The following is a 72,089-nucleotide window of genomic DNA, read 5'->3' on the forward strand; positions in this document are numbered from 1 at the left end:
AACCCCAGACACTAAGGAAACCACAGAGCACATCAGTTTATACTACATTTCTGACTGATAAACATAAGGACTCGATCTCTGGGGTACGGTATAAGAAAAAATTGCTAAGAGAAAGAAAACAACAACAACAACAACACACCAACCATGAATGGTGAAATGAAGAAAAAGATTACAAAAAGAATTAAAAACATCTCTGTATCCCAAGTTCGAGAGAGAGAAATAGAGTTAGAAAGGATACAAAGGACACATTCTCATGATATATGGAGAACTACAAAGACTGAAGAAAAAGGCATAACAGAAAAAAATGAGGACAGGAACTCACTAGACACTTTGAAAAAGAGACTGGCTAACAGTTAGTGCCCAACTCTATAGTAATAGAGAGAAACACCACCAGCAACAAAGCAGATAAAAGTAGAACATGGTATGATCATGCATGAACCAGGAGCCAAACATCAAAAATCACGTAAGCTGTCACAGTGGGGACAACACAGAAACTGAAATTTTTCCTTTATCTATAAATAAAAAACTGGATGATCAAATTTAAAGAAATGGAAGAAGAAACAACCCATGTGGTGATAAGCAATCAAATAAGCAGCATGGCAACAGACACATCTCACAGAATAATCGTTAACATGAAAGGCATTTGTCTCTGTTAGGGTTATGTTTCAATATCAAAAAATCATGATTTAAGCATACTACCTCTTGGATATCAAGCATGTATATGTGCAAATTCATACACACATATAAAAAAAAAAATACCCACAAATACATGTATACAGGGAAACAACTGTTTTTAGCCCAGGTCAAAGAAAACTGTTCTTCACAGAGTGAGGACCTCATGAAGATAGTGAAAAAGTAGTTCCACCTTCGCTCAATGAGCAGCTGTTCACACTGAGACACCAGTGCATGAATCCCAATACAAAAGCATAGGCTGATGCACCCCAGGACCCCAGAGATCAAGAAGGACACCCCTAGAAGGGTAACAGGAGCAATTTCACGTGGATCCCAGTGTGCCTTCCCCGGGCCAGCACAGTGTGCCACTAAGAGGGACCAGAAGGAACTACAATGTCAAAGAAAATGACAGCCCAGAGTGGACATCCAGCATTCCTCAAAGGGCAAAAACTCTCTGGGTGGCCCAGTGATAGCTCACCTCCTGGGGATCCCTGGTGGAATCTATGGTGCTGGACCACTGGGGACCCTATAGACATGGAGAAGGTGGGCAGGGCTTACGGCAACCAGTGCTCAGATCGTAGAGCTGCCAGACCAGACAGTGCTCCAACTTGTAGTGGCAACAAATCAGAGATCCATGGGAATCTGCCCACTTGCAGAGAGGAGAAGAACCTACCTGGCTAAGTAGATTTGTCAGCAGCTGTGACTGACTTGGGTGTCCAGCCAACGCTTTGAGCTAGAACATTCTCTGTTCTCTGTCTGTGTAGCTATGCAAGTTCTAAGTCACTTCCCATGGTTGATCTTAGCCTCCAATCCTGCTCCACTGGAAGCCTAAACAGAGACCCTAGACAACCTCAGAGCCTCTCTAACAGGTCTCTGGGGAGAAAACCAAGCCCGCAGCATGGACCAAGGATTGAGCATAAGCTCTTACTCTGCATGACCAGGGAGCTTCCTCAGTGAACCTCTTAGCCCAGCCTATTGTCCTGCCCAGAAACAGAGAATGGCCCTTGATCCCACCACAAGTTCAGCACCACCTCTGGCCCTGGCTGATCACAGAGTTGCCAGCATAGGTTTTGGAGGCACTCAGGAGTCCACACGTGTCCATGGACAGATGTCTAGCCCTCTGTGCTCATAGAGAATAAGTGTATATTCAAAATGATCGCACATATTTTACAGCAGAAGCTGCTGAGGTCCATGGGATACCTCTAGAAGGAATGCCAAACAGTTGGCTACATTCAGATGACTGCGAATAAAACCACAATTTCAAAGGTTTCCAATGAAAATTGGCATCAGACAGATACTCCCACGTTTCAAATGCACACAGGGTATTTTTTTTTTTTTAAACAGGGTTCAATATTCACATTCAGAGATGATTCACCATGAAACATGACTTGTGGGCTACTTTTTTTTTTAAAGATTTTATTTATTTATTTGACAGAGATCACAAGTAGGCAGAGAGGCAGGCAGAGAGAGAGAGGGGAGCAGGCTTCCTGCTGAGCAGAGAACCTGATGTGGGGCTTGACCCCAGGACCCTGGGATCATGACCTGAGACAAAAGCAGAGGCTTTAACCCACTGAGCCACCCAGGCACCCCTCAAATTACTTCCTTATAAAACTATGGTATATACAGCAGACCACATACAAAGAATGGGAAGACTGATGACATGTTGTAATTAACCCATCAAACACAACAGATGAAAAGAAACCTTTGAAACAGCATGGGAAATGCACTGCACCTTGTGCAAGAGCTCCTAGAAGAGCAGTAGTGGGATCCTAGCAGTCCCAATAAGAATGGGGCCGGCATAATGCAATCCGGTACTGAAAGATCAAAAAATGCAACCGAGAATACCGGGCAAAACTCTTTTTTGCAGACGTAGAAATGAAGACATTCCCAAGTAAAGACCCCTCTACATTTACCAGTAGATCTATCCTACAAGAACCATTAAAGAAACTCTCTAGATGAAATAAAAGGATTCTACCCAGAACCTGCAACCACACAAGAACACAAAGCTCTCCACTGAGCAGAAATATGTAGAGAATTACACAAACCTGTAGTGTTGTAATGAGATACCAGTTACGTTTATTTCTGCTACAGAACTTTTTTTTTATTTTTTTTTATTTTATTTATTTATTTTTTTAAAGATTTTATTTATTTATTGGACAGACAGAGATTACAAGTAGGCAGAGAGGCAGGCAGAGAGAAAGGAGGAAGCAGGCTCCCTGCTGAGCAGAGAGCCCGATGCGGGACTCGATCCCAGGACTCTGAGACCATGACCTGAGCCGAAGGCAGCGGCTTAACCCACTGAGCCACCCAGGCGCCCCCAGAACTTTTTTTTTTAAAGTATTAAAATCACAAATGTAGGTCATAAAGTATACAACATAAAAGAATTTGTAGTATCAAAGTGCAGGGGTGCAGGGGTAGAGACAGGAAGAAGAATTCTTTATGGGATTGACACTGAGTTTTAAACTGTTTTACAACAATGTTTTTTTAAGGAATCTCTAATGTAACCACAAGGAAAATGCTCCCAGAAGACACAAAAGGCAATGAGAAAGGTACCAAGGCATATCATGGGTATTCATCTTACAATTACAGATAAAATCTATCTTTCACATTTCATACCAAAACATGATACAGAAGTATAAAATGTTTGAAAATTACTTTGAATTCAAAACAGTCTTTCTCTCATGCAGAGAGAATAAAAATTCACCCACAAAAACAAGGTGAAATGAATTCTATGTTGATGACAACTCACCTAGACAAGGTACAACATTCGCTGACCACTACCAAGGAGAGAAAAAGTAGGGGTCACACAGTATGTATGTGTGCCATACAAACACAAGATTTACAAAATTTACTGGTAAAAAACACAAAGATCTTTTTTTTTTTTTTTGAGTTATGCTCACATGGTCTTAAAATATACTGAGCTGAAAATTCCCTTCCTATAACAACACACACAGGTAAGACCAAATCCACAACTAACGAATATGGTGGTATGAGCCAGACACAAGAGGTACATTATTAGGAAGTTACCAAATTAGAGTAAGACAAAACTCAACCCAAGAAATTCTAAATAAAACACTGATGTATGACAGAAAAGGAAAACTTCCATATAACCATTATTTAAAACTGTGTCCAGGGGCGCCTGGGTGGCTCAGTGGGTTAAAGCCTCTGCCTTCGGCTCAGGTCATGATCCTGGGGTCCTGGGATCGAGCCCCACATCGGGCTCTCTGCTCCTTGGGGAGCCTGCTTCCTCCTCTCTCTCTCTGCCTGCCTCTCTGCCTACTTGTGATCTCTGTCTGTCAAATAAATAAATAAAATCTTTAAAAAATAAAAAATAAAAAATAAAACTGTGTCCATGTGCCCATGAAAAACAAGCATTTGATTGGCATGTATTCATGAACTATAACATCGTAAAGAATTCTCATTAAAATCAATTATAGAAAGCTGTAAGTGAGGGGCACCTGGATGGCTCAGTGGGTTAAAGCCTCTGTTTTCAGCTCAGGTCATGATCCAAGGGTCCTGGGATCGAGCCCCGCATTGGGCTCTCTGCTCAGCAGGGAACTTGCTTCCCTTCCTCTCTGTCTGCCTGCCTCTCTGCCTACTTGTGATCTCTTTCTGTCAAATAAATAAATAAAACCTTTATTAAAAAGGTGTAAATAAAAAATTTTTAACACTTAAAAAGCTTGAAAGAAAAGTACTACGTTATTAATATATTTCCCCTCCTGCACAAAATGTAACCCTATAGAGAAAAAAGAAAAAAGACAGAGGAAACAAACAACTTCTCCATTTCTCAGTATATAAACACCATGGAAGTTGAAAAATATGCTGAGAGACACTGTATATGAAATTAGTATTTGGGATTAAATTCTGATACATTCTGAGGAAATTAGAAGGAAAAGCTCAAGATTAATTTCCCAGAAATAACATCACATTATTGAAAAAAACGATTTTCCAAACATGGGGATTCAGGGTACCTGTGGGGCTCAATTAGTTAAGCAGCTTCCTTCAGTTCAGGTCATGAGCTTAGGGTTCTGGATCCAGGGCTCCCTGCTCAGCAGGGACGTTGCTTCTCCCTCTCCTTTTGCCCTTTCCCTACTCATTTTTTCTCTCTCTGTCTCTCAAACAAATAAAATTTTTAAACAAAATATATGGGAATCTTACTAACTGTCTAACTCACTACTTAAAAAGCACATGTGCATGTTTATCAGGACATTTGATGTACAAAATATAGAGCTAAATCACATATAGGACTAATCAGAAACTGAAAACACACATGACAAAGTCACGAGAAGTTTACAGAAGACAGAGTCATGATGCAATTATTAACAAATGATATAATAAATAAAACTTTATTAAATGCTACAAGTCCAAGTACTAAATGTGCTAGCTCCCCAATAGCATTTGTTATGTAGGAATTCTCAGACACAAAGGGAGACATTGCACTATTTGACCACTGATGAACAGAACTCAAAGAGTGGACATTTCTATAGTTTTAAAATAAAAAAAGAAAGAAGTAAAAGAAAAGAAAGAAAAAAGAAGACTTGAAGGGAAATAAAGCAGTATATTTTCTCATTTTAGAGCGGTGCTGTTATCTGATGAAATTACTAAATCTCAGTTTTGTTTAAGACTAATATTAAAGCCTCTAACATTAGAAAGCCAAGGCAGAGAACATTAAAAATCTGTCTCCAGTGTTCTGAAAATTTCTGCACCAAACCCCACTGTGCATACATCGAGGAGAGGGAGAAGCAATGTCCCTACTTGTCTCATGAGGAACCAGAATTTACAAAGCCTTTAACCTAGTTGAAGAGCAGATGTCCTTCTGAGAGAGACAGAGACATAAAACTGGACATGTCTCCAACTGACATTCCTTCAAGGAGAGCTCGAACCGCAGCTGAAGGTCTATCTTCCTCCTTAAGACTTGGACGTCCCCTCTGTCACCTGCATCACCCATTCCCACCCACCTGCATGGAGAGCTACACTATCCTTTCTCTTCACATCCCGGAGCTCCTTCTCTTGCTCCAAAAACATGATCAGTTTTGGATTTGACACAGTGAGACCTGTTTATGAGGAAAAAGAAAAATGACTATTGCTGCCAATTCTAACTTTCCTTGAGTCCTATGTTCAGTAGAGAAGAGATGATGTTGGACAATTCTAGAAAATGGTTTCCCAACAGCTGTTGCCCAACAGTCCATTTAGAACACACCGGAGGCATTTCCAATGTTCACATCCTGACCTCCACTTTCAAGTAGCAGACATAAGAAGAAGGGTAAATTTCAGTCTCAGATGTAAGCAGCACCATTCTGTCACTCAATGTTGAGAACTGCCACTCATCTTCACAAGCCATGATGTTACCTTGAGGAAGGAGAAGCTGAGCTAAAAAGGAAACATCATGAAGATTTGTCTCTCTATAAGGGCCTATTTAGCCAGAGCGAGCCATTTTGTTGTTTATGCAGTAAACTTAGATTGAATCTGCCCCTTCCCCCCAAGGGAAAAGCGCTTAGAAACAGAACTGGTGAAATATGACTGATCAGCCCCTGATAACAAAGCCCACATACAAGGATGTGTCCAGTCAGGTGGAAATGTCCAATCAAGGTAAAGCGCACCTATTACCCGCCAAGGAGTGTGAGCCCCGCCTATCAGGCGCCAGACAAAGGCGCCAATTCCAGCCAAAGTCATAGGCTGAATTAGATGACTATCCTGGGGTAGAATGTAATTCAATTGGCCACCTGTGTGTGGCCAGGCTCAACTACATGGACTTTACTCTATAAAAGTTAGTCTGTGAGACTGGGAGGGGTCGCCTCTTTGCAAGAGACGGCCCTGGCCAGTCAGTTTGATTCTTGATGCTCGGCGTGAAATAAAGCTTTGCTTGACCTTCGCTTTGTATCAGTCTCGACCTTTTGTCTATGGACCCTTTCACTCTCCATCTGCAAACCCCTACTTTCTTCCCTTTCTGCCTGGATCTGGAATCCAGTTATCCCAAGAGAAATCGCCCAAGAGGCAGTCTTCACAGGAAGCAACAAAACCCTGTGTGGGGCTTTGGAAACCTGGAAGGGGTCTTCCTCACCCAAGAAATGGAGATGTCCATAGTTCTCTAACATCTCGTCCCTGTACAGTTGCTGCTGAGTGTGGGTCAGGCATCCCCACTCCTCCTCGGAGAATTCTATGGTCACATCCCTGAGGGTCAGCAGTCCCTGTAACAAATACCAGAGTCACCAAGTGATCATTGACAAACTGTGCCCCTAAGATGGTCCCTAAGATGAAGAGGAAGTCAGTGTCAGCAGCTAGAACCAGACATGACCTTTTCATCTCCGTGATATGAGTGTGGGAAGAAAGAAAACCTATGGGGCAGGGGGCTGCCTGGTTGAGAACTTTCACTCCTTTCACTCCCAGAAATCAACTCTATCAGCTACACAGAGGTGACAGCCCTCCTTGTCCAGTGCAAAGTGTTGGGATGTGGGAGAGGAACCAATGGTCAAGAAATTCTAGACATGTTTCTGATATGAAATACTGGGGTTCTGGAGTGAATGATGAAGAAAGGATTGTTGAGATATCCGTGGTACAAACACTGTGGTCCTAACACAAGGGGAGAGGAATGTGAGCAGTGACTGGTTCTATGCTTTCAGGTGGGGAGGGGGTGAGGGATAGCAGGAGGCTCTAAGCAATTAGGAAGCAAGTTTCCAGGACCCTCAGGGCCTCCCAGCTGGTGTTTTGATGAGGCCACTCACTGTTTGGTAGTAACACTTTAGTCAGGAGCCCCTCCAGGTATCTATCAGTGGACCGCAAGCTTGAAGGATGATGGCCAAGCTACATTTTGGGGAACAGAGTTCAAGGAAGTTTCTGAAGCAATTTTCATAGGTTAAAGAGTAATTACAGGATCCTGGAAGTTTAGCTATTGTCAAGCTAAGGCTGCTTTTTGCATCCAACAAAACATTAACCTTAAGGAAGTTGTGAGTTCCCTGAGGAATGTCCTACTCTGCCTTTCTCAGGTATTTAACAGCAGACTGGAAGATGAAGGAAATTTAATTTTATCCACACATCCTTTGACTTTGTTCTCCTCATCAGAAACTACAAGCAAGGGGGACCCAGACAGTTCAGTAGGTTAAGGGTCTGCCTTCAGCCTCAGGTTATGATCCCAGACTCCTGGGATGAAGCCCTGAGTTGGGCTCCCCATTCAGGGGGGAATATGCTTCTCCCTCTTTCCCTTTCCTCACTCCTATGCTTCCTCTGTCTCTCTGCTGAGAAAATGTGTAAAAGAAAGACATAAAGAAAAAAAGAAAAGAAGAAAGAAAGAAAGAGAAAAAATGAACTCACAATCAAGAGAAACACAGAAGAAAGAAGTTTTACACCTGAAATGGGATTGTAAGGACCTATTTAGCAAGAGGCTTTCATTAAAGTGAAACTGTCCCTGCTTCCCTTCCCCAATGGGATTTACTTAAAAACAAGTCCTGGAAACCAGCTCAGTTAACAAAGCCCAGATACAAGGGTGGGTCAGGCCAGGTGGAGACATCCAATCAGTAGTGGGTTGCATAATGTTTCCCTGGTTACCAAGGAGTAGGGGCCCCTACCATTTGGGTACATCTACTAGGGTAAATTGTAACTCAATTGGTCACCTAGCATCACTGTGGAGTTCAATCTCATTGGTCACCTGTGTGTGGCCAGGCCCAACCGCATGGCCTTTGCCCTTAAAAGCTAGACTGTGAAACAGAAGGGTCACCTTCTCTTGTAAGAGGTGCGACCCCGAACGTTCTGTTAGATTCTTTTTTTTTTAATTTTATTTATTTATTTGAGAGAGAGACAGTGAGAGAGCATGAGTGAAGAGAAGGGCAGAGAGAGAAGCAGACTCCCTGCGGAGCTGGGAGCCCGATCCGGGACTTGATCCCGGGATTCCGGGATCATGACCCGAGCTGAAGGCAGTTGTCCAACCAATTGAGCCACCCAGGAGTCCCCGTTCTGTTAGATTCTTAATGCTTGGCGCAAAATAAAGGTTTGCTTTGTTGGGCTGGCAGGAAGGGCTACTAAAGATGGCAAAAGTTCCTGCCACAAGACCTGAGCTCAGACAGGAGAACAAAGGCCCAAGCAGGAATCTGAGAACCCCGCCCCGGTCTCCTGTGGACCAATGGGACCTCGACAAGCAGGCGGGATATCCGAATAAGGGAAACTTGCCAAAAGACCCCTGAGCTTTCCCCAAGACCCCTTAAAAGCCCCCTCCTCCCTGCCTTGGGCGTGACTTCCGCCACTCTGCTCTCCAGAGTCATGGAACCTCATCCGAGGGTGCCCACCTCCTCCCGTGCAACTTTCTCAGCTCCCCTTCACCTGGGCCCTGAAACTTCGCCGGGAGTGTTTTTAATAAATCTTGCCTTGCACCCACTCTGCCTGGTGTTGTGTTTATCTCGCTGGAAAAAAACTTTACATGCTTGACCGTCGCTTTATATCAGTCTGGTTCCTTTAATCACGGACCAATTATTGGGGCATAACAGCGATAGTTCCTGCATATTTCTCAGTATCCCATGTTCCTTACAAATGACAGGAGGGAAAATACGAACGTTACAGGGGAGGATCTGTGAGACAGAGCCAAGCCAATAAAAGAAGTTCACATCAGCTGAATTGAAACAAATTGATATCAGTGCCTAATACACAAGAAAGGACACACCATCACTGGTATTTTCCTGTGGACTGAAAGCAGGAATTCAGAATGTAAATCTAAGTATGCAAATACAGTGGCTATACATACACAAATCAATCACTTTCCTTCTGTAGAGGCTGCTTTTAGGCAAGCAGGCTTCACCAAAGGAGTCGAGGAATGGCCCCAGTGTCCCCTTGGCTGAGTTCAGACAGGGCCATCAGGGGACCCACCTCAAAATTCCCAAGAGGCTAAGGAACTAATTGGCTTCTGACAACCAGGTACAGTGAGCAGAAAGGAGCAAGTTCCTCGTTCCCCAGAACTCCTCACCTTCTTTCCCGCTTTAAGAAACACCCCCCCCCCCTTTCAGATAGACTCTCCTGTGCCCTCCTGCCTGCTCATCTCTGGTATTCAGGAAACTTCTGCAGCCTTTGTCCTGCCTCAGGGGAATTCCAACAGCCCTGCAGAACGGGCTTCCAGCCAATCATGGAACCACGTCTGACTGACAGAGACATTACACTGTGCTAGTAATAACTACTTTATGCCTTTCTTTTCTTTTAATTTTTAAGATTTATTTTCATTTTCATCTTCTTTAATGATTCTATTTATAGGGGCAACTGGGTGACTCAGTCAGTGGGCATCAGCCTTCTGCTCAGGCCAAGACAGGAGGTCCTGGGAACACCTCCTACGTTGCAGGGGCGGGGTGGGGGGGTGGGGGGGGTGGAAATCCTTGCTCAGCAGGGAGCCTTTGGCCTCTATCCACAGCACAGCCTACTTGTGTGCTCACTCTTTCTCTTACAAATAAATAATTTTTTTTTACAAAGACTGTATTTAATTCAAAGGGAGCGAGAGAGACAGCACAAACAAGCAGAGCAGCAGAGAAAACACTGAAGCAGGACCCTTGCCCACCTAGGAGTCCCATGTAGGGCTGAATCCCAAACCCCCGGATCATGACCTGAGCTGGAGGCAGAAAGCAGACTCTTAACCAAATGAAACACCCTCAGTCCCCAAGACTGATTTATATTCTAGAGGAGATGGATGCAGGCAGGAGAGAGAATGTCAGGCGGACTCCCCTCTGGGCACAGAGCCAGAAGCGGGATACCAAACCAGGACCCAGAGATCCTGACCTGAGCGGCAATCAGCAGTCCAGCTGATGAGGGAGCACGAGGCTGGCTGAAGACAAAGCAAAAGCTGGCGCCTTGCACCCCCCTCTGTACCCGCTCCCCTCCGTAATATGTGTAGCATTCCTCAGGCACCCTGACTACCATGAATGATAAACAAATTGTTAACTTGCAGAGATCACAATCCTGCAAGACAGGAATCTCCCTTGCTCGACAAATGTCCTGGAGATCTACAAACAGTGAAGTTACCTTATCAATAGCCCAAATTTCCAGAGGCAAATAACTCTCAGTTCCTCAAGCCCTAATGTCTCCCTCCCCATCATAAACATTACTGAAGGAGGCTGAGGTAAAAGGGAATGTAAATGATAGCAGGATCTTAACACCCCACCTAAGAATCTCCCAACTATCTTGATGATTAATGGCTGACCTAAAGACGACATTGATCAAGACACAAGAGCAAGGCCTCCTCCTTGCTCCTTGTAGGCCCTCTTTAACATATACAAACTCCGTTGAAACCTCCCATCCCTTCACCATCCACCTCCCCCGCCCCCCACCCCACCCCGGACCGCAAGGTACATAACCTGCCATCCCTCACAACCCGGGGCAGCAGCTCTTCCAGCCCATGGGTCCTGTCCCCGTGCTTTAATAAACCACCATTTTGCACCAAAGATGTCTCAATAATTCTTTCTTGGTCATCAACTCCGGACCTCAGCCCACCGAACCTCACCTAGGTTCTAAAACTTCATCACAACCTTAGTTGACTGAGGCCCCAGGCAACCTCCTCTAGTGCATTTTACACAGAGTATCTCTTTCACGTGCTAAAGATGAAGACATACACACATCCGTTTTTAGAATAAGAACGTTCCAAGTTTTTCTGGACTCATACCCACCGAGCTTATGTCCGCATTTCCTTCCTCCCCGGCTGCACACAGTTGATTGAGAATCCAGAGGAACCCGAATGAGAAATGATTTCCCTCCCTGACATCCCAGGACGAGACCTCATCAGCCACAGGATTCTCGGACTCCACACCTTCCCCTCTGGATCTGCCACCAACGGAATATTGTCAATCCTCACAGGACTTTAATTCAAAGTGACAACGGCTGATGCCCTATCGAAGCTAGGTTGGGGACAGGACAGAAGGCTCTCGGACATAGAGAAGCATTCTAAAGACCTAACTGTGAGTTATCACTTCTGACTAGATCTTAAAAACAGGTGAATGCAGAAGCAAGAAGCACCAGAACTCAAGGCATCCACATCTGCAGCTTCTAAACTCGAGGGTCTGCAGAGAAACCAAGGACACGGCTCTGCGGGGACACCAGGCTCACCTGAGAGCCGTCCATTTCTGCCTTCGCCTCTACCTCTAGATTTCATCCTCACGAGGGATGTGGGGGGAATCACAGCTGCATCAGGAGAAAATGCCCTGAAACCCAGCAACAGAGCTCCATCTCCTCACACCGCTCAGCTGCGGGCAGGACTCGGAGATGCAGAAAAGGCCCAACTTCCCAGGCCTTTGTGTCCGGAGCCCCTCAGAAACTGTGAGCTCCCAGGAGGACACCCATCCCTGCATTTTCCTCACCTGCTTTGTGGGGAGGGAGGGGTCCCCTGCCACTGCCACTCACAACTTCAGCGTCAGCATCAGAACCACGGGTTGCAGGGACCTGACCCTCCCAGACTCAGGGAGCAGAGACCCTGTCACCTCTCCAGGACCAGAGCCAAAAATCCATTCTCAGAAGTCCTCAGGCTCCCCCCTGGCACCGCTGACAATCACCTGAGCCCTTAATTAACACAACAGTGTTGTTTTTGCCCAAACCAACTGACAGAATCTGAGGGGGAGGCCCGCAGAGAAGATCCTTTCTGAAACTCCACAGGTGAGCCTGCTGGGAGGGAACTGGGGAGGTGACCAGGCCAAGCAGGGGAACCAAGGCTGGGGCTGGGAGCAGAGATCGAGCCCTGCCTCCTCCACCATCAGAGTTTCTGGAGACTGGTTCCTTCTTTCTCTTTCTGCTACACAGAGGGAGACAGCTTACACACCGAACACACGTAAAAATGCAAATGTTTCTTTTAAAGTAAACACAGGAGTTAAGAGTTTTTCCTTTATCTTCCTTTGATTCAAAATAAACCGACCAAAAATAATGTTCAGGCCAAGGAGACATATTTTTGGGTGACTAAATATTTCCCTCCAGTACCTGTTTCTGTTCATAAGGACCTGCCACACAGTTTTCCACACTGCATGTTCTTTTTACCCTCCCATCGGGGATATACGAGAATTCTAATTCTCAGCATTCTCAGGAAAATTTGATGTTATACTTTTTCTTTATTTTAGCCTTTCCAGAAAACACTGAGTGGTTTCTCACTGTAAACTATGCAGTCTTCTTACAACAGCTGTCTTGGTCACTGAAATGAAAAACACTTGGAAGGCATAAGGTTGAACAAACATAAAAGCAATTAATGCTTCAGTGGGACTCCATTTCCAAATAAGTAACCTTTCTCTTCTCCACAAACCTCTTCTCACCTCAGCCCTGTGATTCAGAAACCCCCACCCTGACGACGTGATGAACATGGCTGGCAACACAGACAAATTCCTCTGGAAATCGGCAATTATCCCGTATTTCCCTACAAACCCCCAGCCTGTTCCTCTGGGTGGGCTGCAGGTTTCATGGCCCTGATCTGCTGAGGCCTTCTTGGCAGGAAAAGCAATGGAGCTCTGACTGCCCTTGTTCTCCAGCTCTCTCTGCATGTTCTGTTCTGGGTCTGCAGTGTGGAGGTCAGTTCACACAACAGAATGAATGTGAGGAGAGGAAAATTTGTTTTTCCTGTGCTGTTCTCAATGATGTCAGACAGTTTCACAAGAAAAAAACAAGTTCTTAAGTATATGAATGAGAAAGGTGAGGCTCAAAGAGGTGACACTTCTGTGTCACTGTGACTTATGAAGGAGGAGGTACGATTTAGAATTTCCAAAGAAGGGATTATATTCAGAGGAGAAAGGAAAGACGATATGTTTATGAAACAATGTTTGTCCTCAAGGAAGGCAACTTTTCTTTTCTTTCTTTTTTTTTTTTTTTGCAGTTTTTTCCCCCCAGTGTTCCAAGATTCATTATTTATGCACCACACCCAGTGTTCCATACAATCCATGCCCTCCTTAATACCCACCACCAGACTCACCAAACCCCCAATCCCCCGCCATAACCCTCAGTTCCTTTCTCAGAGTCCACAGTCTCTCATGCTTCATCTCCCCCTCCGATTTCCCCCAATTCACTTCACTCCTTCACCTAATGTCCTCCTAGTGTTCTCCTCCTAATGTCCTTCCTTATGTTCCACAAATAAGCGAAACCACATGATAATTGACTCTCTCTGCTGAGTTATTTCACTCAGCATAATCTCCAGTCCCATCTATGTTGATACAAAAGTTGGGTATTCATCCTTTCTGATGGAGGCATAATATCCCATTATATATATGGACCACAGCTTCTTTATCCATTCGTGTGTTGAAGGTCATCTTGGCTCTTTGCACATTTGGTGACCGTGGTCATGGCTGCTATGAACATTGGGGTACAGATGGCTCTTCTTTTTACTATGTCTGTATCTTTGGGGTAAATACCCAAGAGTGCAATTGCAAGATCATAGGGAAGCTCTATTTTTAATTTCTCAAGGAATCTCCACACACTGTTTTCCAACATGCCTGCACCAACTTGCATTCCTACCAACAGTGTAAGAGGATTCCCCTTTCTCCACATCCTCTCCAACACTTGGTGTTTCCTGTCTTGTTAATTTTGGCCATTCTAACTGGTGTAAGGTTGTATCCCAATGTGGTTTTGACTTGAATCTCCTTGAAGGCTAATGATGATGAACATTTTTTCTTGTGTCTGTTACAGGTAGGCAACTCTTTGTGATATAAACTGTTAATCTCCAGTATCCATGTAGGAAAGAGCATTAGGGTTTGACGCTGATGGCAAGGAAAGGATTCTTGAGATGTCTCTGGTGCCAGAGGTGTTCTATGAAAGCATGGGGACAGGACCTGGGGGCAGAAAGAGCTGCACTATGTCATGAGGCATGGCCCACTACATACTTTCAAGTTGGAGGGAGTTTGGAATAGCAGAAGTCTCTAAGGAATTTTGGAAGCAAGGTTTTAGGACCTTGAGGGGGCTAGCAGTAGTTGGGAAAAGGTCATTTATTACCATCTAAAAAAGCTTAGTCATGGGACCCTTCTGATGTGTCTCGGTGGGCCATCTGCTTGGGAGATGATTGCCAATAAGTAGCTAGCAGGGTTAAGAGGAAAAAAAAAAAAGAAAGAAAGAAAGAAAGAAAGAAAGAAAGAAAGAAAGAAAGAGGAAAAGAAAGTATTTCCAAAAAAAGTTATATGTTAAAGTAGACTTACAGGATCCTGCTGGAGGTTAGGGAGTTCAGGTCAGGATTGTCTTTTCCCATTAGCAACCTATTAACATCATGGCAGTTGAGTCCTTGAAGGAATGTCAGTCTGCCTGTTTCAAGGACATGTCAATGACCTGTAGGTATGTTTTCTTCTGCCTTGGTTTCCCACATCATGATCATCTCTTTTCCTAATAAAGGTCCTCCATCTAATTGATTCTTACATATATACGTATGTGTATGTGTATATGTATATGAATATATACATCTCAGCATCACAGCAGAAGGAAATAATAGCATTTGTAACACAGGACAAACCTAAAAGACCGTTTTCTAATTTAAATTGAAACCCTGCCTTGGCGAACTTAATAGTCTTTAAATTTCGGGATGTACCTTTCCATGAATGATGGACTAAACCCTTCTTTGTACATCTATACATCACACATTGTTTACAAGAAAGACTGGTAATCCCGCTTCTGGCTCAACCACCCCTGGGAACCCATACACAACCTCCAAGCACCTCCCTATGGTCCCTAGGAGGCACAGTGAGTGGACAGGTGATCATGAACTGTATCAGACTGCCCCACTTCTCTCCTACTGATTCACTGTCCTCAAGCTCCTTTAAAATTCTGAAGGCCTGGCCAAATCCTTGGAGGCTTTTTTTGTTTGTTTGCTTGTTTAAGATTTTATTTATTTATTTGGCAGAGATCATAAGTTGGCAGAGAGGCAGGCAGAGAGAGAGTTGAGGAAGCAGGCTCCCTACTGAGCAAAGAGCCAGATGCGGGACTTGATCCCAAGACCCTGAGATCACTACCTGTCTGAAGACAGAGTCTTAACCCACTGAGCCACCCAAGTGCCCCTGGAGTTGATTTTTTTTTTTTAATTTTATTTATTCTTCAGAGAGAGAGGGAGAGAGAGCGAGCACAGGCAGACAGAATGGCAGGCAGAGGCTGAGGGAGAAGCAGGCTCCCTGCTGAGCAAGGAGCCCGATGTGGAACTTGATCCCAGGACGCTGGGATCATGACCTGAGCCGAAGGCAGCTGCTTAACCAACTGAGCCACCCATGTGTCCCTGGAGTTGATTTTTGAACATGAGTCTTTCTTTTTTCCAAGTGGCTTGCCTCCTGAATAATGCTGATATTCCATTCCCATCAAAACTCATCCTGTATGCATTGCCTTTTCTTTTTTTTTTTTTTTTAAGATTTTATTTATTTATTTGACAGACAGAGATCACAAGCAGGCAGAGAGGCAGGCAGAGAGAGAGAGAGAGAGAGAGAGAGGGAAGCAGGCTTCCTGCGGAGCAGGGAGCCCGATGCGGGGCTCGATCCCAGGACCCTGAGATCATGACCCTAGCCAAAGGCAGCAGCCTAAACCACTGAGCCACCCAGGTGCCCCTGCATTGCCTTTTCAAAGGGTAACAGACAGCTTGGGTTTTTGGATCAGAAAACTGTCGGATCCTTCAGCACAGTGGTCAGGAAGAACTTATGTAATATTTTAGGGTACAACGTAGTAAGTTGATTGAAATAGCACATGTGTGGGACTTCTGCTGAAAAAGAGCTACACTTTAATTTTTTAAATATTTTATTTGAGAGACTGAGAGAGGCTTTCCTGTGTGTGGGTTGTGATGGGCAGGGGAAGAGAGACAAACCAAGTCACCACTGAGCAGGGAGCCCACGGCAGGGCTGTGCTGGAAACCTAACATCATGACCTGAGTCAAAGTGAGACCCTTCATTGACCCACCCCTAGAGCCCCTAAGAGCTACAGTTTTCCTGTTTGAAGGAGGTGGTTGTATAATTCCTGCTCAAGGGTGTGGTCTCTTGCATACCGTAATAGACTATAAATGTTTCCACCAATTTCTTTATTTTTTTAAATTATTTTTTTAACATTTTATTTATTCAACAGAGACAGAGACAGAGAGGGAACACAATTAAGGGGAGTGAGAGAGTTTGGAGAAGCAGGCTTCCTGCTGAGCAGGGAGCACCATGCAGGGCTCATGACCTGAGTTTCGGGCAGACACTTAATGACTGAGCTACCCAGGCACCCCTAGAACTACACTGATTATGGCTCTGAGAAAAGGGAGGCAAGTCCCACACAGTAGTGAAGCAGCTTCCCTGAAGATCACCCAACCACACCAGATCTGACCTTGACTGTGGTTAACTACCTGGGAAACAGGGCTTGGAAGCAACCACAGCACATGTCTTGCTCATCCACCCTACGCCACTGCCCAGAAGACTTCTTCAGCTCAAACAACTATTTTACCACGTGATGTCTTAAAGCTGCCCACGTGGTTGCATCATCCAACACCCTTCTCCATCCCTTGTCATGGATCTAGCCAGGGGAAGTAGAATAATCACTGACATCCAACAGCATTAGTCCTCAGGAAGACACAGGAGGTCAATCAAATCATCAGGATAAATCAGGACTTCCCTACTACTGAGAAACTCACATGTTCCATTTCTTTTCCCCATAACATATATTCATCAGATGACACGAGAAAGAGCTCCTGTGCCTTTGCAGTGACTAAAGGGAGCCACCTCCAGGTCCCTCCCAACCTGGATAAGAGTTCCTCACATTTCCTTTTAATAAATCCTGTCTTTCTCATGAAGGATGGTGCCTTCCTCAAATTTTTACTTAGATTCACATCCCACATTGTCTGCATTAATGTCTGCATTAATACTGATTTGCTTTCCATCTGTCTAATCTCAATTAAGCATTTTCTTGAGGACACTATATTAATAATATAGTCAAAAAAGAATGGTTGTAGTGCCTACATAGGTGGAAAGAAAAATGACCACGAATACAACTGGAGATCTGAAGGTAAGTAGGTCATAAAACAAATACAAGTTATTTTTCTACATCTAGGGAGTCACAGGCAACTAGGGATAGTTGTCCTCCTCTACCTTCTAATTCTTCAGCTTAAATATTTTCTTTCTCTTCCCTGGGCTATGTCATCACTCCTATTGGGATAGATTTCTCTTTCCTATGGGGTATCTATGACACACATGGGATGGTCATATGCGCATGCGTACCTCATAGTCACATCAAAACAACACTCAATGTAGGATGTGGAACACATACCTTCATTTAGGGCCATGGTGCAGTGCTAGAGTGTCCCAAGTCTAAGTCCAGAAGATGCCATTCTGACTAAAACAGATTTAGGGAAGTGCTGTGGGAGGGGGAGTCTTCTCTGGGAAGGAAAGCACTGGGAGAAAGGAGAGATGGTGGCTTACAAGGACAGAGTGCAGATGTCATGAGATGTTCCACTAACTTGTAACCCTGAAGTATGCTGACTGGGGAATGCACTAGTGAAAAGGGCTCCTATTAGTGCAAGGGCCCTGCAAAACTGCTGGCTACACAAAATCAATGCCAAGTACCAGCAATATCTCTATGTTACATACCTCAGTAATATATCCACTGTAATATTATTCACAAAGAGGAGAAAATCACAGCATAGACTAGGGGAAAAATAATCACATATCCCTTAAACCTTCAGACAACCGAATGGATTCCTAGGTTTATTGTTCTACTCCAGTATCAAACAGGTGATTGACTTGATCAGCACCCTACAACCCTCAAAGAGATAGATGAACACTAGACGTAGGATAACACATCATTCACAACACACCCATATCCATGTTAAAAAAGTGTTTTATTAATGAAAATATATTATGTTCACACATACACTAAGTTATGTTTTTCAAATCCACTCTATTGTCACCATTCAAAATACAAAATATGCATGTGCAAAAGCATTCAAGTGTTGCAAGAAGGATGTGGGAGTACCTATTTCCAAAAATTTCACAACAGAGGTATACTTACTCCTCAGAAATGTGTATGTTCAATAGTATGGCATTGTAGGGAAGAGTTAGCTACCCTCTTTCAGTCATGTCAGGATTTCCTCATTTAAGCACATCAAGTCATACTCTCTAATGATTGCATGTAGGAAGATACATTAGTAGTTTACTGGTTGGCTACCTCTTTTTCCTTAAAGAACAATTAGGAAAACCTCCTATTTCTAATATTGAGGAAGTTCTTTAGTGTCAATACATGCAGAAGTGTGTGCTCTGAACACCTATCGCATGGAATCTTAACACCAGTGTTATCAACCGTAAGCACCATCTCCACTGAGATGTACTTTCTATGTTATATATCACACGGTCCTCTTCCATGAAAAATTAGGTACGCATGAGTCCTACTTAATGGAGCAGGACATCTAGTATCTTCAACGTAGCAAGAATCAACAACATGGTCTTACACACCCAAGGGAAAAGAGAAATTTTCTGGAGTGATTTCAGGGGAAAACACATTAATATTCTTAGTCACAAATCTCAAATATGGTCAATGTAAGAAATTTTTAAAAATATTGAAATCCCTCATACATATGTGAAAGTCCATCCGCTAATCCATTCAACAGAATACCACATACATTTTTCTAAGTGTTTGATTTCTTTTTATATGACTATTTTCATACAGACTAATTTCTGAATAGACTGAATAATGTATTCCATTGGCTTGATCTCTGTAACATTTATTGGCATTTGATGTTTAGTTAGTTTTAAAGCATTGCTATTTTTCAATTTACTTTTATAACGCACTGTCTGGTGTTTACTCCAAATGTATACCAAAATGAAGGTCTTTCCACATTCATGATGTTCCAAGGGTTTGAAGCTAATATGCATTTTGAGATACTGAATAAGCATTGAATTCCAGTTACAGGCTTGGCTATGTGCTTTACATTTCACACTTTTACTCCTATAAAAAACTACAATGTTAAGTTGGGAGTCCCAACTGACAGGGCAGACACATTCTTAGTATTTTTTTTTTTTTTAAGATTTTTAAAATTTATTTGACAGACAGAGATCACCAATAGGCAGAGAGGCAGGCAGAGAGGGAGAGAGGAGGAAGCAGGCTCACCACAGAGCAGAGAGCCGATGCGGGACTTGATCCCAGGATCCTAAGATCATGTCCTGAGCCAAAGGCAGAGGCTTTAACACACTGAACCACCCAGGCATCCCCATTCTTAGTATTTGTACACTTACTCTCCTATATGAAATCTCTGATATGGAGTGAAGAGAGAGCTGTCCATAGGCACTCTCTCACATTTATTACATTCATAATTTTCTCTGCAGTGTGAATTCTGTGACGTGCAGTAAGGATTGTGCACCTGCTAGAGGTTTGGCCACATCCACCCAGTGTCTTTCCAGTATGAATTCTCTGTTTAGAAGGCGTGCATGCTGGACAAAAACCTTGCCACACTGGTTCTATTTCTGAAGTTATCATCTGATATAAATTCTCTCATAGGCATGAATGGGAGAGCACTCCTTAACCGATTTTTCTCACATTTTTTTCTTTCTTTCTTCACGATTTTATTTATTTATTTGACAGAGAGATGGAGAGAGAGCACAAGTAGTGAGGAGGGTCAGGCAGGAGGAGAGGGAGAAGCACGCTGCCCGCTGAGCAGGGAGTCCAATGAGGAGCTTGGTCCCAGGATCCTGGGATCATAACCTGAGCAGGAGTGAGCACCCTAACCGACTGAGCCACACAGGTGCCCCTTTTATTGCATTGTGTACACTGGTAAGCTTTCTATCTAGTATGAATTTTGATGATAATTAGTGAGGATTGAGTGATTATAAAGGTTTTGAAAATTTGTGATATTGATGTGGTTTCCCTCAAGTATGAATTCAGTGATATTGAATAAGGGCTGAGCTATGGTTAACACGCTTGCCACATTCATGATATTAAGGTTTATCTCCAGTATGAATTCTGTGATGTTGAGTAAAGGTTGGGCTTTCATTAAAGGCTTTGCCACATTCTGGACATAAAGTTTCTCTCTAATATGAATTCTGTGATGTCGAGTAAGTTGTGAAAGATGGGTAAAGGCCTTGCCACATTCTTCACATTGGTAAGGTTTTTCTCCAGTATGAATTCTGTGATGTCGAGTAAGGGTCCTGCTGTCAATAAAGGCCTTGCCACATTCCTGACATTGGTAATGTTTCTCTCCAGTGTGAATTCTGTGATGTTGAGTAAGGCTTGAGCTTCAGTTAATAGCCTTCCCACATTCTTGATATTAATAGCGTTTTGCTCTAGTATGAGTTCTGTTATGTCGAGTGAGGTGTGAGTGCACGTTAAATGCCTTGCCACATTCTTGACATTGGTAAGGTTTCTCTCCAGTATGAATTCTGTGATGTCGAACAAGGGCACCACTGTCAATAAAGGCCTTACCACATTCTTGACATTGGTAACGTTTCTCTCCAGTGTGACTTCTGTGATGTCGAATAAAGGGTGACCTGTGGTTAAAGGCTTTGCCACATTCTAGACATTGGTAAGGTTTTTTTCCAATATGAATTCTCTGATGTTGAGTAAGCCTTGAGCTCCCATTAATGGCCGTCCCACATTCTTGATATTTATAGTGTTTTGCTCTAGCATGAGTTCTGCTGTGTCGACTGAGGTGTGAATTATTCTTAAAGGTCTTGCCACATTCTTGACACCGGTAAGGTTTTTCCCCAATATGAATTCTCTGATGTTGAGTAAGCCTTGAGCTCCCATTAATGGCCTTCCCACATTCTTGATATTTATAGCATTTTGCTCTAGCATGAGTTCTGCTGTGTCGACTGAGGTGTGAATTATGCTTAAAAGTCTTGCCACATTCTTGACACTGGTAAGGTTTTTCTCCACTATGAATTCTGTGATGTTCAGTAAGTTTTGAGTGTGATTTAAAGACTTTGGCACTTTCATTACACTTGTAATTTTCCTCTCCAGTACAGATCTGCAAATGTCCATTTATTGATGAACAGTCCTTAAAGGTTTGACCACCTTCTTCACATTTGTATACTTTTCCTCTAGTACGCATTCGCTGATGTTGAGACAGTGTTGATTGGCAGTCAAAGGATTTACCACATTCCTTAAAGATGTAGGTTTCCATTCCCCTAGGAACTATGTCATTTCTTTTTAGACTTACTGACCGAGTAAACATGGTCCCTTGTTTATTTGGACTGAATGCATTTTTTCCCTCGTGAATTCTCTGATAATCACCAACACTGGAGGACTGGTTACAAGATTTCCCACATTCATTATCTTTATGAGGATTGTCTCCCAAAAGTACACTGTTATGTATACTCAGGTTAGAGTTTGAATGAAAGCCTTCCCCATATTTATCACATTCATGATGGTTCTCTGCAAACCTAGCCCTGAGACATCTGTGAACACTGGAGCCCTGGTTCAATGTTTTCTGAGATTCAGTGCATTGAGCAATTCTGACTCCAGTGGAAACCCTCTGGTAATTCTGCAGGGTGGACTCCTCGGTGAAGCCTGTCTCATATGGATCCCACTGAGCACTTTGTTCTTCATTTCTAAATCTCTGATGATCAGAAATACTTGACTGAAAGTTCAGGCCAATCCTATCTTCCAAATGGCTCAAATTATTATTTTCAGCTTGGGCTAGGTTACTTTCCAGATGTTCCGAACAGTCTGTCCACAAATCGCTATGATTGAATATTTGATTGGAGCTTGTGCTGACAGAAACACACTGCTCTGCAGAAACAGTTGACTTAAAAAGCGAGGTTTTCCACAGCACTTTATTTCCTTCACCATTTGGGGCAGTGAGATTCTCATTAAGGGCAATTGCCTTGGTTTGCGTGTATCGTCCAGGATTTCTCTGATGCCCTTCACTCTCCCCATCACTGTCCCAGTCTGTGCGTAAGTGTAAAATCTCAACAGCACTATGTTTGTATCTGTGCATTGACACTTTCTGGAAAGAACCTTCTGTGCTCCGCTTTAGCAGAAAACTCTGAGTGTCATGTGAAGATAGAGCTGAAAGATACCAAGTAAAAGTAAAACCATTACACTTACTACATTCAGAAGAATATACTGATGACTGCTAATATAAAAGCATCAAGTCAATCAGACAATGTCAGAAAAATGGCTGAGAAGGAGTCATCAGGACTTCATTTCTCCATGGACATATAACATGGCACAGAACATACTGAGCACAGAGTCTAATAGAGAATTCTGCAGTATGGTCATGGTGTAGCACAAATCACTTTCCTGTATCTCTAACAATCAGGAAAAGGGTCACATGAGATCAAAACTAGCAGAACAATGGATACTGAAATACAAAACTGAACTGAACCAAATAGAGTGCAGTGAAAAATAGGAAGGTATCAACAACAGGAAGAGCTGTTTGTCAGAAAAGATGCACACTGGTAGACCAAGAAGTAAATTAAGAATAACAGAGAAAAAACTGACTAAAATGACTGGTGAAGAAGTGAAAGCAGACACAGTTTAACTGACTGTAGGAATCAAAGTAATTATAAGAGGCAACAATGGATAATCATTGCCCACAAATTGATACTAAAAAACAAGTATAAATTTCAAAAAAAGGTATAACCAATTTCCACTCCCTCTTTCAGAAAAGTCAAAAAAATCTCAACCGATCTGCAACCCTGAAGCCGAATGAAAGAGGAATAAAAGAAAAAATCCAACAAACAAAGATTGTGTGCCAGATGAATTCACTGGATATTCAAACAGACACTGAAGGAGAAAGGACTGCAAATCTCTTCAAACATTTCCAAGGAGTGATGATCAGGGAAACTAGCAGAACACTCTCTCTGTGGCACCAGCATTACCAGCTCATGCAAGCCAGACGAAGACACTACAAAGTTTACAAACTACTGCCTATGAGGAATATTCACTCGAAGCCCACAATAAATAGCAATCTGAATCAACAGCACCTTTTCCCTTTTTACAAAAGATCACCAAGTGGGAAACGGTCCAGGAATTAAGGGCCCTCCAACATATAAAAAACCATAACTTGAAGACTTCACGATAACAGAATGAAGATAAAAAATGACATGATTGGGGTGCCTGGGTGGCTCAGTGGGCTAAGGCCTCTGCCTTTGGCTCAGTTCATGATCCCGGGGTCCTGGGATCAAGCCCTGCATCCGGCTTTCTACTCAGCAGGAAGCCTGCTTCCTCCTCTCTCTGCCTACTTGTGATCTCTGTCTGTCATTTAAATAAATAAACTCTTAAAAAAAAAAAAGACATGATCATATTAAGTGAGACAGAATACAAATATGGGCACACTGGACATGTCATGTTATAAACAAAGTAGAGAAAGAAGGAAACCCGTTCAACCTAATAAATTCCACAGATGTATGAAAAGCTGCAAATTAACCTATTCAGTAGGGACAGTCTGCAAGCTTCTCCTTTATGATCAGCAGGTAATGAAGTGACCCCACCACTGCCCTTGAGTATAGTACTGGACACTCTGGCCAGAACAATTATGCAACCAAAAATAGAGTAAAGGAATATAAACTGAAGAAGAAACAGTAAAACTCTCTCTGTTCACACATGACATGATTATAGACCCTAAAAATAGGGCTGATTAAGTGTCTGCCTTGGGCTCAGGTCATGATCAGGGTCCTGGGATGGAGCCCCACATAGGGCTCTCAGCTCGGTGGGGAGCCTGCTTCCTCCTCTCTCTCTACCTGTCTCTCTGCCTACTTGTGATGTCTGTCAAATAAATAAATAAAATCATAAAAAAATCCCTAAAAATCATCATTTTAATTTTCTTTACTGTTTTGGTCATTTTTTGTATTGTTTATTTCTGCCAGTTTTTCCATTTCCCAATTTCTTCATGTTATACAATACAAAGTTAAGAAAAATGTTAAAAAAAAAAACAACTTAATTTCCACCAGAAGAACTAAAAAAGGAAGAAACTAGGATGAAAGTAGAGAAACAAAATAAAGAAAAATCTGAAATAAATAAAATACAAGATGAACACTAATGGAACACAGAAAATAATGCCCATTTCAATCAATAAAATAAATAAAACTGGCAATGTGTTAACTCCATAAACCAATATAATAATTAATGGGGAAATTTATGAAAAAACAAACAAAACAACAAATAAAAAACAACTAGAGAATTCCTAAAAATGGACAAGTTATAAAGACTTATTTACTAAACAAGAACCAAAGAAAAGGTAAATCTCCTTAGATCAATAGAAAGTATGAAAGTTGAATTTGGAATCAATACTCTACCAGCACAGAAAAGCCCAAGACCTAGGAATTTTACTATCATTGATGGGGTCAATGAGTTTCCTAAATAAATCCTGTGATGCATGATTGTTCTCCCTCTGGCTTTTGTTCAGACTCTGAATTTTTATATTTTCCCTTCCATATGACAAAGTCATTCTTCTGCTTCCAGCATACCCTTACATCAAACCTGTTTCTATTCTCGCTTACTGCATTGTTCATCTATGTCTGATTTTTATAATTTTTTAAAAAATATTTCCTTTATTTATTTGACAGAGAGTTCACAAGTAAGCAGAGAAGCAGGCAGAGAGAGAGGGGGAAGCAGGCTCCCTGCTGAGCAATGAGCCTGATGTGGGGCTCGATCCCAGGACCCTGAGATCAAGATCTCAGCAGAAATCAGGAGTCAGTGGCTTCCCCAAGTGAGCCACCAAGCACCCAATTATTTTTTTAACTCTTACCTCTGTGGTAAAGTTCTCACTATCCTTTTCTCAACCTTTTGAATATCCTTCTGATTGTTGACTTAAATTCTACGGTTACTACTATCTGTTTCCCTTGTATCTTCTGCCCTGGTCTAATTTTTTTCTTTGGGATAAATTCTTTCATCTTAGCATTTGTCTAACTCTCTACCTTCCTCAGTCCATTAGAAAAGTCAGTGATGTGTCCTGCTGTATCCTTTAGAACAGTGGTCTTCAGGGGCTCTCCTTGCCTGCTACAGGCAGTGTTTGGTCCCTGGCCTGAATGTGGCCAGTTTGGACTAGGTGAGCTCTGCTCTGCTTGTGAAAGGAGACCTGACATCAACTCCACCGGGACTGCGAACCTGCAGAATCTCTGCTCAGGAGATGTGATGTGGGCAGGGGCTGACCTTGCTGAGCCTGAGGAAAGCCTCACTGAGAAGGACAGTCCCCTCAGATCACATAGGGTAGGGACTGGTGTAAGCAAGGCAGCCAGCCAGTTTCCTCACTGAGTGGGGCTCTGCTTTATCTACAGGACAGGAGAGGGATCCCATATTTTGGAAGCCACATGTCACTGAATGTTTCCTCTCAGGAATGTGCTCCTAGACTACTGAATACTCTCCCCACTGTGCACCCCAGGTGTTCCTCAGATGAATGTTTCCAAACTCCGTGCCCCCAGGTTGTTTACCAACCTTTTGTCTGGGAGCACCTGAGTGCCCTCCTGGTTCTATCCCATCCAAACCTGCTGACCATTAAACCTCCAGGCTTTAAGATGTGTTGGTTCTAGGAACTCATGAAATTCAGCCCTTTTCCCTTTCCAAGCCAATGGCTTTGGGAAACCTCCTTAGGCATCCCCTGAGTGCTCCTCTCTCATGACACCTACTGCACAGCCAGGGCTTCCTGCCCTCCAAAATCCTATACTCCTCTCCTCCCTAAAACATGTCTCCACATTATATGCCATCATCCATGTGGCCTACTCTCTCCTTTCGCTTGGCAATCTGTCCTGTCACTCCTCAGCCCAATGTCTGGTCATTTAGGATAACCTGACAGTTGCCTAGTGGCACTCATGTCAGGACACATGAGTCTAGAATCCTCCTGCTCCACGGCCATTGCTTCTCCTGGGAATCCTTATTATTTTTTTTAAGATTTTATTTATTTATTCGAGAGAGAGACAGTGAGAGAGAGCATGAAAGGGGAGAAGGTCAGAGGGAGCTGACTCCCCGCTGAGCAGAGAGCCTGATGCGTGACTCGATCCCAGGACCCTGGGATCATGACCTGAGCTGAAGGCAGTCGCTTAACCAACTGAGCCACCCGGGTGCCCAATGCTTATGATTTTAATCCTGTTGAAACTCATAGGGATTTTATAAAACTGGTACACAAACCAACAGGTAAAAATTAGTTTTGTTTCTACACAACAAGGAACAATTCCCAAAACAGACACATCATATATTTTGAGCAAACCCCTTCCCCCCCCCAAATTCTTCCAATTTAATATAATGGTAGTGGTCAAACCAGAAAGAAGAAAAGTGTAATATACTGTGAAAGAATCAAAGAATGAATAACTAGGAAATGCATCCATGTTCCTTCACTGGAATATTTGAAAAACAATAAATCTTGAAGCGATCTATAGAAAATACAATCTCTACCAAAACTTAAAAAGGCTAGTTTATCTGATGAAAGTTTTGCCATTCTGCCTTTCTCTTTTTATTTTTTTTTAAGATTTTTAAAACTTTATTTGATAGAGAGAGAGAGATCACAAGTAGGCAGAAAGACAGGCAGAGAGAGAGAGAGGAATCAGGCTCCCCACCAAGCAACGTGCCTGATGTGGAGCTCAATCCCAGGACCCTGGGACCATGCCCTGAGCTGAAGGCAGAGTCTTAATTCACTCAGCCAACCAGGTGCCCAACTACTCTGGTTTTGTTTGGACATCCATCTGCATGTATAAAATACAGTCAAAAGAAAAAAAAAAAGAATCACACTGAAAATACTGATCCCTCTCTGGAGATCGACCTGCCCCTGAATACTTCCAGATCTACTAACAAATACAGTTAACCAATGAATAACGTGCTTTTCATCAATAATGGTCCACTTACCCAGACAAGTTTATCTTGATGACTCCAGTGCACTACAGTAAATGTCTTTTCCCTATGATTGCCTTATGTTCAATTTCCTCAAATTACTTCCTTATAAAACTATGGTATATACAGCAGACCACATACAAAGAATGGGAGGACTGATAACATGTTGTAGTTAATCCATCAAAGACCACAAATGAAAATGGACTTTTAGAACGGCATGGCAAATGTACTTCGCCTTATGCAAGAGCTCCCAGAACAGCAGCAGTGGGATTCCCAGGAGTCGAAACAAGAATGGGGCCGGCATAATGCAATCAAGTACTGAAAGATCGAAAATTACCACCAGTAATACTTTATTGGGCAGAACTCTTTTCCACAGATGTAGAAATAAAGACATTCCCAAGACAAGACCCCTCTATGTTTACCAGTAGATCTATCCAAGGAGACAAACAGACAAAAAGAACCATTAAAGGAATATTCTCTTGAAGAAATAAAAGGAATTCTACCCAGGAACTGCAATCACACAAGGACACAAAGCTCTCTGCTGAATAAATATGTAGACAATTACACCAACCTGCAGTGTTGTAATGAGACACCAGTCACGTTTATTTCTGCTACAGAGCATTGTTTTTTAAAAAAAAAGTATAAAAATCATTAAAGTAGGTCATAAAGTACACAACATAAAAGAATGTGTGACTGTTAACAAAGTGGGTGCAGGGGTAGAGACAGGAGAAAGAATCTTCTTTGTACCCAACACAGAGGTTGAAATGGTTTGTTTTACAACAATGTTGTTTTAAGGAATCTCTAAAGTAACCACAAGGAAAATACTCCCAGAAGACACAAAAGGCAATGAGAAAGGTACCAAAGCATATCATGGGTATTCATCTTACAATTACAGATAAAATCTATCTTTCATATTTCATACCAAAGCATGATACAGAAGTATGAAATGTTTGAAAATTACTTTGAATTCTAAACAGTCTTTCTTTCATGCAGAGAGAATAAAAATTCACCCACAAATACATGGTGAAATGAATTCTATGTTGACAACCACTCACCTAGAAACAGTACAACATTCACTGATCACTCACCAAGGAGACAAAAAGTAGGGGTCACACAGTATGTATGTGTGACATACAAACTCAAGACAAAGACACACAAAATTTACCAGCAAAAAGCATGAAGGTCATTCTTTTTTGAGGCATACTTCGATGTTCTTGAAATATACTGAGCTGAAAAATTCTCTTTCTATAACAACATACACAGATAAAACCAAATCTACACCTACCTAACTTTCTTGAATGAGCCAGAGAGAAGCAGCACATTATTAGGAAATAACCATACCAGAGTAAGACAAAACTTGACCCATGAAATTTTAAATAAAACATTGATGTATGACAGAAAAGGAAAACTTCAATATAACCATAATTTAAAACTGTGTCCATGTACCCATGAAAAACAGCATTTGATTGGCATGTCTTCATGGACTAGAGCATCGTAAAGAATTCTCATTAAAATCAATCACAGGGGCGCCTGGGTGGCTCAGTGTGTTAAGCTGCTGCCTTTGGCTCGGGTCATGATCTCAGGGTCCTGGGATCGAGTCCCATATCGGGCTCTCTGCTCAGCAGGGAGCCTGCTTCCCTCTCTCTCTCTGCCTGCCTCTCTAACCTACTTGTGATCTCTTTCTGTCAAATAAAAATAAATAAATAAAATAAAATAAAATAAAATCAATCACAAAAAGCTATAAATGAAAATTTTATGAGCAATTAAAAGACTTGAAAGAAATACTGTATTATTAATACACTCCTCCTCCTGCACAGATTGTAACCCTGTAATTCATTCTGTAAGACAGAGAAAACAAACAACATCTTCTTTTCTCAGTAAATAAATACCGTGAAAGTTGATAAATATGCTGAGAGACACTGTATATGAAATTAATATTTGGGGTTGAATTCTGATACATTCTGAGGAATGTGGAAGAAAAAGTTTATTATTAATTTCCCAGAAATAACATCACATTACTGAAAAGATGATTTTCTAAACATTGGGATTTGGGGTACCTGTGGGGATCAATTAGTTAAGCAGTTTCCTTCACTTCAGGTCATGAGCTCAGGGTCCTGGGATCCAGCCCCACACTGGACTCCCTGCTCAGCAGGGAGTCTGCTTCTCCCTCTTCTTTTGCCCTTTCCCTACTCACTTTTTCTCTCTCTCTGTTTCTCAAATAAAATTTTTAAACAAAATATATGGGAATTTTACTAACAGTCTAACTCACTTCTTAAAAAGCACATGCACATGTCATATCAGGACATTTGATGTATAAAATATTGAGCTAAATCACATATAGAATTAATCAGAAAGTGATAACACATATGACAAAGTCACAAGAAGTTCACAGAAGACAGAATCATGATGCAATTATTAAAAAATAAGGTAATAAATGAGACTTTATAAAAGGCTACAAGTTCAAGTTCTAAATGTGCTAGTTCCCCAATAGCATTTGTTAAGTAGGAATTCTAGGAAACCAAGAGAGACATTATTACACTATCTCACCACTGAGGAACCAAACTCAAAGAGTGGAAATAACTATATGAAAAAAAAAAAAAAAAGAAAAAGAAAGAAAGAAAGGATAAAAAAAAAAAAAGAACATTTGAAGGGAAATAAAGCAGTACATTTTCTCATCTTAGGGCGGTGCTTTGTTAACTGATGAAGTTACTCAATCTCAGTTTTGTAGGCCTAAGATTAAAGCCTCTGTAACATTAGAAAGTATAAGCCAGAGAACATTAGAAATCTGTCTCAAGTGTTCTGGGAATTTCTGCACCAAACCCCCTGACTGCTTATCTCATGATGAAAACCAGAATTTACAAAGACTTTAGCGTAGAGGTCGTCAGAAATACGATGACTTCCCCACGGTCCTCATAGCAATGGAGGGAGATTTAGGAGGCCTCCGCCTCCAATTATAAATGATTATATGCTGGATCATCACTGGAGCTGAAGGAGATTCCCTAGAGAATGAAAGAACTTGATAATGTTGGAGAGCAGATGTCCCTCTGGGAGACAGAGAGAGAGAGAGAGAGAGAGAGAGATAAAACCGGACATGTCTCCAACTGATTTTCATTCAAGGAGAGCTACCCGAACCACAGCTTAAGTTCTACCTTCCTCCTTAAGACTTGGACCTCCCCTCTGTCATTTGCCTCATTCATTCCCAACTACCTGGATGGAAGCCTCCAGACTCCTTTCTCTTCACATCCCAGAGCTGCTTCTCTTGTTCCAAAAACATGATCAGGTCTGGCTTTGACAGGAGGAGACCTGTTTATGAGGAAAAAGGAAAATGACTATTGCTGCTGATTCTAACTTCCCATGAGTCTTGTGTTCAGTAGAGTAGAGATGATATTAGACAATTTTAGAAAATGGTTTCCCAAAAGCTGTTGCCCAACAGTCCATTTAGAACACACTGAAGGCATTTCCAATGTTCACATCCTGACCTCCACTTCCAAGTAGCAGACATAATAAGAAAAGTATATTTCAGTCTCAGATGTAAGCAGCACTATTCTATGTCACTCAAAGTTGAAAACTGCCACTCATCTTCACAAGCCATGATGTTGCCTTGAGGAAGGAGGAGCTGAGGCTGAAAAGGAAACATCATGAAGATTTGTCTCTCCATCCACAAAGCCCTACTTTTTTCCCTTTCTGCCTGGATCTGGAATCCAGTCATTCCAAGAGAAATCTCCCAAGAGGCAGTCTTCACAGGAAGTGACAAAACCCTGTGTGGGGCTTTAGAAACCTGGAAGGAGTCTTCCTTACCCAAGAAATGGAGATGTCCATAGTTCTCTAACATCACATCCTTGTACAGTTGCCTCTGGGTGTGGGTCAGGCGTCCCCACTCCTCCTTGGAGAATTCTATGGCCACATCCCTGAAGGTGAGCAGTCCCTGTAACAAATACCACAGTCACCAAGTAACCATCGACAAAGTGTGTCCCTAAGATGGTCCTTAAGATGAAGAGAAAGTGTCAGCAGCTAGAACCAGACATGACCTTTTCATCTCCGTGATATGAGTGTGGGAAGAAAGAAAACCTATGGGGCAGGGCACTGCCTGGTTGAGAACTTTCACTCCTTTCACTCTCAGAAGTCAACTCTATCCAAGACACAGAGGTGACAGCCCTCCTTGTCCAGTGCAAAATGTTGGGATGTGGGAGAGGAACCAATGGTCAAGCAATTCTAGACATGTTTCTGATGTGAAATATTGGGGTTCTGGAGTGAATGATGAAGGAATTGTTGATATACCCGTGGTACAAACACTGTGGTCCTAATGCAAGGGACAAGGAAGGTTGTGAGCAGTGACTGGTTCTATGCGTTCAGATGGGGAGGGGGTGAGGGATAGCAGGAGGCTTTAAGGAATTTGGAAGCAAGTTTCCAGGACCCTCAGGGCCTCCCAGCTGGTGTTTTGATGAGGCCAGTCACTGTATAGTAACCCTTTAGTCAGGAGACCCTCCAGATATCTACCAGAGAGCCACAAGCTTGAAGGATCATGGCCAAGCTACATTTAGGGAATAGAGTTCAAGGGAGTTTCCAAAGGAATTTTCATCTGTTAAAGTGGAATTACAAGATCCTGGAGGTATACTGTCAAGCTAAGGCTGTTTTTTGCATCCAACAAAACATTAACCTTGAGACATTTGTGAGTTCCCTGAGGAATGTCCCACTCTGTTTTTCTCAGGTATTTATCAAGAGATTGGAAGCTGAAGGAAATTGAATTTTATCCACATCTCTTTTGACTTTGTTTTCCTCCTAAGAAACTATAAGCAAGAGGGAACCAGATAGTTTAGTTGCTCAGGGTTTGCCTTCAGCTCAGGTCATGATCCCAGACTCCTGGGATGGAACCCTCAGTTGGGCTCCCCACTCAATGGGTAATCTGCTTCTCCTTCTTTCCCTGTGCTCATTCATGCGCTCTCTCCATCTCACAACTGAGAAAATGCATAAAAGAAAGAATGAAAGAAAGAACGAACCTACAAGCAAGCGAAACACAGAAGAAAGAAGTTTACACCTGAAATGCCACAGTTCCTGCATATTCCTCAGTATCCCATGTTCCTTACAAATGACAGGAAGGAAAATAGGAACATTTCAGGGGAGGATCCGGCAGACAGCACCAAGCCAATAAAAGAAGTTCCCATCAGCTGAATGGAAACAAACGTTATCAGCGCCTAATGCACATCAAAGGACACATCATCACTGGAGTTTCCACTGGGCTGAAAACAGGATTTCAGAATATAAATCTGATTTTGGAAATACAGTAGATATACATAAACAACTGAATTACTGTAAGATTTGTAGAGGCTACTTTTAGGCAAGGAGGCTTGAGCAAAGGAATGGAGGAAGGGTCCCAGTGTCCCCTTGGCTGAGTCCAGACAGGCTCAGCAGGGGACCCACCTCAAAATTTCCCAAGAGCATAAGGAACCAATGGGCTTCTGACAACCAGGAACAGTGTGCAGAAAGGAGCAAGTTCCTGGTTCCCCAGAACTCCTCACCTTCCTTCCCCCTTTAAGAAACAACCCCACCCCAGCCCCCACCCCTTGCAGACAGGCTCTCCTATGCCCTACTGCCAGCTCATCTCTTCGGGTCTTCAGGAAACTTCCAACGCCTTTGTCCTGCCTCAGGGAATTCTGGCAGCGGTGCGGGACAGGCTTCCAGCTGATCAAAGACCCATGTCTGGGGCCCCAAATGACTGACAGAGACACTACACTGAGATGGCAGAGCATCCCTGTGCTAGTAATGATGAGGGAGCAGGAGGCTGGCTAAAGACAAAGCAAAAGCTGGCGTCTTGCACCCCCCTCTCCACCTGCTCCCCTCCGTAATATGTGTAGCATTCCTCAGGCACCCTTGACTGCCATGAATGATAAATAAATAGTTAACTTGCAGAGATCACAATCCTGCAAGACAGGAATCTCCCTTGCTCTACAAATGTCCTAGAGATCTACAAAGAAGTTACTTTATCAACAGCACAAATTTCCAGAGGCAAATAACTCTCAATTCCTCAAGCCCTAATGTCTCCCTCCCCATCATAAATGAAACTAGAGGAGGCTAAGGTAGAAGGGAAGGTAAATGCAAGCAGGATCATAACACCCCACCAAGAATCTCCCAACTATCTTGATATTAATGATCAAGCCACAAGGGCAAGGCCTCCTCCTGGCACCTTGTAGGCCCTCTTTAACATATGAAAACTCCATTGAAACCTCCCTTCCCCTCACCTTCCCCCAACCACAGGGTATATAACCTGCCATCCCTCACAACCCAGGGCAGCATCTCTTCCTGCCCATGGGTCCTGTCCCCGTGCTTTAATAAACCACCATTTTGCACCAAAGATGTTTCAAGAATTCTTTCTTGGTCATCGGCTCCGGACTTCAGCCCACCAAACCTCACCTAGGTTCTAGAACTTCATCATACTTCATTAGTAATACTTAGCTTACTCCTTTCTTTTCTTTTAATTTTTAAGATTTATTTTTATTTTCATCTTCTTTAAAGATTCTGTTTATAGGGGCACCTGGGTGGCTCAGTCAGAGGGCATCAGTCTTCTACTCAGGCCAAGACACAAGGTCCTGGAATGGCCTCCTACATTGAGGTGGTGGGGGAGTGTCTTTACTCAGTGGGGAGCCTTCTACCTCTGCCCCTAACACACCCTATTTGTGCTCTCACTCTTTTGCTTACAAATAAAACTTTTTACAAAGATTGTATTTATTTCAACAAGAGACAAGTGAGAGAACACAAGTAGGCAGAACAGGAGAGGAAGAGGGAGAAGCAGGATCCCTGCCCACCTGGGAGCCTGATGTGGGGCTGGACCCCAGGACCCTGAGATCATGACCAGAGCTGGAAGCAGAGGCTTAACCCACTGAGCCACCCAAGTACCACAATAAATAAAATTTGAAAAAAAAATTATTGTATTTATTTCAAAAGGAGCAAGAGAGAGACCACAAACAGGCAGTAAAGCAGAGGGGGAGGAAGAAGCAGGATCCCTGCTGACCTGGGAACCCAATGAACCTGGATCTCAAGTCCCCAGGATAATGACCTGAGGTTGAGGCAAAAAGCAGACTCTTAACTGAACCATCCTCACTCCCCAAGACAGACTTATATTTTAGAGGAGGTCGGGAAGGGCAGGAGAGGAGTAAAAAGAATGTTAAGGGGACTCCCCTCTGGGCACAGATCCTGAAGCGGGGATACGAGACCAGGACCCTGAGATCCCGACCTGAGCGGCAATCGACAGTCAAACCTTAGTTGACTGAGGCCCCAGGCACCCTCTTCTAGTGCATTTTAAGTAGAATATCTCTCTCATGTGCTAAAGATGGACACACACACCCCCTTTCTTAGAATGAGACGTTTCCAAGTTTTTCTGGACTCATACCCACCGAGCTCTTATCTGCATTTCCTTCCTCCCCGGCTGCACACAACTGATCGAGAATTCAAATGAGCCCGAATGAGAAATTATTTCCCTCCCTGATATCCCAGGACCAGACCCCATCAGCCATAAGAATTTAGGACTCCACACCTTCCCCTCTGGATCTGCCACCAATGGAATATTGTCACTCCTCGCGAGACCTTAATTCAAAGTGACAATGGCTGATGTCCTATCGAAGCCAGGTTGGGGACAAAGGACAGAAGGCTCTAGGACATAGAGAAGCATTCTAAAGATCTAACCATGAGTACATTTCTGACCAGATCTTAAAAACAGGTAATCGTAGAAGTGAGAAGCACCCGCACTAGAGGCATCTGCATCTGCAGCTTCTAAACGCGAGGGTCTGCGGAGAACCAGAGCACATGGCTCCGCGGGGACACCAGACTCACCTGAGAACCGGCCATTTCTGTCTTCGCCTCCACCTCTAGATTTTGTCCTCATGAGGTATCTGGGGGAAAATCACAGCTGCATCAGGAGAAAATGCCCTGAAATCCAGCAACAGAGCTCCTTGTCCTCACACCGCTCGCCCGCGGGCAGGACTCAGAGATGCAGAAAAGGCCCAACTTCTCAGTCCTTCGTGTGAGGAGCAGCTCAGAAACTGAGCTCCCCTGAGGACACTCATCCCTGCATTTTCCTCTCCTGCTTTGTGGGGAGGGAGGGGTCCCCTTCCACTGCCACTCATACCTTCAGCATCAGCATTGGAGCCTGACCGTCCCAGACTCAGGGAGCAGAGACCTTGTCACCTCTCCAAGACCAGAGCTGAAAATCTACTCTCAGACAACCACCAAAAGCCCTCAGGCTCCCACCCAACCCAACCCCTCTCCCGGGCCTCAGGGAGAATCACCTGAGCCCCTAATTAACACCACTGTTGTTTTCACCCAAACCAACTGACAGAAAGTGAGGGTGAGGCCCACAGAGAAGATCCTTTCTGAAACTCCACAGGTGACCCTGCTGGGAGGGAACTGGGGATGTGACCAGGTCAAGCAGGGGAACCAAGGCTGGGGCTGGGAGCAGAGCCGAGCCCTGCCTTCTCCACCGTCAGAGTTTCTGGAGACTGACACCTTCTCCCTCTTTCTGCTACACAGAGAGAGACAGCTTACACACATATAAATGCAAATGTCTCTTTCAAAGTAAACACAGGATTTCAGAGTTTTTTCCTTTATCTTCCTTGATTCAAAATAACTGACCCGAAAATAATGTTCAGGCCAAGGAGACATATTTTTGGGTGACTAAATATTCCCCTCCAGTACCTGTTTCTGTTCATAAGGACCTGCCACACAGTCTTCCACACTGCATGTTCTTTTTACTTTCCCATCAGTGATATGAGAATTCTAACTCTCAGCATTCTCAGGAAAATTGGGTGTTGTTGCTTTTCTTTATTTTAGCCATTCCAGAAAAGACTGAGTGGTTTCTCACTGTAAACTATGCAGTCTTCTTACAACAGCTGTCTTGGTCACTGAAATGAAAACCACTTGGAAGGCATCAGGTTGAACAAACATAAAAGCAATTAATGCTTCAGTGAGACTCCATTTCCAAATAAGTAACCTTTCTCTTCCCGCTTCTCAGCCCTTTGATTAGGAACCTGGTTCTTAGAATATAAGTGAGGTTTGGTGTGTGAGGTGCAGAGCTGATGACCAAGAAAGGATTCTTTAGACATTTTTGGTGCAAAATGGTGGCTTATTGAAGCACAGGGACAGGACCTTGGGCAGAAAGAGCTGCTGCACTGGGCCTGTGAAAAGTGGTTCATTATATACTCGCCAGTTGGGAGGGGGTCAGGGATGGTGTAAGTCTCTAAGGAGTTTTGGAAACCAGGTTTCCAGAACCTTGAGGAGCCAGGTATTATTGGGGAAAATGTTATTCATTATTGGCAATAAAACCTTTGTTGTGAGACCCTTTAGATGTATGTCAGTGGGCCATATGCTTGGGAATGATGTCAACATGTATCTTGGAGCATTTGGAGATAAAGTTAAAAGGAATAGTTACAGTAGACTTCCAGGATCCTGGTTGGGGGAAGGGGTCTGTCAGGCTAGGATTGCCCTTTGTCCTTAGCAAAACCTCAGGGTGGAGGTTTTTGAATCCCTAGAGGAGAGTCACTCTGACTGTATGAAGGGCTTGTCAGTGGATAAGGAAATTGAGTAATTTTTCTTCTGCCTCTGCTTCCCACCTCAGTGAGACTCCATTTCCAAATACGTAACCTTTTCCTTCTCCACAAACCTCTTCTCCTCACTTCTCAGCCCTTTGATTTAGGAACCTGGTTCCACCCTGACAACATGATGAACATGGCTGGCAGCACAGACACAATTCCTTTGGAAATGGGACATAATCCCAGATTTCCCTACAAACCCCCAGCCCTTTTCCCAGGCGGGCTGCAGGTTTGAAGGCCCGACCTGCTAAGGCCTCCATGGCTGGCAAAGCAACGAATCTACGGCTGCCTTTGATCCCCAGCTGTCTGCATGTTCTCTTTCGGGTCTGCAGTGTGGAGGTCAGTTCACACAACAGAATGAATGTGAGGACAGGAAAATTTGTTTTTCCTGTGCTGTTCTCAATTCTTTGGCTGGTCTAAGACTTAAAATGATATTGATATAAGACATTTTCAGTAGAGAAAACAATGAAGTTCTTAATTATGGGAGCAAGAAAGACATGAGGCTCAAAGACAAGTGTTTGAAGCTTCTGTGTCACGGTGACTTAAGAAGGAGGAGGTAGGATTTCAAATTTCCAAAGAGGGGATTATATTCAGAGGAGAAAGGGAGGACAAAATATTTATCAAACAACATTTGTCCTCCAGGTAGACAACTCTTCTTTTTTTTTTTTTTTTTCAATTTTATTTTTTTCCCCAATGTTCCAACATTGTTTATGCACCACACCCAGTACTCCATGCAATACGTGCCTTCCTTAATACCCCTCACCAGGCTCACCCAACCCCCACCCCATCCCCTCCATAACCTTCAGTTTTTTTTCTCAAAGTCAACAGTCTCTCATGCTTCATCTCCCCTTCTGAGTTCCCCCAATTCACTTCTCTCCTTCTCCTAATGTCCTCCGTGTTATTCCTTATGCTACACAAGTAAGTGAAACCATATGATAATTGACTCTCTCTGCTTGACTTATTTCACTCAGCATTCTCTCCTCCAGTCCCATCCATGTTGATAGAAAAGCTGGGTATTCATCCTTTCTGATGAAGGCATAATATTCCATTGTATATATGGACCATATCTTCCTTATCCATTCATCTGTTGAAGGGCATCTTGGCTCTTGGCACTTTGGTGACTGTGGTCATTACTGCTATGGACATTGGGGTACAGATGGCCTTTCTTTTTACTACATCTGTATCTTTGGGGTAAATACCCAGTACAATTGCAGGGTCACAGGGTAGCTCTATTTTTAATTTCTCAAGAAATCTCCACACTGTTTTCCAATGTGGCTGCACCAACTTGCATTCCCACCAACAGTGTAAGAGGGTCCCCCTTTCTCCACATCCTTTCCAACACCTGGTGTTTCCTATCTTGTTAATTTTGGCCATACTAATTGGTGTAAGGTGGTATCTCAATGTGATTTTGATTTGACTCTCCCTGTTGGCTAATTATGTTGAACATTCTTTCATGTGTCTGTTATATAGGTAGGCAACTGTTTGTGATATAAACTGTTAATCTCTGGTATCCATGTAGGAAAGAACGTTAGGGCTTGATACCCATGGCAAGTAAGGAATTCTTGAGATGTCTACGGTGCAAAAGGTGATTTTATGAAATCATGGGGACAGGACCCAGGGGAAGAAAGACCACACTCTATCATGAGGTGTGTCCCATTATATACTTTGAAGTTGGAGGGGGTTTGGGATAGCTTAAGAATCTAAGGAATTTTGGAAGCAAGGTATCCAGGACCTTGATGGGGGCTATTGGTTCTTGGGAAAAGGTCATTTATTGCCAACCAAAAATCCTTAGTCAGGGAACCCTTCTGATGTCTATCAGCCAGCCATCTGCTTGGAGGATGATTACCACTAGGTAGCTAGGGGGTTGTAGAGAAAAGGTAAGTTTCCAAAGGAAATGTTTTATGTTAAAGTAGACTTACAGCATCCTGGTGGGGGTTGGGGAGTTCAGGTCAGGATTGTCTTTTCCCGTTAGCAACCTATTATGATGGCAGTTGAGTCCTTGGAGGAATATGACTCTACCTGTTTCAAGTATATGTCAATTACCTGTAGGTATAAGGATATTAGTATTTTTTCTTCTGCCTTTTTTTCCCACATCATGATCAGCTCTCTTCCTAATAAAGGTCCTCCACCTAATTGATTCTTGAATACACACACACACACACACACATAACTTGGCATCATAGCAGAAGGCAATAATGCCATTTGTATCACAGGACAAACCTTGAAGACAGACTTCTTTCTTTCTTTCTTTCTTTTTTTTTTTTTTTAAGATTTTATTTATCTATTTGACACACAGAGTTCACAAGTAGGCAGAGAGGCAGGCAGGGAGAGGAAGGGAAGCAGGCTCCCTGCTGGGTAGATAGCCAGATGCAGAGCTGGATCCCAGGTCTCTGGGTTCATGACCTGAGCCAAAGGCAGAGGCTTTACCCACTGAACCACCCAGGTGCCCCTCAAAATAACAGATTTAAGCAAAACATATTTGAGTATGGTTGACCCATCACTAAAATATTTGGTAGTAAAATCATGCCAAATACAACATTTGAAATTATATCTCGGCAAGAAAGTTTCAGCAAACACTATGATCAGCAGTCAACACTGAGAGCATTTTCATAAAAGTGAGTCTGGGACTAGGAGCCCAGTCTGGGCTCTTCCTGCTCACTACACAGAGGATGCCTGAGCGGGGACCCAGAGAAACAGGTAAAGGTGGAAACAAGACAAGGGAAGTAGGAGGCTAGAACTGTTATTATTCATGGATGACGTGATTACATACCTGAAACAGCAGAGATTGTATTTGAAGTGTCAGACCAACAAGAGAATTGAGAATGTCAGGGAGGGAGAACTTCCCCTGCCCTGTGGTCCATCTCACTGGCCTTAGAATCAAGTTGACATGAGATAGGCATACGTCCGTGGAACCCACACAGATATGCAAGTCCAAAGACAACAAGGCACCACGAAGCTTACTTGAGCTAAGGAGAGGGGCAGTGAAGAAGACTCCTTGGCAAGGTGAAAAGAGAAGCTCGGAAAAACAAGACTGTACCATGAGGCAGACAGGGGCCTCAGTTAACACTTGTCTTCCTGCTGCAGGCTCACCTTTCCGATGTGTATTAGGCAGTTACGTGGGAAGCAGAGGGCCCTTCCTGCATCTGCTGGGTTTTTATTACATTTACCTTAGAACAACTTTTATGTGCCACCTTTTGGAGCAGCCTGCTTTGTGTCCCTACAAGAACACAGAGCAAATCCTTAACATAGTGACATCAGTCTTCCTGCTTTACTAGCAGTAATTTAAAAATTATGCAAACAAAAATCGAACGGGTTTCATTTCCCATCAGCAAATACACTGTGACTCTTTCTTATTAGACATTTCTAGATTTGCGCAAAGGAGAACATAACATTAAACATATCAGGTGGTCTGGTTAAATTAGTTTTTGACTTAATATAAAAGATTATCAATAGCCTTACTATTATGAGTTGAACTGTGCTTTTTCTCAGAGAAGGTATTGTTAAGTCCTAACCCCCGCCCCCACCTTGGCCCCTGGCTTCCTCAGTGTGATGTTACTGGAAGTGGGGTCATCACTGATATAATGAGTTAAGATGAGGTTATCCTGGAGTAGAGCAGGCCTCTAATTCAGTATGACAGGTGTCCCTATATAAAGACATGCATCTTGTGAAGATGAAGGACTGAAGTGATGCACAACAAGCCAGAGAAAGTCAAACTCTGCTCACCAAGACCAGAAGCTAGAAGAGCCAAGGAAAGATTTTTTTCCCTAACAGGCTTCAGATGGAACAGGGCCTTTAAGACACCTTCCACACTCAGAACTAGGAATCAGTACATTTGTTTTTGTTTTATTTTGGCTGCTCTTTCTTTCTTTCCTTTCCTTTCCTTTTTTTTTTTTTTTTTTAACATCTCTGTTTTAGGCTACCCTATTTGTGGTACTTTTTTTTTTTTTTTAAAGATTTTATTTATTTGCAAGAGAGAGAGAGAATGCACACAGGCAGGCTCCCTACTGAGCAGGAGCATCTTGCGGAACTCTATCCTAGGACCCTGAGATCATGACCTGAGCTGAAGACAGACGCTTAAAAACTGAGCCACCCAGGAATCCCTATTTGTCATACATTGTTAAAGCAGCCTTAGGACTCCCATATGTTTAGCAAATGCACAATGTAATAGTGTAAAATTATATACCAGATACTAAGAGTCTTTTCAATATATAATTATTATAAAACCCTTGAGACCTCATCTGTGATACAATTTAAAGGAAAAACACTGGAAATTAAAAAATAATAATAATAATAAATTTGGAATCGAATTTAAATGAAACTTGAGGATACAAAGATAGGAAAAACAAAACAAAATAAAGCAAACCCAAAACCAGAAAACAAACAAACAAAACAAACCCAAAAAACAAAAAACTGAAAACCCTTGTATGGGGAATACTATTTCCAGTGGGGCACTCGGGCTGTACACATGCCACTAAAAGAGGACTTCGGGTGCCTCCATTTTGACCTCAAACTTTCTGGTTGGATTCTTTCCAGTTGGAGTCTCAGCTCACATGGAAGATCCGGAGAGCCAATCATCCTGAGGGAAACTGAAACCACCCCCTCAAGCAGTTAAGAATGGCCCTAAGCCAGCCAATCCCCACCAATGATTGACTCACAGATGCCCTCGCTTTGACTTCCACTGTCTACCTGCACTACTCATCCACCCACCTTTGCCCTACATTTTCCTTAGAAACCTGGGAGTATTTTCAATACTTTGGATAACAGTCTTTGAGAGGTTACTCTGCTGTCTTGTCTGCCACCTGAGAATAAATCCCTTTTTCCTTTCACCACCACTGGTTTCTCTGCCTTTGAGTTTTGTCAGCGGGATGGCAGAACCTGGTCTGTTTGGGACTCCAAGAGATGTGGATCCCAGCCCTCCGCTGTGATGTGGGAAACATAGGCAGAAGAGAAATTATTAAATTCCCTTACTGCTACAGCCCAATGACAAGTCCTTCAAACAGGCAGAGTGAGTTTCCTCTAGGAATTGAGCTGCCTTGATGCTAATACTTTGCTAAGGACAAAAGGCAATCATAACCCAACCCCCTGGATCCTGCACATCTACTTTAACATGTAAAAACTCCTTTAGAATTTTCCTGTAGCTCTAATGTACCCCCCATCTCCAGCCAATATATGTGTTGGCAATCATCCTCTAAGCATATGGACCCACTGATATACACTGGAAGGGTCTCATGACCTAGGTTTTATTAGATGGTAATAAATGACCTTCCCTTAACAGCTAGCCCCCTCAAGATTCTGGAAACCTTGTTTCCAAAATTCCTTAGAGACTTACACTGTCCCTAACCCCCTCCCAACTTGAAAGTATATAATAGGCCACCGCTCATGACCCCAGTGCAGCTCTTTCTGCCCAAAGGTCCTGTCCTGGTGCTGTAATAAAACCACCTTTTTGCACTAAGACGTCTCAAGAATTCTTTCTTGGCTGTCACTTCGGGCCCTAACATCTTTCTTACATCAAGCGGCTGTTGCACAGCTGTCCCCCAGTCACAGCACGACTAGCACATCCCCTGCATGGGATGATCCTGGGGATGGAACAAACACGACTTGTCACGGGACACGAGCCTGTCACCTTCTGCAGGGGTAGCAACAGTGAGCAGAGCCCAGGCTAAAGGGGCCCTTGGCGATGCTGTGGGGGTGGCGCCTCAAGACAGGGTAAGGTGCACAGAAGCCCAGGATCAGGGAGGACATCGGGCAGGTGGCGGCCGCTGGCGGGACGGCGCCCCCCGAGGGGCATCCGGCCACTGGTGGGGACTTTCACACGGCACTGGGTGCGTGAGGAAGGTGAGCCAAGGGTACCAAGCAGAGAAACGAAGAGGCAGGTGGTGCCCCCCCCCGCCCCCCAGAGCTGGAGAGGGGAGCAGGGATGGCCTCCCAGGGATTTTACCTGCAACGGACGCGAGACCCAGCCCTCGGATTGTGTCGGACCGATATCCGGGCTCATCACCAGAGAACACAGAGGCCTTTAGTATCCTACCCCCGCCGCCCCCCACCCCCACGTATGGGCCTTGGCCGACTGAGGGCCGCTGCGCTACAGCCTGAAGCGGAAACAAAGTGCCCCTCAGCAGGGAGACTGCCACTCCTCCGGATCCGCTTCCGGGTCTGCCGGAAATACGCCCCGGCGGTGCTGGGAGGGGGTAAAGGGCGGGTCCGCGGCGGTCGCGGGGGCGGGGGCGGGGTCTACGAGTGGGCGGGGAGTCGGCTTCCCTTGTGCCCCGCCCCGTCTGCCAGACTGAGCTTGGTCCGGTTTGGATTCGTTTGTGTTCTTCCGGCATCACGCGGAGCCCCTAGCAAAGCCTCCTGACTATTCTACAATAAACGTTTCCAACCGTTCAGGGTAAAAGCTTACTGTGCTGTGGACACTTAGGCCGGAAGCTGAGATGTTTTCCTCTTACTAGGCGGGAAAGCTTTGAGTCTGAAGCTGCCTCTGCTAGCAAGTGGAGACGTGAGGGGGCGCTGGGACCTCGGCGGGGATCTGTGCCGACTGTGGCTCCACTCCGGACCTGTACCTGCAGCCCAGACAGAGAGAATGGCTTATTTAGGTGATGGAAGACTGGAGATGTCTGTTCAGGTTACACAAGCTGGAAGGGTCAGGCCTACCGCGCCTGTGAAGAACGTGTGGCTTTGTACCCACTTCCACCAGAACACAGTTTCGGTTCTTCACCCCCCGCAGGACGGCTGAGCAACCAGAGGATTCAGGTCCAGCAGCTTTCAAGGAACAAGGATGGGTGGGTGGGTGGACAGGAATCTGATGGTTTAGGTCACCAATCTATTGCTTTAAACCATGAAATAGGGGCACCTGGGTGGCTCAGTGGGTTGAGTGTGGGACTTCTGATTTCAGCTCAGGTCGGGATCTCATGGGTCCTAAAATCGAGCCCCTCTTAGGGCTCGTTCCTCAGTGGGGAGTCTGCTTGATATTCTCTGCCTCTGCCCCTCCCTCAACGCACACAGGCTCTCTCTAAAATAAGTGAAGAAATCTTTTTTAAAGAATCAATTTAGGGATGCCTAGATGTTAAGCCACTGCCTTTGGCTCAGGTCCTCATCCCAGGCTCCTGGGATCAAGTCCCATATCGGGCTCCTTGCTGGTCTGGCAGCTTGCTCCTCTCTCTGCCTCTGCCTGCTTGTGCGCTCGCGCGCGCGCGCGCTCTCTCTCTCTCTCTCTCTCTGACAAATACATAAATAAATAAAATCTTTTTTAAAAATCAATTTAAAAAGCCTTGAAAATAGGTACTAGTTACTTTGTTCTTCTACCTTCAGTGTGTTGAGCTATATATTATATGCTGGAGGTGAGCCATAAATCCATGTATCTTGAAATAGTTGGATGGTATCTACTTTTTTTTTTCAGTTCACTGAAATTTTTCTTTCTTTTTTTTTTTTTTCCTACTGTAATCCCACATTTGATAGACATATTGTTACAGAATCCGAAGTCCAGGTTCCTGTGGCTCGAAGGCCAATACCCAAGAGACAAGACATGATTTTTTTAAATTTTTTTTTTTTTTTTTTTAAGTATACTCCACACCCAGCATGGGGGGCAACGGGGGCTTGAACTCAAGGCCCTGCTATCAGGACCTGAGCTATGATCAAGAGTTGGAGGCTTAACTTGCTGAGCTACCCAGGTGTTCCCCAAGAGATGAGTAATGATTAGAAAGGAGTTTGAGCTTGATTCAGGAGTCTGGCCATCTGGAGAGAAGGCAGACTCTGATGACACCAGCTACAGATATTATCTCAGTGCTTAGAATTTGTACAAGGGGTCTGGTTCCTTATGCCCCAGGGGTTGTGCAAGGGTGTCAGGGGTCTGGATCCTTAGTACCTAGAGATTACACAGGGGGTCTGGTTTCCGTTTGGTGAAGCGCAGAGGTGCTCTGTTGTTTCTAGGAAAGAATGTATGACCTATAGATATTCAAAGATAAGATAATCACAGAGGCTAAGACTGTTTGCTATAGTTTAAATACTTCTAGATTGACTGGAGAGGCAAGACAGCTTCACTATGTATGTGTTCAAGTGGAATAAAGACTATTTCTTAGGGCACTTGGCTGGCTCAGTGGGTAGAGCATGCAACTCTTGGTCTCAGGGTCATGATTTTGAGCCCCACATTGGGTGTAGAGCTTACTTAAAAAAACCAAAACACATCATTTACCAAAAGTGTAAGAAGAAACAGTACTTAAATACAAATATTTTATTGTAGAGAACTAGCATAAGCTATTTCAGCAAAGATAAAAACTAATGAGTTTGTGATTCAGCCCAATCATCAGAGGGAAACATGTGCCAAATAACACCAATCCTAGGATGCCAACATTCCCCTGAAAGGAAACCAAGTTTCAAAATCTTTCACAGGTTTCAAATTTCTCACTTGTTTCAAAATCTTTCATAAGATTTCCTGACAATCTGGTGAGATATTGGTATGTTGATTATCTTTAAAATGACCAACTCTCAGGGTGCCTGGGTGGCTCAGTGGATTAAGCCTCTGCCTTCAGCTCAGGTCATAATCTTGGGGTCCTGATATTGATCCCTATATCAGGGTCTCTGCTCGGCAGGGAGCCTGCTTTCCCCCACACCTCTGCCTGTCTCTCTGCCTACTTGTAATCTTTCTCTGTCAAATAAATAAATAAAATATTTTTTAAAAATCATCTCTCCTCAAACAATGAAAACATATGAAGAAGGTACAAAAGCATAAAAACAGTTGGAACATATAATGCAAACTGATGGAGAAGTGGTCCCAATTCTTTTTTTTTTTTAAAACATTTATTATTGAAGTTTAGTGGACATACAATGTTATATTAATTTCAGGTGTATAGCATAGTGATTTGACAATTCTATATGTTGCTTAGTGCTCACCATGATAAATTTACTCACCATACAATGTTAATTACAGTATTATTGACTATGTTTCCCATATTGACTTATTTATTTTATAACTGGGAGTTTGTAATTAATCCCCTTCACCTATTTCACCCATCACCCCACCATTTCTCTCTGGCAAGCGCCCACTTGTTCTCTGCATTTAAGAGGTTTTTTTTTGTGTGTGTGTGTGTGTGTTTGTTTTGCTTTTTAGACTCCACATATAAATGAAATCCTATGGTATTTGTCTTTCTCTGAGTTACTTCACTTTGCATACTGCCTAGGTCTGAGTCTTTATTTTTGTTTTAGTAGTGTCTGTATCCAACAAAGGGCTTGAACTCACAACCCAAAGATCAAGAGTTGGATGCTCAACTAACTGAGGCAGACAGGTGCCCCAATCTTGATTTTTCTTAAAAAAAAAAATATTTTATTTATTGATTTGACAGAGAGAGATCACCAGTAGGCACAGAGGCAGGAAGAGAGAGAGGGGGAAGCAGGCTCCCTACCGAGCACAGAGCCAGATGTGGGACTCGATCCCAGGACCCCAAGATCATGACCCGAGCTGAAGGCAGCGGCTTAACCCACTGAGCCACCCAGGCGCCCCCCAATCTTGATTCTTAATAACAAAAATCTTTTCCATCTGAGAACTGCTATGAAAGCCACATCCTAATACTTTGAAAACATTGGTCTTCATAGATATTATAAGATATAGCTGAATTTGACAAGTACTTATGCCTGTAGAGTTTTCAATATGGTCATCTAGGACAGTATATCTCAAAATCCCTGATGGTAGCCACATGATACAATTCCATCAGAATCTCCGGTATATTTTTTTTGAAATTCCCCAGGTAATTCTAAAGGACTGCCCTGTTTGAGAAATCACATGTAGGATGTCTTTTTTTTTTTTTTTTTGACAGAGAGATTACAAGTAGGCAGAGAGGCAGGCAGAGAGAGAGAGAGGAGGAAGCAGGCTCTCTGCCGAGCAGAGAGCATGATGCGGGACTTGATCCCAGGACCTTGAGATCATGACCTGAGCCAAAGGCAGAGGCTTAACCCACTGAGCCACCCAGGTGCCCCCACATGTAGAATGTCTTGAGGCAGATTCAGTTATGAGCTGAGCTTGTTTCCCCTGCAGATGGCTCGAGTACAACCTGTGGTCTGCAGGTAGCCAGAACATCCCTTTCAGTGTGTGATCGAATAAGGTCCATAGAGAAATGTAGAAGCTGGGAAACTTGGCTGGCTTAGTCAGGACAGTGTCTACTGGTTGATCCTGATGTCATGGGTTTAAGCTCCAACCTTGGGTGTAGGGATTACTTTAAAAAAATAAATAAATAAAAGTGAAAGTTTGTTCTATTGTGGTTATTATGTCTGCATCAGGAGCTGTAGACAATGGAGAGAATAGAGAATTCTGAGTGCTGGACTAAGTCTATCTTTCCACTTCCAGGTAAGGGGGCATCTTTGAGGATTACCCCAAAGGATGTGGTGTGGATTAATACCAGGTGTAGGGAGGGTGGGGACAGAGGAGAGGGTTATGTGTTTGGTGGACAGAGTTTTTTTAGGATTTCCAGTGATAAAATAAAGGAATTTTTCAACTTTTAGTGCTTATGGGCCCTGCTCCTGGCCTCCTAGGGAAGTTACACTTTAACATTTCAAGGACATGATGACTTGGCAAAACCTCAGAGTGTGGGCTTTATTTCTGCCTTGAGTATACATTGTACATCTGCTTTGTTAAAAACAAAACTGGAGGGTATTATGTTAAGTAAAATAAGTCAATCAAAGAAAGACAATTATCATATAGTTTCACTCATATAGGGAATATAAGACATAGCCCAGAAACTATAGGGGAAGGGAGGGAAATTTGAATGTGAAGTCATCAAAGAGGGAGAAAAACCATGAGAGACTCTTAATTATAAGAAAGCAGCTGAGGGTTGCTGGAGTGGAGGTGGTTGGGGGGATAAGGTAACTGGGTGATGGATATTAAGGAGGGCATGTGATGTGATGAACACTGTGTGTTATACACAGCTAATGAATCATTGAGCCGTACATCAAAAATTAATGATGTACTATATGTTGGCTAATTGAATTTAAATTAAAAACAAATCAAAAAACAAAACAAAATGACAACAAAAACAAAAACAAACAAACAAAAATAAGGAGCAAGCAAAAAGATAAAGGAAAAAAAAAAAAACCTCCCTGGTTCCTGAAAGATTAAAATCATGCAGCCTTCTAGATACTAAAAGAACGTAAAATCCTTAGCTTTCCAGAATGTCTTTTGTCATGATGATTTTTAACTCTTCACATACAAAAAAAGCACATAGTCTTGCACTAAATGTTCCTTTCCTGGATCATGTCTACTTTTTGAAGATTGTGTGTCTGGGGCAACTGTCCTAACTTGAACTCAAATAAACTATTTTCCTTTTTTTTTTAAGACTTTATTTGTCAGAGAAAGACACAGTGAGAGAGGTAGCAGAATTAAGGGGACTGGAAGAGGGAGAAGCAGACTTCCTGCTGAGCAGGGAGCTGGGATCTTGGATCATGACCTGAGCCAAAGGCAGATGCTTAATGATCAAACTTTACCCTTACTTTACCCTTAAAAAAAAAAAAAAAAAATTTTTTTTTCTTCATTTTGCTTCAATGCCAGAAAGGAGGGAGGGAAACCAGAGTCTTTCCAAAACTTGTAGGCTTGGTGACTCAGTGGTTTTTCTTCTTTCCAAAATGCTATCTTTCAGAAAGCTTGATTCCTTTCCAGTTTTCCTGTCCCACAAAAGTCCCATTTCAGGTTCAGTTTACTAATTTTTCTCATTTCCAGTAATTAGATGTAACACAGTTTTGTTTTAAACATCTCTGAGTATTATCTCCTGTGATACCATGATTTCTACAAAATATGTATTTGGTCATTCAGGTAACCAAAATTTATTTCAGATATATTTGGTTTTCGTCTGCAGTTCCTAAAAATGCTTCAGAATCATATAATTGAAATGAGAGGCTCATTATTATTATTTTTTTTAAGACTTTTTTTATTTGACAGGAGAGACACAGCAAGAGAGGCAACAGAAGCAGGGGAAGTGGGAGAAGGAGAGGCAGACTTCCTGCCAATCAGGGAGACCAATGCAGGGCTCAATCCCAGGATCCTGGGATTGTGAACTAAACCAAAGGCAGTTGCTCAATGACTGAGACACACAGACATCCTCCCCACCCACCCACCCTCCCACCCTGCCCCATAGGCTCATTATTAAAGAATTTGGCCTTCACCAAAGGGCAGGGTTGTCCAGAGATTCAACCTTGTGTTTAGAGGGTTGGGAATTTTATTCCCACCCCTTGACTTCCGGGGAGGAGAGAAAGTCTGGAGGTGGAATCAGCCAGTGGCCGGTGTCTTTGTCAATCATGACTATGTAGTGAAACCTCCAAAAAATCCTGAAAACCCAGTTTCTAGAAAGGTTCCTGACCTGTAGAACCTCAACAGCTTCATGTGCCAAAGGATAAAGGCTCCTTTGTTTGCTGTCTTGCTCTAGGTATCTCTTCATCCAGCTGTTAATTCATGTCCTTTAAAAAAAATCATATGTCATTGTTTCTCTGAGTTCTGTGAGTCACTCTAGCCAGTTAATTGAACCTGAGGAGGAAGCTGTTGGCACCACCAAACTGTAGCAGGTCAGTGCGAAGAAGAGGTGGCAGCCTGGGGCTGGTGGCTGGCATCTGAAGTGAGGCCATGTTGGGGGGGGTGGATATTGGGGTGGGACACAGGGTTCAGGAGGCCATCCTGTAGGACCAACCCTTTACCCTCTGCAATCCAGTGCTATCTCTGGGTGGATCATGTCTGAATTGCTTAGTGTCGTGTGGGAGAACACCACACCCTGCCATATTGGGTACACAGACTCTAACAGATACACCTAATGAGTACATTCTCAATGAGAAATAATCAAATAGTTTCACAATATTAAGAATATGAAAGTATCAACATTTATTTATTATTTATTTAGATTATTTATTTATTGAGTACACCAGCAGAAGAGGGACCTAAAGAGGGAGAGAATCTCAAGCAGACTCCTGTTGAGCACAGAGTCTGGCAGAGTCTGATGTGGGGCTCCATCTCATGACCATGAGATCATGACCTGAGCTGAAATCAAGAGTCTAATACTTAACCAAGTAAACCACCCAGGCACCCCTAAGATATAAGAATTAAAATTTTTAAAAAAAAATACATGCTACATATTTTTTAAATATTTATTTGAGAGAGAGAGTGTGTGTGCTCAAGCACATGTGAAACTGCGGGAGTGTGTGTGGGGGTGTGGTGGGGAGGGACAGAAGGAGAGGGAGAGGGAGGGGGAGAAGAAGCAGACTCCTGGACCAGCAAGGAGCCTGACTTGGGGTGTCATCCCAGGATCCCAGGACCACACCTGAGCCAAAGACACACACCCAAATGATTGAGTCACCCAGGGACTCCATATTCTATGTATTTTTAACTGATTAAATAAGTAGAATGTGTGTGTGTTTGTGTGTATGCACATGTATATGCAATGGATCTTAAGATTAAAGCAGTTCATTATTGTAATTAGTATTTTATTTTTTTAATTTTCTGGTCTACTGATTGATGGGATACATGAGCACAGGCATATATATTGCTTAGTGGTCTGATAGGTGGTGAGGGGCACCTGGGTGGCTCAGTGGGTTAAAGCCTCTGCTTTCGGCTCAGGTCATGATCCCAGGGTCCTGGGATCGAGCCCCATGTCAGGCTCTCTGCTCAGCAGGGAGCCTGCTTTCCTTCCACTCTCTCTGCCTGTGATCTCTGTCTGTCAAATAAATTAAAAAAAAAAATATGTGGTGAATATTTCTATGTGTCTCATGGGAACTAAAAATGTTTCTGTTTTTCTTGTATAAGATTTAATATATAATAGTTCAAACTCATTCTTTTGTTGTTCCATTATTGAATATTACTAGTTTGTACCAGCTTTATAACATGGATACAGACAGAGCCATATTAATATGCATCTGAAAATTGAGGATATACATATTTTACTCTTTTGAGAATAACAGGCTAAAAACTCCACGTGAACAAGATGACTTCGTGACTCAGCCCTGCAGATGGCTATTCCTCCAGTGCTTCACGAGTCATGGAAGAACCCAGCATCATCACATTCCTTGCCCCTGTTTCCTGCCAGCATGTCTAATTGGCATGTACACATGAGAGGCAACATCTACCTGGGTGTCTGGGTGACTCGGTTGGTTGGGTAGCCGACTGTTGGTTTCAGCTCAGGTCATCTTCTCCGTATCCTGGGATCCAGCCCTGCATGGGGCTCCCTGCTCAGCTCAGCTCAGCATAGAGGATTCTCTCTGTCCCTCTGCCCCCTGCCCTCTGCAGTAGGGATAAATAAATCTTAAATAAATGAATCTTAAAAATAATAATACTTACTTAAGACTCTTGCATTTCTTTTCATGGCTCCATAGCTCATTTTCATTCTTTTCGGGATTGACTAGAATCCGTGTGCATGGACCACAGTTACTTACTCTTTCATCTCCTGAGGGACGTCTTGGTTTCTTACAAGTTTTGACCTGAGCTATGAATGAATAAAGCCGCTATAAACACTTGTGTGCAGAACTTTGCGGGGACATAAATGTCCAATTCATTTGGGTAAAAACCTAGGAGTGTGATTTCTGGATCATATGAGAGGTCATTTAATTTTGTGAGAAATCCTCATCTGTCGTCCAAAGTGCCTATCCCATTTTGCGTTTCTCATCTACAGTGAATGCATGTTCCTGCTGTTCCACCGAGTGTTTGGTGGTGTCATTTTTGGAGTATACCTCTCAAATGTACCCTTAACATATCTCACTATTTCAGTTTGCAATTTTCTAACAATGCATGATGACAAGTATCTGTTCATATACTTTTTGCTATGTGTGTGTCTTCTTGGTGAGGTGTCCGTATAGATGTTTTGCACATTTGAAAAATCAAGTTGTGGGGCGCCTGGGTGGCTCAGTGGGTTAAAGCCTCTGCCTTTGGCTCAGGTCATGATCCTGGGGTCCTGGGATCGAACCCCGCATCGGGCTCTCTGCTCTGTGGGGATCCTGCTTCCTCCTCTCTCTCTCTCTCTGCCTGCCTCTCTGCCTACTTGTGATCTCTATCTGTCAAATAAATAAAATTTAAAAAAAAATAAGTTGTTTGTTTTCTTATTGTTGAATTTTAATAGTTCTTTGTATATTTTGTATCATGGTCCTTTGTCAGATATGTCTTTTGTTTTCTTCCCATATCTGGCTTGTCTTCTCATTCCCTTGGCAGTGTCTTTCATAGTGTAGAAGTTTGAAATTTTAATGAAATCTGACTTAGCAATTATTTTTTCATGAATTATACCCTTGGTATTGCATCTAAACAGTTATAGAACCTAAGGTCCTCTAGATTTTCTCCTGTTATCTTCTGGGAGGTTTATAATTTTGTGTTTTACATTGAAGTCTGTGATCTACTTTTTGAAAGATTTTATTTATTTATTCCTGAGAGACAGAGAGAGAGAGAGAGAGGCAGAGGGAGAAGCAGGATCCCTGCAGAGTAGGGAGCCCTGTTCGAGACTCAATCCCAGGACTCTGTGATCATGACCCAAGCTAAAAGCAGACACTTAACTGACTGAGCCACGCAGACACCCGGTGATCTATTTTGAGTTAAGTTTTGAGAAGGATGTAAGGTCTGTATCTAGATTGTATAATTATTATTTATTTATTTATTTTTGTTTGTTTGTTTGTTTTTACTTGGGTGTGGATGTCCACTTGTTCCAGTGCCATTTGCTGAAAAGACTATCTTTTTAAAAAGATTTTATTTATTTAATTGTCAGAGATCGTCAGGGCTAGGAGTGCAAGCAGGGGGAGCAGTAGGCAGAGGGAGAGCGGGCTCCCCTCTGAGCAGGGAGCTGGTTGTGGGACTTGATCCCAGGACCCTGGGATCATGACCTGAGCTGAAGGCAGATGCTTAACTGACTGAGCCACCCAGGCATCCCAAGACTATTCTTTCTCCATTGGATTGCCTCAGATCCTTTGTGAGACCAACAAATACATTTAGCTGTATTTGAGTTAGTCTATTTCTGGGATCTCTGTTTTGTTCTGTTTAGCTATTTCCCATTTTTTTACTGGAGATACACTGCCTTAATTAATGTAGCTTTATATTAAGTCTTGACATTGGGATGTGTCAGTCCTCTGAATTTTTCTTCTGCTTTGACAATGGGCTGACTTTCCTGGGTCTTATGCCTGTATCTATATACTTTAGAATCAATTAACTGGGGCACCTGGGTGGCTCAGTGGGTTGAGCCGCTGCCTTCGGATCAGGATTCTGGGATTGAGTCCCGCATCGGGCTCTCTGCTCAGCAGGGAGCCTGCTTCCCTCTCTCTCTCTGCCTGCCTCTCTGTCTACTTGTGATCTCTCTCTCTCTGTCAAATAAATAAATAAAATAAAATAAAAATCAATTAATTGGTTCCTACAAGTAATTTCCCAGAATTTTGGTTGAAATTTCATTGACTCTACAGATGAATTTGGGAAGACCTGTCATTTTAACAATATTTAGTCTTTTTATCCATGAACGTAGATTTAAGCTGTGCTTGATCATGCCATAATATTTTATAGCAATATTTGCAAATAACATTTCATAATTTTGGATCTCTAGGCAGATAGGAGGGGTGTGAAATATTTGTGGTTATCTTTGTGAGATTTCTGGAAATTTTTAGGAAGTGTCAACCTTCAATATTTTTGGATCACCTACATAGCAATGGTTCATCTAACATTTAAGAGTAGTACGATGCTGGGGTTCCTGGGTGGCTCAGCGGGTTAAGCCACTGCCTTCAGCTCGGGTCATGATCTCAGGGTCCTGGGATCGAGCCCTGCATCGGGCTCTCTGCTCTGGAGGGAGCCTGCTTCCCTCTCTCTCTCTCTCTCTCTGCCTGCCTCTCTGCCTGCTTGTGATCTCTGTCTGTCAAATAAATAAATAAAATCCTTAAAAAAAAAAAGAGTAGTAGGATGCTGTTGATAAAACCGTATGACCTTGTACTGTGTTCAGTGAGGGACCTCTTCTGTAAATATTGCCACTTATCCTATAGACATTGCTCAGCTTAGATTTATATTCCCAGAAATATTCCTATCAAGTAGGCTTTTCAAACAATTGGACTGGGTCTGGAGAAGCATCTCTAGCTAATCCCATACTCTTTGTATTGCTTTTCCTTGAATCCTTCTCAGGCCTTCTATATCCTCTCATCCTTATTTTGTAGTTCTTAGGCTAGGCAGAAAGAGACAATTACTGGGGAGGGAAACAGTGAAATTCTTAAGCAAGTACAGAGTCCGGTGAAATACATTTGGATCACTGCCACCCCTCCTCTGTCAGATGCAAACATTTCCTGCTTCTGTCACCTGAGACCCTATCTGCCTCCAGCTGTTGTGGAAAAAAGGAAGTTTCTCCCCCACACAAAACTTATTTCTTTGCAGAGCCTCACTAGGATCTTATTGTTTCTGGGAATTGGGATCTGGGGGAAAGTTTTAAAAACGTAGTCTCAACTGCCTCATGTGTCACTGAGAGTTGAAGTGATAATTGTAGTTCTGTGGAGAGGTGAGGTCACAGAACCACAAACCTTATCTTAACACTGGCTGCCTCCTTCCCACACACAAGCAGGGGCTGTCATGACTGGCCCAGTGAGCCCACATCCTGGCAGCAGGAAAGACTGGAATGTCAGTCCAAGTGACACAATGTGTAAGGGAAGGAGGTGTTTCAGGGTCTGGATCCAGGTTGGACCACGTGGCTGGAAAAAGGATTCTACTTGTGAAGAAAGTGGCTTGATGTCAGAGCTGTACAGATAGGAACAACAATTCCTGAGGCACAGGCCAAGTTACAGAGAGACTGGAGGTCTGAGGTCCTCCTTGGGACTAACTGCTCCAAACATAGTTTAATGCATATCCCTCCCTGATGGAGATTGTTGGAGTTCATTGCACGTAGTAGCGCAGTCTGATGTTTGCAGTCCTTAAAACTGCAATTCAGAAGGGTCACCTGGGTGGCTTAGTTGGTTAAGCCTCTGCCTTTGGCTCAGGTCATGATACCAGGGTCCTGGTATTGAGCCCAATGTGGGGCTCTCTGCTCAGCGGGGAGCCTGTTTCCTCCCCTCTCTCTCCGTGTGCTTGTGATCTCTCTCTCTCTCTCTCTGTCAAATAAATGAATAAAATATTTTTAAAAACCTGCAATTCAGAAATTAATATACTATTCAATCTGTGCTGTGAAACCACAGAGAAATTGACATGATTGATATAGTTACTTCATTAAACTTCTGTGCATGTGATAATGAGTTTCATGGAGCTAAGCACATCCTATCTCTATGTGAACAATGGGGCTGAGTGGCATTTGGAGAACCATAATTGTTTTTCTTGTATTTATGTTTGATGCATCTAGTGGAGATAGTAATTATGTCTCTCCTGAAAATGTTTGTAATCTTTTGATCAAGGAAGGACAATTTTCCTCTGTGAAGTTAAAACAGGAGACTTTCAGGAAAAGGTAACTTCAACATGTGAGGGATTTGGACAGCAGAAAAGTTAAGGACTTCAGCATGTTTTCAGCTTAAATGTATTTAAAAAAAAAAAGATTTTATTTATTTATTTGACAGAGAGACACAGCCAGAGAGGGAACACAGAAGAAGAAATGGGAGAGGGGGTTCAGTCCCAGAACCCTGGGATCATGACCTGGGCTGATGGCAGACACTGAATGACTGAGCCACCCAGGTGCCCCCCTTAAATGTATCTTCTGATATTCTACATGGTTTTCAAAGTTCTAACATAATTTTTAGGCTCACCCTTGAATTTCTCCTATTCAATGATAAGATTTCATGCCTTAAGATTCATTTTGCATGCTTGTTTTTTATTTTATTATCTTTTTCAAATTGACTAGTTTCAGTTTTTTTTTTTAAATCACAGCTATTTGTATGCTCTCTAATGAGGAATAATTTAGATCCTACTCTAAATGTTTTCTCAATCTCTACATGTTTTATTTAAATTACAAATCCCATAGTTTAGGGTAAAAGTGAAATATTACACAATAATTTCGATGGTGGGTTCCATTGGCCAAAAAAAATCACATGATTACTTCTGTTGCTATATTAACACTGGTCCATATTTGATAAATCCATTTTGTTCATGGACAATATTCAGGTTCTTACTAAGTTTTCATCTTCACTCACAAGTGATGATGATTAATGGAACAATTAGTTTAACAAGAATAAGAAATTGGCACAACCAAACCTAAATTGAAATGAATTTCAAAGATGATAATGTATGCATGCATAACAGTGGGTTATTTAAGGATACAACCAGATAGGGGCACCTGGCTGACTCCATTGGTGGAGCGTGCAGCTCTTGATAATAACTCAGCTGTGAGTTTGAGCCCCATGTTGGGTATAGACATTAGTTACAAATAAATTCTTTAAAAAAATATGTATTTATTTGACAGAGAGAGAAACAGTGAGAGAGGGAACACAAGCAGGGGGAGTAGGAATGGGAGAGGGAGAAGCAGCCTGAGCAGGGAGTCCAGTGCAAGGCTCGATCCCAGGACCTTGGGATGATGACTTGAGGTGAAGGCAGACGCTTAACAACTGAGCCACCCACGTACCCCACAAATAAAGTCTTAAGAAAAACAAAAAAAAAAAAAAGATATGACCAGGTAGCTATGAGAGTATAGCATGCTGGTAAACACCCAACTTTATTGCAACCTGGCCATTGCAATATTTAAATGAGTCATATGATCTCATTATAATTAAATTCTTGGCTGTAAAATGCACATACTTGTAAATACTAAATAATTTACAATAGGTAAAGCATGAGTAAGAGTGATTCAATGAGCACTATACAAAGAAATACATCAAACTTGAGAAATCATTAATTAACAAAGATGTGTATTAGAAAGAAAGTCTCAGGGGAAAGTAGTAGCAAGGGGAGAATTTTGAATTTATTTTCCACAAATAGCCCACGGCTCAAGTGTTCATGCAGCCTCCTCTCTTTGTGGATGTGAACACTGAGCTCTGGAGAGTGACAGAATGGCCTTTAATGGATGTGAAATTTGCTGTAATCTTCCTATTGCAGATTGTCCTTGGAACCCTGGGAACTTCTTGCTTTTTTGTCATTGTTCGTCATCTCTTGGCTTAAGGGGATACAGGTCAAAGTCCACAGATTCGCTTTTTTTTTTTTTTTTTTAAGGCACTTGACTTTAACTAACTCCTTGGTCATTCTCTACAGAGGAATCCCAGTGGAGGCTTTTGATTTGAGTTATTTTCCCAGTGACCTCGGATGCAAAGTTGTTTTCTTAGTCCACAGAGTGTCCAGGGGGTTGTCTATGGGCACCATGTGCCTCCTGAATGTCTTCCACGCCATCACCATCAGCCCCTGGAACTCCTGGTGGGCAGCGCTTAAAGGGAAAGCTCCCCAGTACATTGGCCCCTCAAATATCCTTTGCTGGATCCTGAATATAAACCTAAATATTATGGTGGCTGTGTACATCACTGACAAATGGAACAACAAAAACACTTCAGAAAATATGGAGTTTGGATACTGGGCTTCTGCACTTCACGACAAAGACACAGATTTACTATATACGGTATTGATACCCTCCCATGATATTTTGTGCTTGGGACTCATAACTTGGGCCAGTGGGTTCATGGTTTCCACCCTGTATGGCATAAGCAGCAGGTCCAACACATTTATAGGACCAAAGTTTCCCCCAGATCCTCCCCTGAGATTAGAGCCACCCAAAGCATCCTTCTGTTGGGGAGCATCTTTGAATCTTTTTATACCCTCTCTTCCATCAATTACATGTATTTTTCTATTTTTTGCAAGACCAATTGGTGGCTGATGAATACTTCTGCCCTAATCAATGCATGTTTTCCAACTGTCTGCTCTTTTGTTCTTTGAGTCACGACCACTGTATCCAGACTCTTTTCTGTGTGCCGGAGAAGAGATACACAATTCCCTCATCTCATCAGAAAAATTTAAACTACCTGGTTTGCACTGTGTTCAGCTGCTTATACACTCATTCTTCAAGGAATCTTCAGCAAAATTATAGTCCGTCTCATTTTACATCGAGTTTTGAATAGGACAGAAATTCCTGCTACAACAATAGTGACTAATGGCCACTGTGTAATTCTGTGTAATTATTATGGAAGTACTCATGTAATTGCATTTTATTAATGGCTGTAGTGGAGAAATTCAGAGTCCAATAAACAAAACATTCATGAAATACTGTGGTGATACTGGAAATGTGTTTGGATATGTATTTTTTTTTTTTCCAAAAAAAGTCACTGTTCAAATTTTATTTGGTATTTTAGTTGGTATGACACTTAGTTGGTTGCATGGTCTTTTTACATTATACGTCAATGTACACTATATTCTCACATACATGGTACACGAAGAGCCTTTGGAACTATGCACAATACATGCAATAATTAATTTATACATTGGAGCCCAGGGTGTGACTTACTGGAAAAGATGGACTAGGCATGTTGGGTGTCAGGTGAAGGAACCAGAAGTTATAGAACACACAGGAAATATGCATCTGGTTTGCAGAGCAACTGCAGCATATGCAACATTGGCAGTGATGTCTCTGAGATGAACCCATTTAGGACTACAAAGGCAAGTATCATCCAGCATTAGGGTATAGCTGCAGGGCTTGGTGAGCCATTCCTATTTAGAACTTTAGGAAACTGATGTTTTTTCCTTAGGCCATTTTGATATTACTTAAGTAACAGATCAGATAATAAGGACAATGTACACAATCTCCAACTAAAACCCTGTCCTAGTCTAGACAGTGAAGTGGTACATTAGAAAACTTTAAAACTGCAGCTCCTTTTGGTTCCCCCAGAGAGTATCTGCACTCTTCTTCAAACAGGCCTCTTCCTCAGGAGATAGAGTCACCTTCACAACATCTGAAATTCCATTCTGTCCCAGGATACAAGGAACACTAAGGAAGACATCATCTTTTATTCCATAGAGTCCCTTAATCATGGTGGAGATTGGATGCACCCGCCTAAGATTCTTCATTATACTTTCTGCCAAATCTGCCACAGACAGTCCAGTGGCCCAGGAAGTGTAGCCTTTCAATTTGATCACCTCATAGGCACTGTCAACCACCTGTTTGTGAACCTCTTTTCACTGTTCTTTATCTGCATCAGTGCCTAAGTCAGGGTGCAGATTCTTCAGAGGCACACCAGCAATGTTTACTCCACTCCATACAGGGACACTGGAGTCTCCATGCTCCCCGAGGATCCACCCGTGACAGCTTAATGGGTGAACTCCCAGCCTTTCCCTCATTAGGTGATGGAACCAAGCTGAATCCAGACTGCAATCACTTCCAATAACGCAGTTTTCGGGAAAGCCCCTTATCTTCCAAGTCACATAAGTCAAGATATCCACTGCATTGGAAACAACAAGCAACTTCCAGTTTGGGCTGTATTTTACATTAGGAATGATGAACTTAAAGATGTTCACGTTATGCTGAACCAAATTAAGACAGCTTTCTCCCTCTTGCTGACGTGCCCCAGCTGTGATACTAACCAGCTTGGAGTTTACAGTCGCATTATAGTCTTTGCCAGAGACAAATTTTGGTGTTCTAAGGAAAAGGCTTCCATGCTGGAGATCCATCATCTCTCCCTTCAGTTTGTCTTCCATGACATCAACAAGAGGAAGTTCATCTGCCAAATCCTTCATTAAGATACTGATGGCACAACCCCAACAACTGTAGTCTTATTTGGGGGGACATGTTCTTCCTTAAGAAGATTCTGAATCAGCTGATCTTTCAGAGTTGCCATTTTGGACTTAGAACCAAAAGGAATCGGGAGTGCACGTCGGGAGGACGAGTGTCAGCAGCGCGCGCGAGACTGGATCTAGACTTGGCAGCAGCCACTCGGACACGGAGCTGAGCGCAGGAGGGGCCTTAAGTGGAACCCCGAGGCTCGCATACGTAATTCTTAATGTGAGATACCAAATGTTCTCAAGATTTACTGGCCATGTGATAGTAAGGCCAGTGCCTTTTTTTTTTGGAGGGGGAAGGGTTCTCTACTTCTTCCTAGATAGGCCAGTGCCTTTCAAGGGAATAACATGTGGGATGATCAGAGAATTCAGGGTTCTAAGAGGGTTCTGGGTTCTGTATTGGGATGCAAGTGGCCTGAGGTAAAGCTGGGGGAAAATTAGGTTTTAGTTGTGAAGGACAATGACATCCAGGTTGTGCAAATTGTGTCTTACATCCTTAGAGAATGGTAGGTGTTTGAAATAAGAAAACATGTGTGTGGAGAAAGATGAACATATTAAAAATGTTTTCAGTTGAACATTGGAATTGTGAACTCCAGGGGATGAAGGAGAATCTTGCAGGAGGATATGTTAGCTAATGTTTTAAAAGGGTAGAGGTGGGGTGCCTGGGTGGCTCAGTTGGTTAAGCAACTGCCTTTGGCTCAGGTCATGATCCTGGAGTCCCCGGATGGAGTCCAACATCAGGCTCCCTGCTCAGCAGGGAGTCTGCTTCTCCCTCTGGCCCTCCCCCCTTCTCATGCTCTCTCTCTCATTCTCAATCTCTCAAATAAATAAATGAAATCTATTTAAAAATAAAAATAAAAAAATAAAAGGGTAGAGGTGGAAAGCAAATATTAAATAAATGTTTTATGTCTGTGATAAAAAATGAATAAATTTTTAGGGTCTGCAGAGGGTAGATTGTTCTGGGTTAGGTATTGGGGCCAACTGGCTGGTTGCTAAGAAGCAGATTTTAGGGTGGGTGTCTGCATCCAATTTGAGGAGAAAAGCTTATAAAGAAAGTCTTCATTAAGTTTGGATTAGTAAAGGAGCAGCAATTTGGAGACCAGAAACATGAATCTATTGAGTCTGTTTTGTTTAATGAATTTTCCTGCTTTTGAAATCACGCACCAGAGCAAATGGACACATTTGAAAGAAACAGTAGATATCAACTCACACATAATTTAATGCAGATATCTGTAAATAAATTAAATTATAGGGGTTGCAACTTTATTATTATTCTTAAAAGATATTTTAAATTTGTTTGACTGAGGGAGAGAGAGCACAAGTGGAGGGAGAGGGAGCAGACTCCCCGCTGAGCAGAAAGCACAACCAGGGGCTTGATCCCAGGACTGTGGGATCGTGACCTGAGTAGAAGGCAGATACTTAACCAACTGAACAACCTAGATGTCAGATGGTTGCAACTTTAATGTAATTTTTTTTTTTTTTACTTTGGAGTCAGTTTAGCAAAGAACATACAGAGAATTCCCATCTTCCACTCAGTCTGTTTCCCCTCTTGTTAACATCTTAGTTTACCATAGTACATTCTGGAAAACTAAGAAACCAACAGTGACACCACGTTAGAAATTGAATTGTAGACTTTATTCTTATTTCATCAATTTTAACACAAATGTCTTTTCCCCCTCTTCCAGGATCCAATCCAAAAATACCACATTACATGTAGTCCACATGTGTCTCCCACCTCCTCTTCTCTTTGTCAGATTCTGTCAGATTCTCTGCCTCCTCAGGTTTTATGAACATGATAGGTGTGCAGAGGACTGGCCAAGTACCTTCTAGAATACCTCTGAAATTGGGTTTGTCGGATTAGATAGTGTTTATAGATGTTTTTTCTCCCTTTTAAAAATTAACATATAATGTGTTATTTGTTTCAGGTCTGTGATTTCTCAGTCTTACACAATTCACAGCACTCATTTTTGGACCTCCCCTTCAGATCACTACGTTTGTATCTTTGTGGTAAATACCCAGTAGTGTGATTGCTGGGTGGTAGGGTAGATCTATTTTCAACTTTTTTTTTTTTATTTTTTATTTTTTTTAAAGATTTTATTTATTAATTTGACAGAGAGAAATCACAAGTAGACAGAGAGGCAGCCAGAGAGAGAGAGAGAGAGGGAAGCAGGCTCTCTGCCGAGCAGAGAGCCCGATGCGGGACTCGATCCCAGGACTCTGAGATCATGACCTGAGCCGAAGGCAGCGGCTTAACCCACTGAGCCACCCAGGCGCCCCTATTTTCAACTTTTTGAGGAGCCTCCACACAGTTTTCCAGAGTGGCTGCACCACCTTGCATTCCCACCAACAGTGTAGGAGGGTTCCCCTTTCTCTGCATCCTCCGCCAACACCTGTTGTTTCCTGATTTGTAAATTTTAGCCATTCTGACCAATGTGAGGTGGGATCTCACTGTGGTTTTGATTAGTATTTCCCTGATGCTAAGTGGTTGAGCCCTTTTTCATGTGTCTGTTGGCTGTTTGGCTGTCTTCTTCTTCTTCTTTTTTTTTTTTCTTTTTTTAAAGATTTTATTTATTCATTTGACAGAGAGAGATTACAAGTAGGCAGAGCGGCAGGCAGACAAAGGGGGGGAAGCAGGCTCCCCGCTGAGCAGAGAGCTCGACATGGGCCTCAATCCCAGGACCCTGAGATCATGACCTGAGTCAAAGGCAGAGGCCCAACCAACTGAGCCACCCAGGTGGCCTGGATGTCTTCTTTGCAGAAGTGTCTTTTTATGTCTTCTGCCCATTTATTGGATTTTTTGTCCTTTGGATGTTATGTTTGATAAGTTCTTAATAGATTTTGAATATTAGCCCTTTATCTGATAGGTCATTTGTAGGTATATTCTCCCATTTTGTCCATTGTCTTTTGGTTTTGGTGACTGTTTCCTTTTTTATGTAAAAGATTTTTATTTTGATGAAGTCCCAGTAGATCATTTTTGCCCTTGCTTCCCTTGCTAGGAAGAAGTTGCTGCAGCTGAGGCCAAAGAGGTTGCTGCCTGTGTTCTCCTCAAGGATTTTGATGGATTCCAGACATGTATATAGACTTTTATAAAAACATCTCACATCTCATCTAATCACATCATATCACATCAGGGAATTCATGCAATTAACCACTACTTATCATTGGCGATGTTAATCTCAATCACGTGGTTATCAAGAGTTGGTAGTGTTATCCAGTCTCTCCACTGTAAAATTGCTATCTGCCCATCCCCATTCTGTACTGACTGGAAGGGAGTCAGTAAGTTTAGCAGATCAATCAGTCTCCACCTCTTAGAAAGAGTGGTATCTGGGGTGCCTGTGTGGCAGTCAGTGAAGAGTTGGACTATAGATTTTGGCTCCGGTCTAATCTCAGGGTTGTATGATCGAGCCCTGTGTTGGGTTCTGGATCTGGCAAGGACTCTGCTTGAGTTTCTCTCTCTCCCTCTTCCCCCCCCTGCTCCTTTCTCTCTCTTTCTCTCTAAAATAGGTAGATAAATCTTTTCTTAAAAAGTACATATTTTTTAAGACATCTTTTAAAAAACAAATAAATCATTTTTTTTTTTTTTAAAGTCACCTGGGTGACTCAGTTGGTTAAGCATCTGCCTCTTGATATGGGCTCAGATATTCATTTCAGGGTCATGAGTTTGAGACCTGAGTCAGGCTCTGTAAGCCCACTTAAAAAAGAAAAAAAGAAAAAAAAAGTGCAAATAAACAGGAAGGCATTGGTGGTCTAAAATAATTCAGAATTTTTTGCAAAAGTGAACTTTGCTGTGTAGTTTGCTAAAGAAACACTACTTACATACCCTGCAGATTACAGGGCTTGGAAGCTAAATGTGCCTTAATATTTGCATAAAGCTGATGTTTTCTCATGATTTGATTCTGATTATAATTTTCTTTCTTTAAAAGTCAACTTTTATTGTAATTCACATATGTTATATATTGTGGAAACAGGATCGTAGCTAGCAGGTCAGGGTAATACAAAAAAACAAAAATTAATCTATAGCTCTCTGCTTGTTGGAACAGGCTCTCCCCCGCATGGGGGCTGGCAGCCACACTTGTCCCGGCAGACACAGCCCAGGGCACAAGGCCAAGCCCACAGTGTGGTGCACTGGCAGGAGCTGGTGCAGGTGCCTGGGCTGCCGGTGGAATGTGAGCTCCTGGGATCTACTTGGAGTCCAGCTGAGGATAGGGGTCCAAAGCAAGTGACAGGGAGACACTGGTGCAGGCAGGAGGCATGCGGTCTAATTAAATTTTGTTTTTCCATGGACACAAAAAGTGGTGAGGTATCCTGGGTACATCAGGCACCTGACAGCGCTGTGATGTGCTCTGTTATGGCCGATGTTACCTTCATTCCTTGGCTCAGGTGTTCTCTGCCAGATCACCCTGCTCTACAGCTAATACAGCGTTTCATTCTTATTTAAATTCAATTAGCCCACATAGAGTGTATCATTAGTTTCCAATGGAGTGTTTAGTGATTCATCAGTTGCATATAACACCCAGTGCTCATCACAACACAAGCCCTCCTTCATGCCCATCCCCCAGTTATGCCATCCGCCCTCCAGCAGCCCTCAGTTCATTTCCTAGAGTTAAGAGTCTCTCGTGATTCATTTCCCTCTCTGATTTTGTTGCCTTCACCTATGGTCTTCTACACTATTCCTATGGTACATATGAGTGAAACCATATGATAATTGTCTTTCTCTGATTGACTGACTTCATTCAGCATAATCCCCTCCAGTTCCATCAATGTTGAGCAAATGGTGGGTATTCTTCCTTTTCAGATGGCTGAGTACTACTCCATTGTGTATATGGACCACGTCCTCTTTATCCATTCGTCTGATGAAGGACTTCTTGGCTTTTTCAGTTTGCCTGTTGTGGCCATTGCTGCTATGAACATTGGGGTGCAGGTGCCCCTTCTTTTCACTACATCTATACCTTTGGGGTAAATAGTGCAATTGCTGAGATAATACTGTTTTAAAGTTAGCAAAGGGGGTGTCGGGGTGGCTCAGTTTATTAAACGTCTGCCTTCGGCTCAGGTCATGATCCTAGGGTCCTGATACTGAGACCCATGTTGGGTTCCCTGCTCAGTGGGGAGCCTGCTTCTCCTTCTTCCTCTGCCCCTCCCCCTGCTTGTGTTCTCTCTCTCTCTCAAATAAATAAATAAAATCTTTAAAAAAAATTAATAAGGGGCACCTGGGTGGCTCAGTGGGTTAAAGTCTCTGCCTTCAGCTTGGGTCATGATCCCCAGGTCATGTGATCGAGCCCCGTGTTGGGCTCTCTGCTCAGCGGGGACCCTGCTTCCTCTTCTCTCTCTCTCCCTTCCTCTCTGCCTACTTGTGATCTCTCTCTGTCAAATAAATAAAATCTTTTTAAAAAAATTAAGAAAGTTTGTTCTTTGCCATTAATATGGGTCCTGGGTGAATTGCTTTGAGATGTGCATAAAACATGGTGTTTATTTATTTATTAAGATTTTATTTATTTTTTTGACAGACAGAGATTACAAGTAGGCAGAGAGGCAGGCAGAGAGAGGAAGGGAAGCAGGCTCCCTGCTGAGCAGAGAGCTCCATGCTGGGCTCAATCCCAGGACCCTGGGATCATGACCTGAGCCAAAGGCAGAGGCTTTAACTCACTGAGCCACACAGGTGGCTCTACATTACTTCTTTTAAAGTGTATATAATTATCTTGTCAATGTATCATTATGTGCATAAAATGTAAAAATTGCTAGATGAGTTCTGTGATGTTACCTTCTTTAGATTACGCCTCTCACTTAGAAAACCTGGCATGAATAGTCTTTTAGCACCTTTCTGTACGTTGACCAATGTGGTCCTTTTGGATAAATTCTACATCTCACAAATGAGGTTAAAAACCCAGGCCCTTCTGTTTACTGGATGTTTGACAGAATAGTCTCATAAAAGTTGAAGAATAATATTCTCTTAGATTATTTTTGTGGTTTTATGTGTTAATGATGAAAGCTCTTTGAATAATACCCAGGGAAATATTTAAAAAAGATTGTGGTCATATATTAGAATTTATAATTTCTTTGCTCAGCTGGAACTTGCTTCCCCCTCTCTCTCTGCCTACTTGTAATCTGTCTCTCTTGTCAAATAAATAAAATATTTTTAAAAAAGGATCTATAATTTCCATAAAATTGTTCTAAATCACACATGACTATTTCGCTCAAGATTTTACTTCTTTGCTATTCAGAAGTGAATCCCTTAGGGGTGCCTGGGTGGCTCAGTCAGTTAAGCATCTGCCTTTGGCTTAGGTCATGATCCTAGAGTCTCAGGATTGAGCTCCACATAGGCCTCCCTGTGCAGCAGGGAGTCTGCTTCTCCCTCTGACCCTTTCCCCTCTTACACACTCTCTCTAAAATAAATATATTTTCAAGAAAAAAAAAAAAATCTTAAAAAAAAAAAGTGTGTCTCTTAGACCAGAGGCAACATGTGGTGAACTTGTTCAAAATTCAGTAACTCGGGGCACCTGGGTGGCTCAGTGTGTTAAGACCTCTGCCTTCACCTCAGGTCATGATCCCAGAGTCTTGGGATCGAGCCCCACATCGGGCTCTCTGCTCAGCAAGGAGCCTGCTTCCTCCCCTCTCTCTCTCTCTGCCTGCCTCTCTGCCTACTTGTGATCACTGTCTGTCAAATAAATAAAATGGAATCTTTAAAAAAAAAATGCAGAAAGTCAGGTCCCACCCCAGAATGGAATCAGAGCCTTTATTTGAATAAGGTCTCCAGCTTGTGGTTGTATACATTAAATTTTTCAGAAGTGCATTTCTGACTTACCATGACTCCCATTGAGAAAGATACGCAACTTACGATGTAAATAGAGAGACCAAACATAACTATGTATGCCTGTGTTGATGCCTAATACATTTTACCATCCCTGGAAGTAGTATTTATCAGGGTTTTGTTAACCTTATGCTGTCCTCTTTCCTCTGAATTAGGGAAAAGTCAGGGAGCATTTTTGTGTCTAATCATCTCAGTGTGTAATTCATGCCACTCACCTAAGTCAGTTCTCTGAACTCTCTTAGGTAAAATGACAAACTCTGCACAACGGCCACATAATAAATGTATTATTTATCTCAGAGATGATTGACATTCAGGAATGTGGCTGAAGATTTCTCGCAGGAGCTGTGCTAGTGCCTGGACCCTGCTCAGTGGGATTTCAACCAGTGCTTATTGTTAACAATTTTGGGGAAAAAAATCAAGTGGTGAGAACTATGGTAATCCTTCACTACTCTAGATTTCAGTAAGTTCCATTGGGTTAAGTGATCGATAAAAGTAATGCAATCTGGGGCACCTAAATGGCTCAGTGGGTTGGGCCTCTGCTTTTGGCTTGGGTCATGATCTCAGGGTTCTGGGATTGAGCCCTGTATCTGGCTTTCAGCTCAGCAGTGAGGCTGATGCCCCCTCTCTCTGCCTGCCTCTCTGCCTACTTGTGATCTCTTTCTCTGTCAAATAAATAAATAAAATCATTTAAAAAAATATAGTACAATCTGCCTCTTAAAGTCTGACCCCAATGTTTTTATTTGTGAAGGGCTCTTCTGAGACTTCCCTCTTTCTTCCATGGAAACTATTCCGTTGTTCCTGTCATGAGTGGGGGTCAGTGTCACTGTTCACCTTCCTGTAAGACATTCATATTAATTTGCATTGAATTATGCTGAGGACTCAACATGGGGACGGAGTCATGCAGATTAAGTCCACTGATTTCTAATGTGAAATATCAGTGTCATGGATACCTTTCACTTGGATCTGTCTGGAAATCCTCAGTGGATGCCTGGCTCATTTTGTCTCTGCTCATAACTGACATATTGGTGCACATGACAGTCCAAAGAGAAGGAAAGAACATGTTTTCCTGGCAGAATGACTTCTTCAGGCTCTGTGAGTGCAAGGAGACCCATGTACCTTCTCACCTGTCAGACCCCTGAGTTTCCTGCCCACTTCATTGCAATGTTGCAGTAGTGGTCTTCAGATATGACAATGCTTGCCAGCATCTGCCTCTAGGAATCCTGGAGAAAGAGTCTTTCTCAAACGTTTCAAAGCTCCTTTGGGAGACAATGAAAGGAAACGTGTAATTGTTTTGTTTGGTTGATTTTTTTTTTTTTTAATTAGCGACTAGAAAAAGGTTTCTGGAAACTTTCTCCCTACCAGCCTGCACTTTGATTGCCGCTGTGGGAGAAATGATAAGTGCGCTCAGGGGGTTGGTGAGGTTACAGGTTCCTGAACTCATATCTCAGGGTCTGGCTGCCTCTTCTCCTCACCTGTCCTGGCTGTTAGGACCTTCACCTCTGCCCACATTCCTTATAGTGGGAAGTGGCTTCTGTTTCAACTAGAAGGGCAGAGTCTACCTTACCTCTGCGTTTATTAAGATTTCTAGATCTTTATTCATTGTTGACATTGACTATGGGGTAAAGCTGTATCTATAAATGGAAACTTTTTTTAACATCTCAATTTAATTTTATTTTTTCAATGTTTTAATTTCTTTTTTAAAAGATTTTATTTATTTATTTGACAGACAAGAGATCACAAGCACACAGAGAGGCAGGCAGAGAGAGATGGAGAAGCAGGCTCCCCCCTGAGTAGAGAGCCCAACTTGGGACTCGATCCCAGGACCCTGGATCATGACCTAAGCCGAAGGCAGAGGCCCCAACCCACTGAGCCACCCAGGTGCCCAGTATTTTCATTTCTTAAGGAATCGCTACACTGCTTCCCAAAGTGACTACGCCAGCTTGCATTCCCATCAATAGTGTAAGAGGGTTCTTTCGCCACATCCTCTCCAACAGTTGTTGCTTGTTGTCTTATTAATTTTGGCCATTCTAACTGGTGTAAGGTGGTATCTCAATGTAGTTCTCATTTGAATTTCCCTGATGGCTAATGATGATGAACATTTTTTCATGTGTCTTTTAGCCATTTGTATGTCTTCTTTGGAGAAGTTTCTGTTTATGTCTTCTGCCCATTTTGTGATGTAAAATCCTAGAGGAGAATGCAGGCAGTAACCTCTTCAACATCAGCCACAGCAACTTCTTTCAAGATATGTCTCCAAAGGCAAGGAAACAAAATAAAAAATGAACTTTGGGGACTTCATCAGGATAAAAAGCTTCTGGGGGTGCCTGCGTGGCTCAGTGGGTTAAGCCTCTGCCTTTGGATCAGGTCAAGATCTCAGGGTCCTGAGATGGAGCCTTGCCTCAGGCTCTCTGCTGAGTGGGGAGCCTGCTTCCCTTTCTCTCTGCCTGCTGCTCTGCCTACTTGTGATCTCTCTCTGTCAAATAAATAAATAAAAATCTTTTAAAAAAAGATAAAAAGCTTCTGCACAGCAAAGGAAACAGTCAACAAAACAAAGAGGCATCCTAGGGAATGGGAGAAGATATTCGCCAATGACACTGTAGACAAAGGGCTGATATCCAAGATCTATAAAGAACTCCTCAAACTCAACATAAAAATAAATAAATAAATAATAATTTAAAAAACCCCAAAAACAAACAATAAAACAGATAAACGTGGCAACCGGATGTTTTAAGTGGTTTACAATTCAGTCACCAACACAACTATAGGAAGACTATTTTATTTTCTATAGTTGAAAAAGCACTTACTATTTCCTAGAATGGGTGCAATAAAGAAAAAGGATTACACTAAATTTCAAGGAATGGTGAGGAATTAGAATTTTCATATATTGTTTTTAGGAGAGTAAAAAGTACATTCAGTTTGGAAAACTTTGTGGCAGATATTTATGAAAATATACATTTATCTACTTAAATGGGAGCATTTTGTCACCCTAAAATATGTCTCTTTGGTCCAAGGATGAATTGGGGCTGATATTCTTTTAAATATTTTTAAATATTTTTTTATTTTTTTTATAAACACCAGATAAAAGAAAAGCTCTGAAACCCTGTATCTCTTTGCTTTTGAAAGAGACATTTGGATTTATAAGAGGAAACTTCATCTGTAAGTTGTCTCCCTCTGTGTTCCTGAAAGAGGGAGAATGTGTCAGTCTCCAGAAGCTGTGACCAGTGCAGAAGGCATGGATCTAAATGTGGTCACAACCACAGCCTTGGTTCTCATGCTTAGGCAAAGGTCACCTCTCAAATGCTTCCCAGTAGGATCACATGTGGGATTTCAAAATTATCATGACTGGTGTCCTCCCCCTCAGATTCTGTCAGTTTTTTTTTTGGGTGGAAATAACAGTGCTTTGTTAATTAAGGGCTCCAGGTGATTCTCAGTGAGGCCAGGGGTAATCCCGAGGGCTTCAGGTGCTTTTTATGAGAATGGAGAGGCGGCTTTGGCTCACGGAGAGGTAACAGGGTCTCTTCTATGTGAATCGGAGGGTCGGGTCCATGCAGCACATGGTTCCTATGCTGTAGTGAATTTGTGGGTTCTAGAAGCAGGAAGGAAAAGTCAGGGATTGGGTATATAAATAGGAAGTCACATTTCCTGAATGGCTCCTGACACAAGGGACGAAGAAGTTGGGACTTCTCTGCATTTCTGGGTCCTGCGTTTGGGTAAATAGTTTACAGGTGAAGAGGTTCTACTGGCAGCTTTATGGGCATTTTCTCATGATGCAGCTGTGATTTCTCCACAAAAAGCTTGTGAGAAACAAATCTAGATGACAAGGAGAAAGAATGGCCAGTTCTCAGGTAAGCTTGGTGTCCCAGGAGAGACTGTATCATGCTTTTCTCCTGAAATTGCTTGCATTTAGAAACTGCAAATGTTTCCTCTAGTTCTGATGTTTCTTCTTATATTTTCACCTATTTTTAAAACATTTTAAAACCTTTTCAGAAATGAAACTGAACGCTAGGTCTGCAGAACACTTCTCCCCTATATCCCAGAGACTGTGTCCTGTGTCTTCAACCTGGGTTCCAACATGGTATCAAGAGCTGTCAATTTCAATGAAAACCTGCAACTGTTGAAAATATTCTGTTGGTGACTGATCTAGAGGGGAAGGTGTGAATCCAAGATTCCTATTGCTGCTGAGGTTTGTTCTTGGGATCTCAGCGAAGAAAAACATTTCTCATGTAGGTCCCATGTAGATACTTTATCAGCTCTGTGTAGCCCAGGAATTAGAAAATGCCCAAATCAACCTAATAGATATGAAATCAAGAATATCTTGGAAAGTTCTTGGGGAAAAATCATGGAGTGAGTCTTGCTCTTTAGAATGTGAGAAAGATACTCTATTTAAAATATACTAGATGGGAGCCTGCATGGCTCAGTGGGTTAAGTGTCAGACTCTTAATTTCAGAACAGGTCCTGATCTCAGGGTCCTGAAGCCCTGTTTTCGCTCCATGCTCAGCAGGGAATCTATTGAGATTCTCTCTGTGCCTCTTCTTCAGCCCTTCCCCCTTCTCTCTAAAATATAAATAAATCTTTAAATAAAGTAAAAAAATATATATATACTAGCTATTACAGGTCATGGAAACTGGTGTTTCAATGCCTCTTAGAATCAGATGGCGACCCCAAACACGGATCAAAGATTGGGAGGAAGCCAGTCATGTGGGCCTTGAGAAGAATGCACCTGAGGGAGAAGAGAGGAGACATAAATTGACTGAACACCCTGCCAGAGAGCTGCAGGCAAGGCACCAGAGGAGAGGCTGGCTTCCAGGATGCAGTGAGTGGGGCTGTGTTGAAAGGAGGAAGGTGAGGAGTTGTGAGGACTTAAGGCCCTTTATTCATCACTGTACCTGGTTGTTAGGGCCTATGGCTACCTTGAGGTGGGTTCCCTGTTGGGGCTATTTGGACTCAGCAGAGGGGTCGCTATGGGCACTTTCTCTACTTCTTTACTCAAGCCTCTTTGCCTAAAAGCAGGCTCTACAGAATCTACATGTGATTGAAGTGTATATAAATCCACTGCATTCTCATAATTAGATTTCATTCTGAATTTCTGTTTCCAGACTCTAAGGAAACACCCATGATGGTGTGTCCTTGGGTGTGCCTTAGGCACTGATAGCAATTTGTTTCCATACACCTGATGTGAACTGCATTTATTCGCTTTGTGTTGACTGCCAAATTCTTCCCTTATAATGTTCATATTTTCCCTCTTATTATTTATAAGGAGCTTAGATGTTCTGAGCCAAATGCAGCAACCATTGCCTTCCAGGTGGAAACTTCTTTGTTGTAAGTTTCTCTTGCTTTTAGTTTCTTTTTCTTTTTTAAATTTTACTTATTTATTTATTTGATAGACAGAGATCACAAGTAGGCAGACAGGGAGACAGAGAGAGAGGAGGAAGCAGCTCCCCGCTGAGCAGAGAGCCGAATGCAGGACTCGATCCTAGGACCCTGGGACCATGACCTGAGCCAAGCAGAGGCTTTAACCCACTGAGCCACCCAGGCACCCCGAGTTTCTTTCTTTTTTTAAATATTTTATTTACATTTTGAGAGAGAGTATGAGAATTAGGGGTGGGGAAGAGGTAGAAGCCAATTCCCACTGAGCGGGAGTCCCAGGAAAGTCTCCATTCCAGGACCCTGGGATCACTACCTGAACCAAAGGCCGACCCTTAACCAACTGAGCCACCTAGGTGCCCCTTGCTTATAGTTTCTG

At 42.7% G+C, this 72,089-nt stretch overlaps 1 protein-coding gene and 2 pseudogenes across 5 annotated transcripts; 1 reads left to right on the plus strand and 2 right to left on the minus strand.

Moving 5' to 3' along the window:
* Nucleotides 1–4,996: 4,996 nt before the first annotated feature.
* LOC101692057 (putative protein ZNF720) lies at nt 4,997–43,063 on the minus strand. 5 transcript variants are annotated; one of them, XM_013050043.2, is made up of 5 exons: nt 42,856–43,063; nt 31,138–31,264; nt 30,547–30,642; nt 6,734–6,860; nt 4,997–6,042 (listed from the first exon to the last, which is right to left on the minus strand). In XM_013050043.2, the coding sequence occupies exons 1-5, from the start codon at nt 42,910–42,912 to the stop codon at nt 6,018–6,020; spliced, it is 432 nt and encodes a 143-aa protein (XP_012905497.2). In that variant the 5' UTR covers nt 42,913–43,063; the 3' UTR covers nt 4,997–6,017. The 5 variants fall into 5 exon arrangements, with proteins under 5 accessions (XP_012905497.2, XP_012905494.2, XP_012905496.2 ...); XM_013050040.2 differs by lacking the exons at nt 4,997–6,042; nt 6,734–6,860 and adding exons at nt 22,333–22,584; nt 35,164–35,222; XM_013050042.2 differs by lacking the exons at nt 4,997–6,042; nt 6,734–6,860; nt 42,856–43,063 and adding exons at nt 22,333–22,584; nt 35,164–35,222; nt 36,025–37,624.
* A 13,724-nt stretch (nt 43,064–56,787) lies between these two features.
* On the plus strand, nt 56,788–57,792 carry LOC101670645 (annotated as a pseudogene).
* Nucleotides 57,793–58,536: 744 nt separating this feature from the next.
* Nucleotides 58,537–59,621, minus strand: LOC101692354 (annotated as a pseudogene).
* Between the last annotated feature and the right edge of the window lie 12,468 nt (nt 59,622–72,089).

Source organism: Mustela putorius, unplaced genomic scaffold (genome assembly GCF_011764305.1).
Source record: "Mustela putorius furo isolate JIRA1106 unplaced genomic scaffold, ASM1176430v1.1 tig00000196_pilon_pilon_pilon, whole genome shotgun sequence".
Classification (NCBI taxonomy): Eukaryota; Metazoa; Chordata; class Mammalia; order Carnivora; family Mustelidae; genus Mustela; species Mustela putorius.

Excerpts from the sequence above, each read along its gene's own strand:
- LOC101692057 (XM_013050043.2), bottom strand. The coding sequence starts at position 42,912 with ATGAGCCCGGATATCGGTCCGACACAATCCGAGGGCTGGGTCTCGCGT. Across the intron at positions 30,643-31,137 it reads TGGACATCTCCATTTCTTGG|GTCTCCTCCTGTCAAAGCCA; the intron begins GTAAGGAAGACT and ends CCTCATAAACAG. Across the intron at positions 6,861-30,546 it reads GTCTGGAGGCTTCCATCCAG|GGACTGCTGACCCTCAGGGA; the intron begins GTAGTTGGGAAT and ends TATTTGTTACAG.